Source organism: Rousettus aegyptiacus, unplaced genomic scaffold, assembly GCF_014176215.1.
Source record: "Rousettus aegyptiacus isolate mRouAeg1 unplaced genomic scaffold, mRouAeg1.p scaffold_m13_p_4, whole genome shotgun sequence".
Taxonomy (NCBI): Eukaryota; Metazoa; Chordata; class Mammalia; order Chiroptera; family Pteropodidae; genus Rousettus; species Rousettus aegyptiacus.
The window spans coordinates 5,497,851-5,569,939 of NW_023416307.1; the positions used below are offsets into that span (position 1 = coordinate 5,497,851).

Here is a 72,089-nt window from a genome sequence, read left to right on the forward strand (position 1 = left end):
GCGTGACAAAAGAAGAAAGGCAAAAGGGACATAATTGGGTTGAGGGGACTTCGAAAGCCTCAGGTGTGAGGAGAAGTTTGGGTGGGACCAGGATCCATAATGAGGTAGAAGTGGACACCGCTCGTCCTTGAACCTGTCTTCTGTCCTTGAACTTGTCCTTTAACCTGTCATCTCTCTGCAAAACTGGGGTTCCCTTTCCATTTTCCCATCGTCTTCTGTCCCCATTGAGAAAGACAGTACACCACTCCCTGGGGCTCCCCCTTTCACCCCTGGTATTTGACTGGAATTTCCTTATTGTATCCCAAATCCCAGCCTGGGTGGACCGTTCCTCTTTTCATGTCCCCACGGCACCCCAAACTTAATCCCCACTGTGTCAGAACGTACCCACCCGTGCGTCTCTCTCCCTCGTTGGACCGTGCACTCTTTGAGGTCAGAGACTGTCTCTTGCTGGCGGGTTTTTCCAGGAATTGGCACAACGTGGACTCGGAGAGCAGGAAGCTGTTCCAGCGAACATGGACACGAACACACACATGAACTTCCTCATTCCCACCCGCCCAGTCCCCGCCGGAGACTGCCACGCGGCGATACCAGCGAACGTGGATTAAACGCCGGTGGTGTGCTGAGCCCTGTGCCGAGCCCTGGAACTACCTGGGGAAGAAGGGTCGGGACTTGCGGGTCACACGCAGGCCTCTGGGATGACAGACAGGAGACCGCTGCGTGCCGTACCTTGTCTCGCCCTCCTCGATGCAGGGGGGCGGGGCGTGTGCCCGGAAGGCGGACACCGTCCCTCCAGCGTGGCGCGCCCCATTGCCCCTCATCCCAGTCTCATCTTTGCAGTTGCTCTTCTTGGGCTGTTTGAAGCCGTCTCTCCTCCCCCGGTCCTCGATGGGTCAGAACCATGGTAGAAACGTGTATAGCATTTTTGTCCTCATAACCGGGGTGGCCCTACAGATATTTATTGATAGAAGGCAAAGTGCTCAGCCCCCTGCAGTGCCTGGGACAGTCCTGCACAGTACAGAGGCATCTCACATCCTGCCCGAAGGTCCAATGCTCCCCCGGAGCTTCATGGAGCCGGAGAGTCCGTTTCTTCCATTTCACGTACAAACACAAAATATTTATTGGAAGTCTTACAATATGCTGAATTTTCCAAGAATGAAGACTCCCATATAAATCGAGGGAAGACTATATTTTGTTTACCAAGAGTTCGTTGGGCACCCTTGGGGGCACCATGTCACCGATGGCAGTGCCTCCAGGGTACCCGAGTGGCCACCGCAGCTCGCCTGTGGCAGGCTGCCTTTGTATCTCCGGCTTTCACAAAGAGGCCGCACAGAGAGCCCCAGGTATCTGCCTCGGCCTCCGCATTTATCTATGGAAGTGCATACCGTTTTTGTTATAAATTACTTTCCATTTATTTTTAAGCCAGAGCGTTGCGTTGACCTTTTAAAATACGCTGCATGTAGGGAGACCACGTAATAAATTGCTGCTGTGGGTGGAACCGAGTCCCCTCACCCCGATCCAGCAGTCTATACCATTAGCGGGTCTCGATGTGGCCTCGAAAGTCTCCGGCCAGTTTGTTGCATGTTTGGAAAGCGTGAGACGCTAATGAGGCTTAGGCCAGGACACAGGTCTTCTGGGAGTCCATTAGCGCGCTCTGCTCGTGGCCACAGACGATGCCCCTCACCACACAGCCATCTGCAGACATCGGCCGTTAGTCACACAAAGGAGGGGACAATTGGGAAGAGCGAGGGCAAGCAACTACCCGCAGAGCTGGCCTTGCCCTGTGAACACCAGCTCCGGAATCCCGACCTGCCAAGGCCACCTCGTGATGGCACCTCCCGCAAGGGACCCCGTCCTTGTCACGCTGGTGCTCAGTCGGTGCCGACATGCACGTCACCACCGAGATCACGCACCAGCCGCGAACGCTCGAAGGCCGCTGCGAAACCCACACGGCTGCGTTCTAAACCCAGCCAGTTATGTTTGACTGGAAAGTTAGCCGGGGCCAAAACCTGGGAATGATTTCGAGGACACCTTTTAAGACCAAAAGGAGGCCTTTTAGAATTGACAGTTTCAGAAGATCCAAGTCACACGGGGCCTTTCATCTGCGTGGTAACACATGCAGGACTCAGGGAGGGGTCTTGTCTGAAACTCACATCATCAGGTTTTCTAAAACACACACATTTTCCTGTTTAGCTTCCAGTCCGCCGAGAGGCATCTGGGGAATATCACTGTCGGAAATGCATCTAGAGGTTTTCAATTAAAATAAATTGCCTCGATCTTCGCAAATTATACAAGAAACTGCTGGTGTCACACCAGGGCCACAAACTGCTCGCTCTCAGGCGAGCTCAGGCTGAACTGGGGAGGTCGCAGATGAGGAAAGAAACAGCGGCAAGGGTCACGGCTGGCCCTGACCCCGTGAGCGGGGCCACAAGGCCAGCGCTGAGCTCCAGGAAGCTCTCGGCGGATGCTCTGGGGAATCCGCCCTGGCGATCTGTCCCCAAGCCTGCTTCACCCTCTCACCGCCCAACGTTCTCCTGTTCTGCCGGGGGCTCCCGAAGCCTAACAGGGCCCAGTGGCCTCTCAGACACCCTCGTTCCACCACGGGCCAAATCCAGCTCATCTCAAGGACAGTGGGTGTCTCAGCCTCCCAGCCCCAGGCTCCCCTGCTCTCCGATCCTTGTCTCCAGGCAGGTCTCATGGGCACAGAGAAGAGCGAGGTTGCACATACCTGGCTTCCCATAAGCTGGGGTTCCCCTCTGGGCACCACTGCCCCCTAGAGGTCAGGCAGACTTACACTCCTTTCAGGATGTGATTATTTAAGACAATTCAGGCCTGTTCGTGTTGACACACACATACGTCACTGTCTAGGTCTGCCAGGGCTGCCCTAACCAAGTGCCACAGAATGGGGAGGAGGGGGCTTCAGTAACAGAAGTGTATGGTCTCACGGTCCCGGAGACTGGAGGTCCCAGATCGAGGTGCCGACGGGGTTGATCTCTCCTGAGACCTGGGTCCTCGGTTTGTGCACGGCCATCTTGTCCTGATGTCTTCACCTGGTCCTCCCTCTGTGTACCTGTGTCCTAACCTTTTCCCATGAGGACACCGGTCAGATCGGATTAGGACTCATCTAACGACCTGGTTACCTTAATTACCACCTCGAAGGCCCTGCCTCCAACCCAGTCACATTCTGCGGTGCGGATGGTTCAGCGTGGGACGTGGGGAGGGAAGGCGACTCCGTCTACAGCAGTCACATAGCACAGCACGTGCCCCCAAAGAAGTCTGAGCCCTCCCGTCCCGGGCCAGGCGGCCGCCGGGTCCTCGCATTCCCGGATGGCTGCGGCGCGTTGGAGGAGGGAAGAGCCCGACAAAAAACCAGCTGCCGCTTGTCGCAATGAACGACAGGTGCGTCTCTGTCCTCACTTGTTTAGACGCCCACTTCCCTTGGTCATGGGGGATCGCCTGGCCGATCGGCCGCTCTGGCTTATGGCCGTGGACCCCTCCGAGCAGATTCTTCCCCGGAGGAGTCACACACGCCCAGGCAGCAGACACTGACTGTCCTGGTGCCCGTGGTGCTCTAGGTAGCTGGGAACCCAAGCGCCGGTCCCGGCCGGTCCCGAGTGTCTGTGCTCTCACGGATAGAGGCCCGGGGGAGGGCCCCACGTGGCGAAGGGCCGGGTCGCCGGGGGCCACCAGCGCTTCACGCAGCCGCCGAAGAGAGCCGTTGTGATCCTCACAATGGAGGAGCTGAAACACTTCAGGAAATCTACTCTAAAAGGGGAAAAAAGAAACGGACATCACCTCGAAAAAGAAGCCCTGCAGTTTGGGACCAGGTACCGCACGATGTGGTACAGTGTCGAGGAGGGTAAGGCCGGAGGCCTGGGTGAGGAAGGCTCGGGGAGAAGGTGTGGCCTGAGCTGCACCTAGAAGGGAGAAGCCGGCCAGGCAGACGGACGGCGGGCAGGAGGTAGGCTCTGGCAGCCGGGGCACAGCCAGAACAAGGACCAGGTTCGGGTAGGAGCCTGCGGTCCCCAGGGCTCAGAGGATGAGCCCTGTTCTGTCACACGCAGAGGCACGTGTTCCGAATGCAGATGTGGGGTTGCTGCGTGAACGGCGTAACTTCCAGAAGGAGCAGGGAGCTGACGGCAGCGCCTACGGCCGAAACAGGCCTGCAGACCGCAGGGGAAGCCGGCCTGTTCTGACTCGGCACCTCTTCGGCATCTTAACCAAAGCTTTTGGCAGGCCCCGAACTCCCTCTCCGCTGTCAGCATTATTGCTTTCCAGGAATCTCCTGTTTTTCAAAGTATTTTTGCCAAAATGTGATGTTTTGCAAGCCCCGCAGCCCATCTCCCTCCTCCTCCATCGAACTGATGAAACCATTCATCTTCCAGCCCCACACAGCCTTGCCCCACCCTGCCCTCACTCCCCAACTCACCCCAGGACGTGGCTGAGACCCAGGAGTCCCGGAGGCAGAAGACGGACCGACTGTCTCAACCAGAGGCGGCGACTCGGAGGGGCTGCGGCGTTCCCACCGCCCAGTACAGACAACGGCGTGTCGGCCGATACTCCCAAGGGGCAGAAATATATTCGAGGCGGCTCCTGAGTTTGGCGAGAGAAAGATTAGGGTTGTTTCTGACTTGATTTTGACATAAATTGAGGGCAAGGGGCCCTTTCTAAAATACTTGCTTGAGGACTGGGTTTTAAAACTAATTCCATCGGGTGGGGACTCCTACGCCACATAAATTAATCAATAGAATCAAATATTTGTCAGATCCCCATTTATTAGGCCAAGGGGAACATGAGTTTGCCTATGGAGACAGTGCTTTCGGCTCGTGGGTTCCTGTCCCCGGAAATGGTTTTAACCCAGCCTTGCAAATAAGCACCGATTTTACCAGGCCACTATTCTACTTCGTCGACCTAGGCAAAACTTCGCGAGCATGGAGGATATGCTATTAACATTTATCAAGCTATGAGGCAGGCACTGTTCTGGAAGTTTTGTGTGCGTACATCATCCAAAAGAGACTTTCATTTCACCAGGGAAAAAAATTCAAAATTCTAACATTAAAAGCACCTTTGACTCTTACGCTTAGCACCCATGGTGATACCCCACAGTAGTACTGAATACTGGGCTGATAGCAAATTGTACCTTTAATCCCAGGCCGTGGGACTAAACACAAATCGTTCCAGCCCAGCATTTCTAGAAGGCTTTACAAGCTTCCCAGTTGCTGGCGGAGCCCTCGCTGAGCAGTTACCCTGAAAAATGAGCCTGGACCTTTCTGGAAGCCTAGCCTGGGCCTAAGGAGAGTGAGAGGGTACACACGCTATCGTACTTCCTGGTTTAGCCAGCCCCGGGGTCATGGCCTCCCCAGCACCAAGCACACAGTGTGGGGGAAAATGCAAAAGTAATTCCACATGAAAACTCTTTGGGAGTTTAGAGGACGCAGTGACGGCCACAAGCCCTAACTAGCATTAGACTGCTTTTCAGGCGACTCTGTGCCCAACTGCCGGTGTGGCGGAGACACGTAAGATTGTAAAGCTGTGCCATATCGAAGATGAAAAATAATTTCAGAACCTTACACGGAAACCCGGTGCATCAAGCAGGCATCCGGAGGCCCTCCCGCCCGTCTTCCCCACCCCCAGACGCCTCTTGGCATAGCAGCACCAGCTGGGCCCCTGCCTCCCTGTGCTGGCCTCCCGACTGTCACTCAAGTACTGGGAGCAGCAGGGAGTCACACAGCTTCTGACATGGTATTTACACTGAGGAAAAAAGCCACATCGGCTCCTTGAGAGGAAAACATCGTACTGGCACCGGGCAGCTGGACACGAAGCTCGCGTGCCTGCCTTTGGGAGTCACAGCATCTGGGAGTCATGTGACCCTCCATGGGGCTTCCTGCCGCTCCCCGATTGGCCCCTCTTGCCAGCAGTTCCTTGGCAAGAGCCTGCCCCAAACGGTTGACACAAATAACGCCGTAAAAGTCACACCTCTTGTCCACGTAAGTTCATCAGCTGTAACAAACGTGTCACCAATCCCAAATACCAGATATGTACTTTACGTCGATTCTTGTATATCTATGATGTGTTATAAAAGACACAGTATGATAGAAGTGTTCCTCTCTTTTTGCTGGGGCTTGGACAGGGAGCTCACCCCAGGTCAGATAACGCAGCAGGTGAGTGGCAAAGGCAGGATAGAAAGCAGGGTGCCACCTCAGCCTGTGCCCCGTAACCTGTCTTATGGCTTTACCGCCACCGCCTCCCGCGCCCACTTCCTAACACCTGTGTCTGTCTTTTAACACGTCAATTCAACAAGACTTACTGAGTCCCAACTGTATTCCTGGCACTGTTCCAGGCGCAAAGCGCATAACGAAAGGAAGGGGGCACAGGAGGACTCTCCCTTGCAGAGTTTTCATGGGAAATAAGAAAACAAATAAACAAATAATAAAACCGTGTCTCACGATAACGCGATGAGGGGACTAAACGGGATGCTGGGGTGGAGAATTCCTGACTTCCCCATTTAACATCGGGGCCGTACTTGTTTATACCCCAAACCCCGGAGGTCGCCAAACTCCTGGTACGCTCCTAACAGCTGGAGCATTGGCCTTGGTCACTCTTGCTTCCAAGCCTTGACAAGAGATGTTTGTGCCCAGGAGGGGCCCCTGGTCAACTACGCACCCAGCATTGGGGACCGGGAGGTGTGCCCAGAGGAAGTGCTGAGGGGAAACAGGAAGCACAGGAAACAGGAAGGAAAGGAAACACAGCTCCCGTGGATCCGTAAGGCAAAAGAATATCTTCAGCTAGCAAAGGCTGACTCTCAGATCTCCTGAGTCTTAACCAAGCACATCAGGGAGGTGCTGGTAAAAGCGGTGAGCGGAAGGGCAAACTCACAGGGGTGTCCTCGTCCTTGAGCTCGCGGGGAACCACGGTGAAGGGGTGTCCAGACCTCACCCCTGGACGGAATATGCGATTCTACTAGCAAGGATTTCAAGCGCCCTGGCTAACCTTTGCCGGCTAGGGGGGAATGGAAAACTCATCTAGAACACAGCAATCAGTCAATTCCTTCACCTCAGCCTGGGGCAGCACTAATAGTGATCAGAAACACCAGCCAGGCAGTCTCTGGCTTTCACAGAAGCCCGCAGGACGATGAGATGTGTCGGAAATGTTTGCTGGAGGAGAGGGGACACAGAATGCAAATATACCGAGGCCACGAGTTTACTCGCGTTACAACTCGGAGACTCGAAGAAACGGGTCTTTGTTTTCTCTACAACTTCATCCGATATATCTCATGAGTCTCCACCCTGCTGGGCACTGGGAGCAGCTGAGACTGGCCCACTAACAATAGTTCTGACTTTTCCAATGTAAACGGTCTCCTTTCAGTGTAAACATTCAGTCGGTTTATTCGAAGTTCGACCCCCTATAAGGCCAGTCTTGACCGTCTCTATGGAAAAGCTCAGATTTCCTCCCCTGTTGCCATGCTACTTTCCCATATGGCAGCTAACCACGTGGAGGAAAGAGGGGTTTTCGAGACTTTGGAGAGACAGGGGAAGGCATCTCAGAGCCTCCCTACCGGAAAACTCCCCTAGCCAGATTCGTTCTCTAGCTTCCGCTCGCCCCTTCAAGGGCATCGAGGCATGTCTGCTGGTCCATTCCACACTGGGCGTGAAGACGGCTGGGAAGAGTCCGTCCCTGGTTCTCCCTTTGACCCGCCAAGTGGATGTCTTCCTCAGGCTGGTACAGGGCAGTCTGTGAAACAGTCTCCTTCCAGAGTCCTAAATTGTGTTTCCCTCAGTTTACCCAACAGTCTCCCCACCAGGGGATACTGGGATTGGGGTTTGGTCTCTTGCTTCCCCAATTCCTAGCAGCCCTCAGCCAGTCCTTTCATGCCATTCGGGGAGTAGTCAAGAGCGGGGTTTCTCCCAGAGGTCTGGAGCCTCCTTTTAATGCGCCCAGGAAGACATGGCACGAGGCTTGTGGTTTGGGGCTGCCTGCGCCTATCTGGATGTTTCCGGCAGCCCCATGGGATAGAGGTGTGTGTGCCAGATCCCTGATACTTGACCCAGTTTTTTTCCTTTTTGTTTCTTTTCTGCACCCACAATTTCAGGTGCAGGTACGGCGGGTTCGAGCTCGCTCTTCCTGTATATCGTATCTTTCCTCTGCCCTGGAATAGCTGGCCCCGAGTCCTTGTTGTCACTGGCTGGAGTCTATCTCTTCCATGATTTTGGAAAAATTTGAGGATTTGAGTCCTCCAGCCTTGGTTCTTCGTGTGTTAAAGAATTTTAAAAGTCCTTCCCCTCTCTACAAAGTTTGGTTTTTAGACCATTGTCTTGCTGCAAAATTCTATTTTGGATGTCAGAAACTTCTCTCTTTGCCTCTTGACATAATAATTCTCTTTCTCAACCTCTCCCTGAGGGGAAATGAATGGTCACACTGCAGGAGGAGAACTGGGAGGCGGTCGTGCCCACAAAAATGCAAAAGGTAAAAGAACATCAGTTTGCAAAAACAAAACACAAACAAAACCAAAAATAAAACCCTATCCACATTTCCTAAACCTATTGCCAAGACTCAGTCGAATGTTTGGCCTCACTCATATTTGCTTCTATTCTCAGAAAAGTGACCTAAATACTTCAGTGAGTCAGAATGGGCCCACCAGAGGCCCAAAGCCTGTTACACCTCATGTCTGGTGTGGACGGTCACTCCTCTTTGCCCTCCCCGCCTACACTGTTTGGTGAGGGGTTACGACAGTCGTACGACCCCACAGCTAGAGAACCAGCTCCCTCTGCCTCTGACAGAAGCTTGAGGGACACGCTGATGCCTTTTCGATGTCAGCAAGAGAAGGACAGATGGGGCTGGACTTAATCACTTCACCAAGTCACTAACTTATGGCTGATCTCTTTTGCCCAAGTGATGGAAAGACGAATTGGCACAACTCTGTAAAGGAGAGAAAACACCGTGTGGGTTCCTCACTGCCCTCTGTGTGGAGAACACACTCAGGAAAAGTCACGGAGAACCAAAGAGAAATGGGGCATCCATGCATGCAGCTCATCGTCATTCACCAGCTTCTCCAGGAGGCGCTTTAAAGAGACAGAACCGTTGTAATTGTTGATGATTTCCTGCATTCCTGTGGCAACGGAATTTTCAAAGCACGCTCACATCTACGATCGCCTTTTATCCTCTCACAGCCCCGTGAAGGGGATGCACTGAGCACAGGCTTCCCCTTTGACAGATGCTGCCTCCTCTGGGGCACAGAGAAGTTGCTGGTGAAGCTCAAGGTGACTTGCTTCAAATACACCCCATGACACCCAGGGCAGGTTCCGGGAGTTGCGTGTAAATCCTCATGCAAAGGTAAAGGTTAAGAGGCACCGTCGAGCAGTTTAGAGAGTCAGCGTGTGCTTATAAATTCTTGCTGGACTTAGACACAGACAACCTGGTTCTCGTGGCTCAGCCAGTGAGTAGCCGTGCGACTTTGGGGAAGTCACTGAACCTCTCTCAGCCTCGGTTTCCACATCCATAAAATAGGGATAGTGATGATGATGATGATGATGGTGATGATGGTAATATCTGCTCTACTCATCCCCACAGGGTGGTTGAAGGCATAGAAAATAAGCCGTATCTATGCATTTGTATCTGTGGGTATCGCGTTTGTGGAGGAGTTTTATGGTACAACCAGCCTTCAGAGGAGGTGCCGTGGCTACTCGGTACTGATCATTACGACATGGCCCGCTCCTGCTTTTCCTGATCTCCTTTTGGATATCAATCCTGGCATCTCAGCCTCCTTATCTTAGGAAAACGAAGGGACAATGGGTGTGAAATCTGGAAGATAAAAAATGAGTCAGTCGTTTGTCTCTGTTTCCAGGCAGGCAGACGGGAGAGCAGGGCGTGACCACGGGGTGGGGCGTGGGGTGGCTCTTGGGTTATGGGTCTGCACTTAGGAGAATGCTTTATGAAGCACTTCTACACCCTTTTCTCTTTGGGCCTTACAATGACCAAGGAAGTGGGCAAGCAGGACGGAGAGTATCACCTGGATATGGAAGCTGGGGGCAGCAAGGAGCTGCCAAGCAGCGTGACCATGGCCACGTGGTACCGAACTCAAGCCTCCTGAGTATCCCGTGGTCTCTCCTCCTCTCCCTGCTGCTAGATCTGGGGCTGGACTTTCAGCACTTGACACAAAACTTTCAGCACTTGACACAAAAGATGTGAGCAACTTTAAACAAAGGCATTTCCCGCCCCCCCCCTCAAATGCAGCGACACGTCTCCATCCATATTGCTTGAGCGTCTAATACCTGTGGGGTGCCGTGTCAATTTACAGATCTGTGCTGAGATCCTGTTGGGGCTCAGTCTTGTGCTAGGACCCAACAAGGATGTTGAACTAAAATGGTTGATTACTTCCCAGATGAGTGACTCTATTGGTGGGGACAAGGCAAATAAATGAAATAGCAGCGAATGACTTTGGCCAGAACTAAAACTAGCGAGGGGCGTGGCACACGCTAGGCTCTGGAACACGGTGAAATGACACATGATTGACTCAATTAGTTAAAACCGAGCAATGGAAAGCAGACTATTAAGCGCTCGGCCGAATGGTGTAGGACATGAAGGATGCAGTTTCGGACAGAAAACAGATCAATGAAAGACAGTGAGCGTGGTTAGGGAACGAGTCGTGGGGAAGGAGAGATTGAACTGAATGTTCATAAGTCAGTAAAGATTTTGTATCATGAGGGAAAACGAAGACATGCTAGATAAGAGGGGAAAAAGAACAAAGTGCCAGACAGAGGGATGTACAAGGTAAGGACATCGGGATCACCTGGTAAATGTTCAACATCTCTCTCTTGAGGGAAAAAAAAAAAAATCGTAGCATTTACCATTTTCCATGGTGTAAATACTCCTGACGTAACCAATTTCAAGCTACCAGCACGAAATGTGGACATCGATGAACTGGAGTTGGGGAGAGATGAGCGTTAACTCGCCCTCATCTGGTATTCGCACCGCGCAGGTACCATAGGTGGTAAACAATCTCAAGAGCGCGGATAATAGTAAAATAGTCAGGAAGTTATGTTTTAAGTACTTATCAACTTTTTCAACATAATTTATTTAACTTGACATAATGGCTGCGTTTAACAGCTGGCTCCCAACCTCCCTGAAAATGTAGCCTCGGCTCTGGCGAGCCCGTACGAGTCAGCTCCCGCACACCGTTGCATGAACGTGAACGAAGAATCGGTCCCATGGGAATGGTTCACGGGAGAGGTTAAAGGGAAACAAAATTGACTCCTGGGAGCCAGAGTATAAAGATTGGGAAAGACAAGGCACCTGGTCTGGACTGAAGATAGCCGGCCATAAAGAGGCACCAAGGATGCCCAGGTAAGGGGAACAGCTTCCATAATGCTCCAGGTGGTTTGAGAGGGATGGACAGAATGTGGGGGTGTCCAGCTCAAATGGGGTGAAGCAAGGGGAGCTGGGAGTAAGGGCGACAATTTGAACAAAGATGCAGAAATTGATGTGAGAGACGGTTTGAAGGAAATCCAAGCCCAACTTGGTACTTGAATCTGGGGATAAGAAGGGCCAGTCAAAGACGCACAAGGCAGGTCTGGTGATTGAGAGGACAGCGAAAGCTGAGAGAACCAGCTGACTGAGCAGTCTGGGGAGGAAGATGATTTCCTGAGCCTGCAGAATGGAGGCAAGAGTCAGGGAGACCCAGCAGTGGAAATGTCTTGTGGACAACTATAAGATGGCATGGGGCTGGAGCTTGGGAGAGAGGAATGTCCTAGAAAATGTCCACTGGGGAGTCTCGGTCCAGAGGTAGCAGAAGAAACTTTGAGGTGGATGGATTACATGCAGGGAAGAAGGCCTGAGTGTTGGCCCGCTGTTCTTTAAAAGGTGGGAGGAGGAAGAAGAGCTAGACAAGATTCCAGATACGAAGCCACCAGCGAGCAGGAGAAGCAGAAAAAAAGGTCAGAGTTATCAAGATGCGCGGTTTCCGAAAGGGAAGAGGGTACCACATGTATCGGGGATGTTGAGTAAGCTAAAACAGGGGGAAAAGTTCTCAGAGAGGGGGAGAAACAGGAATGGAATTTAATTCCATCCCATGAAGAAAAATAAATTCCTGTTTCAGGCAGAAGCTGTTCTCTTGGCCTGGGTCGTCTGGAACGTGCCTCAACATTGCACCTCGCTGTGACTTTACGGACACAGGCGCTTTGTTTCTGAGACAGATGCTCCCAGTCCATCAGCACAAATGTGTATTCGGGAACCTCGCCGTGGCAAACAAGTTCTAAAAATAATGGGTAACTTCTCGACGGTGATGAAGGAGCTGAGATGATACACATCTGTCTCTCCTCGGGATATGGAATTGCGATGTGCGAGGTAATCTGGTGGCGATATTGATTCCATGCGCTTCCTCTGAGAAGATTCTCTGTGAAACCTAAAAACACGAGTCTCATTCCTTCGGTGGAGATCGGTTTTCAATGTCCAAAAACACCAAAGTATAAATGCATCGGTCTTCTTACGGGAACATGGTGTACGCGTCCATCGTTTGTTATGAACGCCATAGAGAGCCACAGGCAGCCAGCAGGGACTGCTATGTAAATAACCCGCCGTCTTGAAAACGCAAAAGCCCTTTCGATAGCCTTTCCGTGGCTCTCATTTTGGATCGTAGCTATGGAGAGAGAACGCTGATCTCAAGCCTACTAGAGAGAAAGATAATACACCACACGTTGTGCTCAATGTATTTAATGGCAGTCACGGAAACAAAGCTTACGCTACAGATTTATTTCCAGAATTTAGTAATTCCTGCAATTCTTTTGCTCCGTAGAGCGCTGAAAAATCATAGCAAGAATAGTTACGTTCCATTTTATTTTATAATGCATCTTATTTTCCCTTCGGCATTGTCTTATTTATTTGCTCTCCCTTTGTCCCTGACTCTTTAAAAAGGCCACCCATGTCCCTACATTTTTTTTTTCACTTTTGTACTTGAATGATAAAAATCTTTCTTAAGTCCTTATGATATATATTAAAACCTCCCACATATTACTGCTCTGGGTTTTATTTTCTGTTTTTTTTTTTCTGATTATTTTCTGATTTCATCGCAGCTACATGGAGTTGTGCTGGCTTCAGGAGAACAACAGGAGAAATGGATAAAAATGACAAAGTTGTTTGTTGGCAGGGCTTTGGGGAAGCAGGCACACTAAACTTTGTTGGTGGCACCATAAACTGAAAAAAAAAAAAATCTTCTTAAAGAGCAATTTTGCAATATGTGACAAGTCATAAAAATCATTCTACTCTTTGACCTGCTAGAGCCTCTTGGGGGAAAATGTCCCAAGGAATAATTCCAAGGAAACAAACATATTTGTAAAAAGACGTTCCAAGTCCTGCTGTATATTAAAATGAATAATTGGAAACAGCTCAAGAACCCAACTGTGAGGAAGTGGTTTAGGCAGGCTGTGCGCTATTAATATAATGGAATATTAAACGGTCGCTAGGAAGGACCATTATAGGGATGATTATGAAATCTGGGAAGTATCATGCAAAAGCAGAAAGAGGAGAAAATAGACAAATACACAGAGTAAATGGTAAATTTGCAGCTTTTATAGGAGGGTGTATGGTGTAAATAGCTCATGATGCAGGGATTCAGTTATTAGGGTGCCCGAGCAATCATTTCTCCTTGCCTTTTATATGGGCCTTTTGAACTTGTTCAGTTTACTAAATCCTACATCTCTCATGGGAGGTGGCATACTCCCCATGGATGGGGATCATCAGTGAATGGAAGGAAGGAGAAGGCGTACGTAGTTTAAAAACAATGCGGCTTTCTGTTTCATTGTTTATACATATATATATATGAGAGAGAGAGAGAGAGAGAGAGAGAGAGAGAGAGAAATTATGCTTGATGTAATTTGAACCTCGAATAATATTTTTAAAGAACTTTGCATGTTTATCCACAATCACAAGCAGGACTTAAAAAGGTCAAGAAATACTAAGTTCCCTCTAGCAATTTGTTCTAGGTAGTTACTTAACCTACTTAACCTACCTTTGAACTTGATATCCAGATATTCCGTCGAAAGCGTCCACGTTGAAGCAGTCTAACCATCACACAAAATAACTGCCTCCTAGAAGTTTGCCAAGGAAGAGAGTTGATACAAGATAAACACACTGACGGCCTATCTCGCTGAGATGGCGGTAGGGCAGTACACTTAAAGACAACTTTCAAATGCTCCAAGGTAAATTCTATAAAGGGAAGCAGGCAAAATGGAGGACCAAATAGTCTCTTTAAGTGTATGACTGAAAAAGTCACACTATTTCGGCGTTTAAATGAAACGTGTACCATGCCTGTGAACAGCGGACCCTCTCGACGTTCACCACCTCAGAGTCATGCTTCGTTCAAACTTTACCTGTCTCCGGCACCTCCACTGCTCTCTCCAGGGGCTTCTTACTTCCATCGTCCCAACCTACATGAAACTCGCCCTGGACCCTTTCTTTTCCCTTCAAGTAGTGGTATCTCTAAATGCTTAACGATCAGCTCTCTAGAAGGAGATTTAATAGCCTTTGTCGATTGCCATGGTGTAAACACTCCTACTGCAGCCAATTTCAGGCTACCAACGTGCCACCACTGAACACAGAACTGAGAAGTGATTCACGCTAGCACACCACCGTGTAGCACCGAAACCACATAGATACAATAAACACAAAAACCGCAAGAGCGTAGGTAACGGTAAAATGTAACAAAATCATTAGGAAGGAAGAGGTTTTGAATATTACCTCAGTTTTTAATCAAATGTATTTCATTGTAACCTTACAAAATTTAATTTTGAAATTTGAATAAATAGCTTGGGAAAGCTATTTATTGCAAAGTTGACCGTCAGTTCTTGCGAGCCCGCTGCAGCCCACGGCTCCAGCATGCCAGCCCGTCTCGCCACTGACATTTGAACCAAGGAACGACTTACTGCGCCGCAGGATTTCTTTGTTGGCTGGCGGTGCCCTTCTCGAAGCCCTCTCTCCCCGCGGTTCTGGGGCGACCCAGCGCGGCGGTTTTCCTTGACACACGTGCCACACCTTCTCCATCTGCTCTCTTGGTCCCAACGATTTCTCCCACCCCCTCGGCATAGTTGTGTCCACAGATTTTCCTTCTTGACCCGCGTCTCTTCTGATCGTCCCCCGAGTGATCTAATTCGTCACCAACATGATCATGACTCCAAGATGATTCCAGCATTCGCACCCCAAACCCCAGCTCTTCTCCTAGGTTCAAGGGCGGCCCCGGGCACCTCCGCCTGGGTCCCTACCTTCATGCCTTCCTTTCTAGCTCTCCGTCCACACCTTCCATCTCAGCCGGGCAAGGGCGTTCCCACTCATTCACTAATTCCTTTGCAATCATCGACTGAGTATTCAACGGACACATTGTACAGTGTCAGATAATAATAAACACAAGGAAGAGCGAGGCAGTTTACAGTCATCCTCGGTTCTTTTGTCCTTCACTCCTGACCTTGACTTGAATGCGGGGAGCTACCCTTTCACCCCTAGATCTCCCTCGAATGGAAACTCGCCCTCTCTCCGACTGACGTGGCCGTCACTCGTGACTCCTCCGTCCCTGGCCCACCTCCCTGTAACAGGCGCGTGCCTAATCCAGCCTCCGCACCTGCTCTGGGGTTTTCCCAGCACCCTTCTATCATAACCCTGCCCTCGTTAAACACCTCCCGGGCACTTTAATCGCGGTAGGATGAATTCCTCGGCGTGCTATACAAGGGAACTAATTTCGTTAGTTATCTACCATGCGTGCGCACACACGCACGTGTTATTTATTTCTAGATCTCGAATAGTTACAGAAAGGATTTCGTGATCCTTCCAATGACTCGGTGAATTTGCATTGTTGTCTGCTTTGTACTAGACCCTGTCACAGTCCGGCCCAGTCTTTCTCCTTGAAGTGTCCTCTCCTGCCCCTCCCCCGCCACACCCCAAACCCAGCCTCACAGCCCTACTTTCCCATTTGAAATTCTTGTCACAAATTTCGGCCTTTCTCACGATGTCGCCTCTTCCAGGGACGTGTTTGTCCTATGTTCTCTGCCCGGTTTAGATGGTTCCACACTATGGTTCAGATGCCTTCGTAGATGAAGCCCTCTCTCTCTTCGGCCCTCGCCCCCACCCTTTGACCCTCACCCTTGCCCTTTGACCCAGGAAATCGCTCCCTTCTCGGCCCTTCCCCAGCCCTTTGCTCATAACATATTTTCAGGGAGCACCTGCTGTGTACTAGGCACTATTCCAGACGCTGGGGATAGAGGGATGAATAAATCGAAGTCCCCTCCCTCATAGGGTTGGTATTCTAGTGGGGAAAAAATGGAATCTAAACACACAGATAGTTTCAAATAGCAACGCCTGCTATAAGACAAAACAGCAGGTAACGAGTTGGGGGAAAAGCGTTTTAAGTTTGGTCAGGAAGCCTCCCTCCCCTGTCCTCCCCAGGGAGGACAGTCACAGCATGTACCATCAAGGGTTAGAGCTGGCATCTGGGTCCCCACTCGTCTCCTTCATTAGTGGATGTGGGGAGAGGTCCCATCTTATTTCTCTTCACCCCACATCACCTAGCATATATGTAGTAAGCATTTATTGAACGAATGAATGCATGAATGGCTTACATAGATGATTTGTTGGGGACACAGAACCCAACTATCCAATGTTTGAAATTCCAAAAACTCCTACCGATAGAACATCCTGGCAACATGATCACGTGCCTCATTTTCAGGCTTTCACATCACGCCACCTGAGCGGCTCATACTTTTTCCATTTCCCGCCCAGGACCCTGGTGCCACGTCCGGCAGCCGTGTGACAGAGGGATTACAACCACGTCAGACTTCCCAACTCTGAAAGCTCAAGGGTTATTTCTGTCTTGGAAGCAGTTCAGCCCCCGAAATAGCGATGCCAGCACCCGTTCTAAGATTAATCTATTTCTCCATCTGTGCCATTTGTACATCCACCCATTCGACCTCGCGGGAAAGGGAGGCACCTGGAAGAAGGCCACGGCTGTGGGAGACGACGTGGTGGCTCCCTTTTAGGGAAATGCACAGGGCAAAACCGAAAGGAGAGGCCTGCGAGACATCAGACTTGTTCTTCACACGCTCACAGATCACAGGCAGCAGGTGGACGGCGGGGAGAAGCCCCGAGAATTCTCACCCTTCTACCTTGAAAGCGGAGTAATGATTTTGGCAGGTCACAAGTGTGACCACATGTCACGTTATTTGGAGCTCCCTAATTCACCTTGCTTTCTATTTGGGTGGGAAAACAGCACATACTATCTTATCACTAGCGGGAGAAATACAAGGGGAAAGATTATTTCAGGTCCTAGTCTGTGGCTTCAGCCCTAGTACCTTCCGTCTTGTATGCCTGCTCTCAATGAGCTCAGATTTGCATACGCGTGTGCATGTATATCTTATTTGTACAGCCTACCATGTCGCTGAAAGAATTTAAAACAATTTATAAAATCACTTAAAATATAAAATGATGTAGCTTAAAAATGGGATAAAATTTTCCTGTGTGATCTTTACTCGAAATGAGATCAGCATAGATCTTTCTCGCTGAGATATGCTAAAACATAATTAAATCCTTCTGTATAGGTGCTCAGGGCTCCAGCGAAAATAATGGTGCTAACAGAAGCCCAGAGCGATATCTCTGAGGATGGGAAAGATCATGTTCCACGTTTCGGGAGTAGTTTTGCACGGTAAACGACGGGGAGTCGTCTTCCGAAAGCGTTTAGGACTTGGGCACTGCTCGCCCCCCGGGAATCGTTTTCCATGAGGGGATGAGCAGCGCCGAAGTCCTAAACGCTTTCGTTCCTCAGCCTTGGTGTCAAGAGCTCTCGATCCACGTCTGGGTATTGTCATGACAGGTGGAGGAGGCAGGAGGCAGACCAAGAGGTTAGAACATTCTCTAAAAAGAAAGTTACTCCATTTTTATTTCGCGTGGGCTCGTAGAAAGGTAGGAGGATGGAGGAGCCGGGCAGTCAGTGGGAAAGAAGAGAAGCAACCGGAGAAATCACAACACTGAGATGCTGGGCACCGGGGGAGGTGCAGGCGTGGGCTGGGAAGGGGCGGGGAAGTGGTGGGAGTTACAGGCGTGGGTCTGGCCCACCCTGGCCTGGGTCCTCGCACCTGCGCGACCCTGGGCAAGGTCACTTAGTCTCTTTGGATGCAAGAGTACAAGGCCTTTATTATTCTTAGCTCCCTTTTGGACGTCAGGCAGCCAAACGAGACGACTTCCTGGGAAAATTTCCTTTCGGTTTTCAAAAGCACAGGAGAATGAAGAGGTGCTCAGGATGCTGGCGGAGAGGGACCGCCTGCCGGGGGGCAGGCCTGGGCCAAGCTCACTTCCGTTACCTTAAGTGGGTCCTGGGTGGCTTCAGCCTAGGCCTTGGCCTCCAGGGACCTCCCTAGGTTCTTCATGAGCTTGTCAAGACTTTGCTCTAAATAGCCCATTGCTGGAAAGGTTGGTGACAAGAGACTGGTACATCTTTGGGAATATTTCTTTTTCTCTCCTCAGTGGTTTACAAACCCTCCATCCTAATTTCTTATGAATCACAGAGGAATATGGCCTTCCTCGTGGCCTTTTTGACTCCCTTCCGTTATGTGCCAAGAGCCCTCACCAATCTTTGCATTTTTTCTCCCCTAATTTTCTATAAATTACTTTCTTCCGGACTTATTAATAAAGGTTTCCTTCATTTACGGACTCTCTAGACCCACATGAAAACTTAAAAACAAGTGAATTAACACATTACAGGTAGACACAATTAAGCACATTTTGTTTTCTCTCGTGGGAAAGGAGCCTTGTGGGTCCCAGATCCGGCTGTGACCCAGGCTCGTGGCTAGCGACAGGCCTCCGGATTTGGAATGTCACATTAACGTAGTCAGGCGCCTGCACCTAACAGAGTCAGTGTGGGTCCGCTTGGTGTTTATTGCGCATGCGCCACGCTCGGTCTCGGACAACCGCAAAGCCCACGCGCGCCCCTGGCGCAGAAGCGCGCGCTCCCCGCAGTGAGGTCGGTGGCTGCCATCGTCCTTTCCACGTCGGCTGCTCGTGCGTTCCGTCAGCTGGGCGTCTCACCACCGAAGCCTTCCCTCCTCGATCAGCTCGGTGCTGACATGGCTAAAGTATCATAATTCCAACAGCCAGCTTGGGACAAAGGACCTCCTGCGCACAGCTGTCCACTGTCACACTCACCCCGGGGTCCCCAGAAGTCCAGAAAGAACAGGTGACAAGAGCAGGCCTGTATCTCCCTGGAGAGTGTGGTTGGGGTACCCCGGGAGAAGGCCAAGGGCCACAAACATGTAGACATTGCTGGATTAATGGGAGGACCTAAAATGGGACCCAGTGAGAGGGCCTCCCTCGGTGGCCACCACACGCCTGTTTTGTGGCTTTCCTCAGCACTGGGCCCTGTGCTCAGCTCTCTGACACTTGAGGATATAAAGGCAAAGCCCAAGCTGGGGAGACAGGTGGGAGGCCACTGGGGGGCTCCAGGTGAGAGCTATTGCTGCTGGACCTGGGATGGAGCACGGAGACAGACAGAAGTGGACAGATTGCAGACATAACTTGAGAAGGTAGAACCGACAGACCCTGGTTGTATTAGAGGAGAGAAAGTTGCAGCAGCAACTTAGTGGACGGCGGCTCTGGTTCCTTGAAAGGAATATAGTAAAGGAGCAGGTTCAAGGGGAAGCCAAGGGGTCTGCTTTGCAACCCGGAGGCTGAGGAGCCCATGAGAACTCCAAGTCCAGCTGGTAAGCGGGGCGGTTAGATGTGAGCATCCTGGAGCTCAGAGGGGAGGTGGAGGCTGCTTTCTCCACTCCGCCTTGTAAGGCTCCGCATCCACTGGACAGGCCTGACCAATGGCACCCCAGGGCCCAGAACGCTCAGCTGAGTCTGTCATTTATCCAGAGGCCCCGTAAGCCCCTGACTCAGGGGGGCTTAACGGCCATTGTTGCAACATTTTGGAGACATTAAAATCTAACCACACACACTCCAGTTAATTGCCAAGAGGGCACCAAAATAGTTAAATTCAGAGTAAGTACCAAACTTACTTTATTTATCCTCAAGCTTCCTCCCATATTACAGTTCATATACTCAAGTCCCAGTATAATAAAATCTGGATTAAGCTGTCGTAGAGCTTAATGGAGCCAACTCACGATGCCAAGTTTCACTTAATACATTTTAAATGAAAACACACCAGCAAGATTTAGAACAAGGGTCAGGAATCATAAAATAAATACCACAAAATAATTCTCCATTGTGAAACAGCGAGCGTCATGCCCCAGGGAGTCTGAAATCTCTTCTGAATTCAACAATCTTTTCACTTGGAGACCATTAGCAAACTGTTGGCAGGCTCTACCCTCACCTTTAGAGACAGAAAGGGAAAAAAACTCGGACAGGGAAGCCAGAGTTTTGTCTGCCTCTATTTCTAACCTTGGCTCTAGGCATTGTCAAAATATCACTGCTCTGGTTCAAGGGAAGACACTGATCAACCAACAACTGGGCAATGTTTAGTGCCTGGGAAAAAAAGAACCCAGTGGTGCAAACTTCTAGAACCTTCTAAAAGCCAAGTGAACTCATAGATCCGGGGATACCTCGCTTCTCTGAGAGCCACAGGTGGTGGAGTAAATTAAAACGGTTTCCTACCCACCCCTCTAAAACCCTTCTCAGCCTGAATCCTTCCGGAGAACTTGGTGCCCCTCTTGGAGAAGTCACTCTGAGCTGGGTGGCTCCAGCCCCTGCCAAGGCCGAGCTGCTGAGACTTCGCTTCAGGTGCTCAGAGCCCTGTGCTCTGACAGACAGGGCCCTTTGGTCAAGCAAAGGCAGGAACTGGGTGCCACATTCAGAGTCCGCCCAGACGTGGCGGGAAGGCCGTGAGTTCTGCACGTTTCTAGCGGGGAGATATTCCAGCTGGAGTATTCTTTATTATTTTTATTTTTTATGTGAGGCAACCCTTGGTTGACCTCACAGATTGCAAGGCCCTTGTCAGCCTACAATCTCTTATTTTTTTTAATTTTTTATACCTACAACACCTGGTCTTCCTAGGTGGTCTCCCATCCAAGTACGAACCAGGCCCAACCCTGCTCAGCTTCCAAGATCAGATGGGATCGGGCTTGTTCAGGGTGGCATGGCCATAGACCCAGCAGGAATATTCTTTGTTGGGTGCCATTGTCTCGGGCCTTGCCGAGTTTTTGCCTTCTTGCTCAGACTCTCAATGCCAACTCCCGCAGCATGGCGACTGACTAAAATGCCCCCATTGTATGTCCAAGTGCCGACCTCAGGGAGATGGGGCCACGCCTCTGGTGTGAACCAGTGTTGGAGAAACTCCAGGACAGAAGGAGTTGGGGACCTAGAACTCTGTCCTCGATCTACCTGAGTCATAGCCAGGTCTCAGACAGTCAACAGGAAGCTGTTCATAGAGTCTCTTCCCCCTAAATTAATCCAGGATGTGTCCTCCAAAGAGTCACCTGGATCTTTTGGTGAAACCCAGGGTTTTGCCTGGTAGGCCTCTAAGCTGCCTTCTACGCCACGCTCCTTAGCCAGCTCTGGGATTGGCCAGGGCTCAGGCAGGCTGAGTGGCGGGCCACGTTGTCACCTTCCCCTACCCCTCATGGGCCTCAGTGACAGCATTAGCCACCCAATCTCCACATCACAATGGTCGGGGATACCTGTTCTTCTACATTAGGGCCCAGAAGGAACCATTTTCAATACATGCTCCAGTGGGTTTTTATGTTTCTTGAACGTGAGGACATGAGGGTACATGAACAATTTAATTCTGTGTGCAGGGAAGCTAAAATAATGGCCGGCTGACATGACTGATAGCTAAACTATTTGTAACAGACTCTGTGCTGCCACCGGGCCAAGGCGGGAGTAAATGTGGCTACACATCTGAGCTGAATTGGGACGAGATTCTGTTTCCAGACTCTCGATGTCAAAAGCAGCAATGTCTGCTACAAAATAGAGGTTTTGTCCTTGGAAAAAAAAGGTGATGTCAGACAAGCGATGACCAGCCTGCGAGCTGTATGTATAGTGTTATTAATACATGGGTCCCAGAACCACAGGTGATCCCAGGTGGTCAAGACGAATGAAGGAAAAGGACACTTTTGTGAGGGCTTCCGCGTCCCAGCATTTGTGAGATTTAAAGTTTACTGACACAAGCGTGGGGTCACTGTCCGGCATGGGCGACTCTCAGCCTCACCAATGAGCACATGGACCATGGCGGTCTCCAAGCCGAAACGTTAGTTTCGTTTACCCTAATCAAATCCACTCCAAAGGGGGCCCGTTCGGGGCTGTGATGTCTGTGAGAGCTTGGGGAAGCCAAGCACTTGCAGCCACCATGTCTGGCTCGAAGCAAATAAACATCAATCGACATCTTGGCCCACAATATAAACCTAAACTTTCAGGGGAGTTCTTTTCCAAGGTTGGATCAGGTTTTTCCCTTCATTATTACATATTTTTTTTTTTCATTTTCATGCATATTACTACGACTGGCCTCCAGGCAGGTACTCTGCCAAGAACAAGGAAACTATGAGAAAGGCGCTTTAAAAAAAAAAAAAAATTCTAAACTGACTAGAAACAGAAGGTATAAGGAATCTAGACGGTGGTTGGCAAGAGGAAAAGACAAAGAGAGAGGCACGGCTCGGGAGCCAGAGTAGAGAGACGTTGCAGGGCAGGAAAACCCAGGACTCAGGTGTGATGGAGATGAAGGAAAAAGAAGGAACCATCGACGGAAGGTGGAGGAGCCAGGCGGGGCCTGGAAGAACGCTGGGGCTGCCAGCGGAGGGGGCGGGCAGCCGTGCCATGCTGGTGCTTCTCACGACTTCCCCCATGTTCATGGTCAAGTTCTATGGAAGACCCTGGAAAGGGGTTGCAGCCAGGGTTTCACCAGCTCAGAGCTTTCTCCGAGATCTGCTTCCTGCCCTCCAACCCCTCTAATCTCCTCTAACCTCGCAAAACTTCATCTCACCGTCTTTCCACCTAGATTCTCCCTCCCGTCTCACCTCTGCGAATGGGTGACATTTCGGGGTAGCTTTTGGCTGGCTTCGATTTGCCATCATCCCCGAAACTCATCGTCTATGATGCCCCTCCCACTCCCACCTCATACGCACTGCCAGTCCCCTCCCCCCACCCCCATGCCCTGCAGCTTTTGACAAGCCAAAGCCCGACTTTTCACCTGACCTAAGGTCAGGATATGCAAAACATCAGGTTGACTCAAGGTTCCAGTTGCCTGGGCCAAGAGGGGACAGAGGGAAGAAAGGAGAGACAGGAAGGGAACGGACCGGGGAGAGCACAAGCTTGTTTTCATGCGTGCAAGTGCAAAGCAATGGAGCATCTAAGTGGAGATGACCGGAAGGCACTTGCAACGTGGGTCTGGAGCGCGGGAGTTAGGACGAGGATTAAAGTTTGAGAGTCGTCGGCATACAGGTAGCACTGAGTCCACGATGGCGCTCTGTGTGACAATTTCCGGCCCCACTTACAGACGCATCTCTCCTTACACTCATTCTTACATCGTTACCCCTCATCTCTGTATGAAGAGGAAGCTCCCACGTATCGTCATAAATCCGCTCCTCCGTCTCCTTTACTACCAGCTCTTAACTCCAGTCTGCAGACATGTTCACATCTTCCTTATTTTTAAAACAACAACACATTAACAAACTAAAAAAAAAAAAAATCCCCTCCTCTGACCCTGACTCCCGCCAGCCTCGGCCTTGTTTTTGTTCTTGGCTTTCCCAAGAGGGAAAGAAACAGTTTGCCTGGAAGAGGGAAAGATACAGCCTTTACTTCCTCATTTCTCATCAGCCGCCTCTTTCTAAGGTCACCGCTAATCACCGTGTCTTCAAACCCAAAGGATTAGTTTCAATCCTTGTTTTATCGAACACTTCTCCATTTAACAGCGTTGCTCCTTGGCCTGACCCCTTGGCCTCTGCGACTCCTCTTGCTTGGTTCTCGTTATTTTCTGATCTCTTCGCATTGGCTTTCTTCAAAAGCCCGTCCCACGGTACCGCCATGCTGCTCTTCCCCGAAGTTCAGCCTTGGACTGTATCTTCTCTCTCTCTCTCTGCGTGCCCCTCGTGGAAGATCTCCAGCATAGACTTTTAATTTAATTCCCTTATCATCTAAGAACACATTCTGTGATTTCATTTCTTTTAAATTATTGAGACTTAGTTTAGACCCAGCATATGATCTATCTTCATGAGTGTTCATATGCAAATTTAAAAAATGAGTATTCTGTTGTTGTCATAAATGTCAGTTATATCGCATTATTGATATGTCGTTCGAGTTCTATATTCTAATTGATTTTCTTCTCCTAGCAATTATAGGGAAAAGAGTGTTGATCTTAAACCATAATGGTGAATTTGTGCTTTCAGCTTTGTCCAGTTTCTGCTTTGTATCTTTCGAAGCCTGATTATTGATGAACATACTGTTAGAATCATTATGTGTTCTTGATAAATTGATCACTCAATCATTACGAACGCTGCCTCTTTATCCCTGGTAATATTCCTTGTTCCAAAGTCTATTTTGTCTGATGTCAACATAGCTGATTCAGCTTTCACGGGGTTAGTGTTAACACGGTATGGCTTCTTCCATCCTTTGTTTTACTTTTAACCTACCTGTGTCTTTGCCTAAAAAGAGACTTTCGTGTAGGCAGCACATGGTATGATCTTGCATTTTCATCCAGCACGACAATCTCTGCCTTTTAACTGGAATGCTGAGACCATTTATATTTAATGATCCGGCAGGTATAATTTCCTTTTGCCATCTTCCTGTTTTGTTTCTATTTGACCTCTCTGTTCTTTATTCTTTGTCTCTCTTTTACTTCCTTCTTTTGGATTATTCGAGAATATCTGGTGATTCATTTTATCTCTGTTACTGGTAAGCAGACGAAGAGATAGAAATAAAATACTGTAAGTATGATATCATGGAAGCTAATATGAGAAATGTCTAGTAATAAGAGTAATCAGCTACGTTAAATGTCTCTGAGAGCTTGAATAAATATAGAGAGAAAAAGGACCATTAGGATTTGGCAAAGTGAAGATCATCCGATGTCCTTGATGGGAACAACCATGGTGAGGCGGTTAGGTTGTAAACTCAACCTAAATGGACGCACGAAGAATAAAAAGTGAAGAAGCAGTCACAGTTACCATGGACAACTGAAGAAGCTTCGCCGTAAAGGGGAGCAGAGAGAAAGCGGTGGCAATGAGTAAAAGATGCGACATCCACGGGGATCGTCTTTTAAGAAGAGGAACAAAAACGTGTTTGAATGCTGATGAAAACGATCGTGTAAAGAGAAAGCGATCGATACATTTATTTTAGAGGCGCGAGAGGAAGCAAAGAAAAAGAGAGCGGGTGAGTTGTAGAGTACAAGTAGAGAGAGCAAACTCTGGTAGGGACGGGTCGATTGTCATTTGTAAAAGAAGTGGCGAATTTGTAAAAGAAGTGGTATAGACATCGGATTAGCTGGTGACGTTTTGGGTTTTCCAAGCTCCTCTCTCTAGTCTCCACGTTCTCCAAGGTGAATGAGCGTAGCTGATCAGTAGAGAATGTGTGTGCATAGAAAGTGCTGTAACAAAAGGAGTTAGAGGTCACAGAGCTTGCAGGTGGAAGTCAGTTCCAGATGAAAGAACCAGAGAAGTCTTCCTAGAAGTGGTGCCACTCGAGCCAGTAGAATTTGTATAAGTAGATATTTATTCATTGACGAATATCTATGAAGAAATTGTAACCACTCATGATCTTTGCCATAAATAAGACAGGACCACTGTCCTCGGGAATTGCTAGTCAAAACTGGGAAAGGATTTTACAGGCAAAAGAATGAATGGGAATCGGGGGAGAATAATTGGGGAGAAATAAGGGAAAATGGGTAGATGACAGCCAAATTATGGAAGTTTGTGGGTAAGAGCCTGGGAAATGAGGAGTTACTGAAGGTTTTCTAGCAAAGACATGAAAACATTGAGCTTTGAAACAGTCTGCCCATCAGAGTTCGTCTCTCACGGGGAGGCCAGGAAGCCAAAAGGCAGAGAAGACAGGGTGTCACATCTATAAAGGGTCTTAAATTGAAAATTTTGATATCATCTCCAAAGGAGCTTACATGTATAGTCATAGTAATCCATACATTGACAGGATAGAGAGACAATGTTTATCCACCTGATTTTACAATTTTGTCCTAATATTGATCCATACAACCTGTAATGCCTATAAAACTATACTCTTTATAAATCCTGTAATTAGCTTGCACATGAGACAAGTGCATTAACTTCGGATGTTTATATTAAAAACATTTATTTGTTAAATGGAAATATTTAAGATATCCTACCATTTGTGGAACCTGGAGATGTGAGTGTGTGTCTCTGTCTGTGCATGTGTGAGAAAAGGAGTGATAAAGACTTCAACCCCTGAGAGGCTCTGCTTGGAAACACAGCGTCATTATTTTTCACGAACTGATAATAGCCTCCTTCCTTCTGTAGTATGTTACGAGATTCTAAGAGGCGTCAGATGATCAAACAGATGGTGAATTATTACAGTTATTTCATTAATGTCAACTCTGCCCTTATCGTATTAGCGATGATCATATATCGTACCTTATTCTGACTTTGCAGGCACTCTGCACCAATTAATAGAACTGATTTCCAGTCCATTGACATTTTTAAAAGGCTTTAAAAGTAAACCATTTGATACAACTTAATTACAATGCTTCGAAATTCAGCTAAGATTAATGGAGTAAAGAAGAACACACATAAATTCTTGACAGACACACAGTGATTACTAAATTAAACTGTCACCAGAACGTGAAAGATACTCATTTGAATTTCAGTTAGCACTGAGAAATGAACCCCGTGAGCAGACGATATAAGAGCACACGTTAACCAATGCCAAGAACAAGAACCACTGGCCCCCGAGCACACGAGTCCACGCCCTCCCGCCATTGTCTGCCTTCTCCACAGGACCAGGCCAAAGCAGGAACTGAGCGCAGCACCTCGGTGGCGTTCTGCGAAGAGACAGACAAATGCGCAAACGTTTCCTAATTAAATCTCCCTCACTCTTCTTCCACGAGAGTCTAGTATCTTTGCTTTAGTATTGCCCCGTTTTTCCTTCTCTTTTAAAACCCGAATACTTCTGGGTATGGATTTGTCTGAGCATGAGGAGTCGCACTCAAAGCTGAAGAAAAGTAGAACATCTCACTCAGGGTCCTGGACTTGCATCTGGGTACAGGAACCGTGTGGGCTTGAGTTGGCTCTCTTTGGGGAGAGAAGGTGTATACATTTTGTTAGGAGGAGGCATATTTTTAACTATAAATATGAGAAGGATTGGTGTGTGTGATGTTGGATGAAGGAGTGGACTGTTGAGGGCATCTCTTGATTTTTGTCTATCCGACACCCTCATTTCCTGTGGGTTAATGCTCCCCTTCCATACCAACCATGTACTCATAGGAAGATGGACGACCCCAGCACTCCAATACCATCTCTCAGCACCAGACTGAGCAACTGACTCAGGCCCTAATAATGACACAGACCTTTACTCAGATTCTACTCTTGGACCCCAAGTGCTGGCCGAAGAGTAGGTCCTTCCCTGCTGTGTTTCTGTTTAAGCTGGAATAAAATCATTTAGGAGGTCAGGAGGCCCCAGGATGAAATGCAGAGTGCAGGGGAATAAAGTGCTGACTTCAGTAACTTTGGGAGTGAGTGGCGTCTGTAAGACCACAGGCCGGAGATGCCGCACGCAGGTGCAGCGCTGAGCTCTCGCTGATGCTGTTTCTGTGAGTGTCCAGGCTAAACTCTGCAACTGCCCAATACGTACACTGGAATTGGACGCTGAAGTAAACGGATGGCAGATGGCGAAAGCCAGGTTTCTTATTGCTGGAGTGGGAGGTCACCGATGAGAAACGGAAGGACGCTGGAGTAACCTATGGAATTATGAATGAGAGTTAGAGACATCAGTATGAACTTATACATAGCTTAATATCGATGCAGATGGTTGCATGTAGAAGTATTTATGGATATGCGTACACACACCAGTTGGTAAACACACTATCTCCTTCCTCTGTCAGCTAAGAAAGCCTAGAAGCAGACATCTAGATCTTAGTTTATAAGAGCATTCTCCAATAAAAGAAACCAGGGCTCCTTAGAGAAGCAGGAAAAAAGAAAAAAGGAAAGAAAAAGAAAAAGAAAGAAAAGAAAAGAAAAAAATGAGAGCAACCCACATAATGGGGTATGTCGAAGGAACCCAGGAGCTAACTGAAAGAGCTCTCGACGGCCAAATCTGAAACAATTAGAGCAAAAAAACAACAGTTTAAGTAAAACTGAATTATAACTCAATGTATAAAACAAATATCAAATATTCCATAGTGATATAAATGAATGATCAAATAAGTAAATGAAGGAGACTAGACAGATCTCCTATGGAGAATTCCTAGTGCGTGCGGGGTCGCACGCACCCTCAAGGGGCAAGGCTTCACTCCTGACCTCCGCGTGTGGGCTGAGCACAGCACCTTCCCCCAAAAGAGGACAAAGCATGAAGAGGGAGACAGAGAGCACAGCGTGGAAATCTGATAAAAACGATCTCAACCGGCTCATCGAAGTTCATCTCAGCAGTGATGACTTACATCGCTGGTGTGGACCTTGGATGTTATGTGATGAGCATGGCATCTTACCTCATCTTACCCAAAACACATAACCCCAGTGTGACCACGAAGAAAACCTCAGACGAATGCCCGTCAAGGGACATTTTACAAAATACCTGATCGGTCCTCCTTAGAAATGTTCAAGGTCATCAAAAAACAAGGACAGTCCGAGAAACTCGCAAGTAAGTGGAGTCCAAGGAGACATCGGGACTAAGTGTCGTGTGGGATCCTGGAGCAGAAAAGGGACATTGGGGAAAACGTGAGAAAAGTTTACAATAATGCATCGGGATTAGCTCATCAATCGTGGTAAGTGTACCATTCTAACGTAAGATGTCATTAGGGGACGCCTGGTGTGGGGTGTATAGGAACGTTCTGTGCCATCTTTATAATAACTCTACAAATCTCAAAATAAGATTTGTTCTAAAATAAAAAGGTTACTAAAATAAAATTAAGAGTTAACTAAAAACCAAACCCACACCAGCAGAGGCAGGTTGGTGCCAGCAGCGGCTTCCCGGCTTGGGACCGTCTGAGTCCCCCCAGCTCCCGTTGGCCGCCATAGTTGCTACAGACGCCCTGCTTTCTGCCCTGGGACCCCTCGCTCTGTTTTTCAAGTCCACCTGGGTTCCCCTTCTTCCTCCACCCTTAGCACTTCATAAGACCCAGCCGAGGGTCCCTTGTCCTCCACGTCATGGTGTCTAGGCCCAGGCCGGACATCCAGGCAAAACAACGGGTGAGCAGGAGTTCTCACTCAAGGGCCGTGGGCGCTTAAAGAGACGACCAGGTACCACAGCCACCCGGCTCCTGCTGCTTCTGCCCACTCTAGCCGGAGGCTTTATCAGGAAAGAAGATCAAATGTATTCCCAGAGTCTCAAGACCAAGAACATTCTCAGGCTCTGAAGTTCCAAGTAATCCCTGCTCTTCCTCTAAGGTAATGCACAAGATTCTGTGTTGCAAATAGCTTTTAAATAGCTGCAAATCATGCACTTGGCCCATAATACTTGTCCTGGCCCTAGACTCACGTCCTAGAGTTCTCCCTCTCCCTATTCCTTATCTCCACTGCCTTCACCTCCCTGTACCCCGAAGCATCAGCTGAGCACTACAAAGACACCGGGGAAAACAGATAAAGGAGACCGGAGCGCGGGGGCAAACAGGCGAGTGGGAAAATCGTGCCCCGCAAAGAACGGTCACAACGGACACGGAGACAGCCGGGGTCCGAAACAAGGCCACGGCCGTGAGCCGGCAGGGGGTGCCGCCGAGTGTGGCGCGTGCCTCGGTGCCACGACGCCCCAGTCACGACAGAGGGTGGAGACACCAAAAAAAAAAAAAAGTGTGCACTTTATCGGGAAAAAGTCAAGAGACGCCTGAAGGAGAGCCCAAGAAAGGCTGAGCACCGACGGCAGGAAATGGGGTGTGTTTACTGGCTGCTGTGACAAATTACCCCACACTCGTGCCGTAAAACCACGGACGTTTATTCTTTTCACAGTTCCGGTGGGTAGAGGTCTGAAATCAACGGGTCAGCGAGGCTCTGCTCCCTTGACAAGCTCTAACAGATCATTTTTTTCCACCTCTCCCAGCTTCCTTGGCTTGCAGGCCTTGCTTGGCTTGTGACCACGTCCACCCAACCTCTGCCCCCCTCTGCACATGGCCATCCTCTCTGAGTCCATGTCTTCCCTCCGTCTCTTATGAGGACACTCGTAATTGGATTTCAAGCCCCCTTGGGTAATCTAGGATAATCTCATCTCAAAACTGCCTGCTTTTATTTAATTATATTCACAAAAACCCCCTTTTTCCAGAAAGGCCATATTCAAAGGATCTGGGACACAAACATATTTTGCGGCGGGGGTGTGGGGGACCATTCAAGCTACTACATAGAACTTAAGAGAAAGGATTGAAGTCACTGTCTCTCTTAAGCATTAAGAAACAAACATCTCAAGTGTGGATGTTTGATAGTCGATGATAAACATTATTTTCACACATTGGGCACAGCAGGGGTGCGATGCATTTGTGCCTTTTTCGATTTCAGCCCTGCAGTTTAAAAAACACAGAAGCCCACACTCCACCCCAGACGGAATGGGAATCTGCAGGGGATGGGGCTTGGGCATCCATTTTTTCAAAGCTCTGCTGGTGATTCTAATGTGTAGCCAGGGTTATGAACTAGGAGAGATGGGAAAGGCTGTGGGCACAGAATTTGTTATGAGTGTCCCAGCCCACTCTGAGAGCGAGCAGAAGAGTGGCTTGTCTCCCACCCCCCGCCCTTTGGGCTCACTGACCCAAGCAAAAATGCCACCATGCCCAGTCATCAGGCATTGCTGAGCATTCGAGGGCAAGAGACATGCCCTAGGACCCGCCCCTCCGGAGCAGGGACACTCGGGGACATAATGGAGTAGATTTCCTTCTCGCCACCAGTGTCTGAGCCATCTCCCAGACACACGTGCATTCACCCCACGTGTAAGTCCATGACCACAAGTGAATCACACCTCTTTCTGTACGAGGTCCTCCTTCCCAAACAGGTGTATCTCACCCAGCTCGCAGTGGTCCTGCTAAAAACAGTGTTTTCCTGGAAGTGCTCTCCCAGAAGAAAATCACATCTGTATGTAATTGAACCCGCTCTTTTCTAATTAGTTTATGCACGAAGAGCTAGATCAGATGAGAAAGAAGAGTCAACTCATCGGAGTTATTAGATTTGCATTGCAAGGAAAATTAGATCTGCCTCTCCCTAAAACAAATATGCGCCCTCAGTCACATAATAGAAAAATGCATCGAACAGCATCTAAAATGAAGTACTGATGTGCCTCATTTGTTTTCAATGATGCTTTTTTACATGGGGGACATCTAAGGAAGTACCATTTAAACAGAAATGGAGCCGGACTGACCTGCCTTTGAAAGGGAACAAGTAACTCACTGTCCTGTAATCACTACTTGGATCCATTGAAACGGTCACTCCAAGTGACTCCTTGGGCTTCATACCAATCAGTCTCAAAGCTACAGGCAAAGCCCGAGAGGACAATGTCCCATTGTTCAGAATAAGAAAAAGATGATTAGTTCCTTCTCGAGGTCATTCAGACTTAGCAAAAGAGAAAACTGAAGACAAAGTAAAAAATACTCACTCTTTCATGTCGATTTTGGGTTGGGGGAAGGAGAGAGGGGACCATAACAGGGTTCTGTGGGACGGTGACTCCGGACTCAAGCGCTCACAGAGAAGGGCGTTAACTAAGGAACATGATGCTTCTTCTTCTTTTCTCTCAGAATCACCACCTTCCATAAGGTAATAAAAGAATAAATAGTCTCTTTACATAAGAAAATAACACAAATAGTAAGTCATGATGTGGTGGTCATTACTTATGCCTCTCAAATTTCCCTGGATCGTCTCTTGGGCCCAGGACCCTGAAGTAGGGTATGAGCATGTCACTTGCTTTGGCCAATGAAATGGTGGGAGGAGTGACATGTGTAACTTCCGGGCCATGGTGTTTAAGGACCTGTGTGTGACTTGCTGCTCCCTCCCACGTCCTCAGCGACCAGCAGCACCCCAGAGAGTGGTGGCCCCACCAGCCTGGCTCCCAGAACGAGGCCATGAGAAGCAATAGCACTGGTCAACCCACAGTGGAAATGAACACCTGATCTGCCGTTAGATGGCACTTCGATGTGGGGGTGCAGTTACCGTAGCCTCACCCAGCCTAATCAGACCCGAATGTGTGACATGAAGAGAAAAACGTTCAGCTTTATAAAATTCAAGTCAACTATGACATAGCATTTTTATACCTATCAAATTAGCAAAAAAAGAAATTAAACGATAAAAATCTGATGCTAGGAATACTTGGGGTAAAAAACATTACTGACAACTATATAACTTGATACCAGATCTCGGGAGCGTTATCTAGTGCTATCTAACGAGAATCAAAAAATATTCACATCCTTTAGCCCAATCATTCCTTTCTGGGGATTTATTTTTATGGAAATAATCCCAAGGAGCTATTGAGAGTTGTTTACAGCAGCTCTGTTCGTGATGGTCCAAAACAGGAAAAATCAAAATGCATGACAATTAGGTAAGGTTAATAAACTATAGCACATCAAATATTTAATATGTAAATTACTAAAACCGGTGGAACAGTGACTATGACACAAAGTTCAGTGAAAAAGTAGCCCCCTCTGCCTGCTAACTGTAACCACACAGACCTTTAGCTCCAATGGAATAAACAGCTTTTTCCACTAGAATATACGCCCCACGTGGGCAGGATTTTTCTAGTCCTGTTCCCCACCACATCGTGGGGGCCCGGAACAATGCCTGGCATGGGGAAGATAGTCTGGCATATGTTCTGGTGAGGTAATTAACTAATTAATTCATCTTTATAAAAACCTCCAAAGCCAAGTATAATGTGAATGTCCCCAAGTGATAACTAGAGGGAAAAAATGAGTTTTTGAGAGGTTTTTTTATTTGGTTGGTTTTTAGAGGGTTTTTTTTTTTTTGGCACATTTTTCTAGAAGGTTTCAGCATTTTTAAGGACTCTCTCTGAAAGAATGCCTAACTCCTCAGTTCTCCTTCTCCACACAGTCTCTCCTGTGAAGTGTTTCTTCTGTAATCTTCACAGTGGAGGGAAGGCTGAGAGGTACACTTAGAAACCAGGCAGAGGACAGGAGGAAGCCATATCGGGGATCTGTTTCTCTTGTCTGAGTTCTGGTCCTGGCTCCAGTAGTGCCCTCAGGGCCCAGAAAGAAGGATAACGTCTTGGATGAGAACACGAATGTAAGAAAACGAGTAAACTATACGAAGAGTTAGACGAACGTTGGGGATTCAGCTTCCTCCTCTACCTGCTTCCTAGGGTGATTATAAGAAGCCGAAGAGAAGGTACATGCCAGGGCTGAGTATACAATAAAGCCCTTTGACAAGGCTCACGTTGGGAGGGAATCGTGGGTGAGGTGGCGAGAGCATGTGGAAAAACTTATTGGGGTGGCTGTGGCCGCTGTGAGCCTGGATCATCGTTTCCTCCCTAAAGCTCAGCATGGAGGAGGGAGACAGCTGCTCAGATGTCCACGGCCTACTGGCTGGTCCAAACACAGGTCTCCTTCCCGCCCCTGCCCCTGCACAGCCGGCACACGCCCAGGGGACGCCAGTGAGGGCTGCTGGAAACTGGAAGATCAGCCAAGGCTCCATCCATCAGAGCAGCTCTGGCAACGGGTGAGGGAGGAGACGAGTCCCAGGTGCTCCCCATGTTAGTTACCTAGCGCCGTGTAACAAATCCTCCCAAAACTTAGCGGCTGGAAACAACACACATTTATCACTTTATAATTTCTGTCCGTCAGAATCCCAGATGTGGCTTAGCTCAGTGCCTCTGGCTCAGGCTCTCTCAGGGGATTTTAGTCAAACTGTCAGCCAGAGCTGCGGTTTTATCCAAAGGCTCGGTTGGAGTAGAGGGGATCCATTTTCAAGCTCACTCATGTTGCTTAAAAATGTCCTTCTTGACACATGGACCTCTCCATGGAGCTGCCTTACAACATGGAAGCTGGATTCTCCAAGGATGAGTGATCCAAGAGAGAGCGAGCACCCAAGATGGGATCTTTTTTTTTTTATATCTTAATCTCAAAAGTGACATCTCATCGCTTCTGCCTTATTCTATTTGTTAAAGGAGAATCGGTAAGTCCAGCACCCACTCAAGAAGAATTACAGAAGGGCATACATACCAGGAGGCAGGAATCGTTGGGGTGCATCCTGGAGGCTGCCTACTACCCTCCTTCTGCCACACATTCACCCCACGAATGGCGATGTTTACGCTTCGGCCAGAAGCTATGCCGCCTACCTACCACGCTCGACACACTGCAGGTCCAGTCCTGTGCCCAGAACGCTCCCCAACGGTTTAGAAAACTGGGAAGATCTCATCAGGTCAACATGCAAGAAGAACCACCTGGAAACCCACAGCCTAGGTTCACCCCACCTCTAATACTATCCCAGTCGATTCAGGCCGATATAACAAAAATACCATACATTGGGTGGCTTACAAATAACTTACTTCTCACAGTTCTAGAGACGAGAAGCCCAAGATCAAGGTGCCAGCAGGTTCGGTACCTGGGGAGAGCCCACTTCCTGGCCCCTAGATGCCCGTCTTCTCGCTGTGCCCTCATGCGGCAAAGGGGCGAGAGGGTTCTCTGGGGCCTCTTGTCTAAGTTCCCACTCATGAGTCTCCACCTCTATAACCTAACCCCCTCCCACCGAATCCACCTCTAAATACCACCGCAGTGGCCATTAGGTTTCAACACAGGAATTTCGAGGAGACACAAACATACAGCAAACACACGCCAACTTAGCACAAAACGATGAACTTGTTACGGAACCATAAAGAATTGGGGTTAAGGGCGTGCGCTCTGGACCCAGGCTGTCTGGGCTCCCGTCTTGATTCTACCCCTTAACGATTGTGTGACCTCAGCCGAGGTTCTCGCCCTCTCTCAGTCCATTTCCTCATCTGTACAATGGGACCTGCCTCACAGGGCCGTGCTGAGGATGAGAGGAAGCATAGGTAAAAGACCTGGAACAGCGTTTGGCACCCAGCAAACTCTCAATAAATGCTAATAGTCGATTCATCCTGTTCGTCGTTGGTGATTTCAACAACGAGATCATCTATGTTGACAAAGGGGTTGGGGGCTGATCGTTTTGCCCGAATTTCCCTCAGCAGCCATGGACTTCTGAATATGGTGTTCGAGCAGTTTTCAAACGGAAGAAAAATTTCCGCGAAAGGCCGAGTTCCGTGCACTGCGCGTAGACGCTTGGCCGTCTGGCTTCGCTTGGGCCACCATGAGCCGCGACAGTGTCAGGAGCGGGATGGTTCGCTCTGCTCACCCACAGACGTGGCCTGGACGCTCCCCGCTCCAGGCCGTCTTCAGGAGGCATGACGCCCCTCAACTCTGCGATCCCCATAAATCAGGCCCCCGAGTCCAACCCCCAAACCTGCGGTGCAGGGGTTCTTGGCAGCACGCTTTTCTCTTGTTAGCTTATGGCTTTTTGTCTAATTATTTAGTCCTGTAACGCGACTGGTTGCGACTAGAGAAGTGATGATTTGAGCTGCGATTTCTCACGCGAGCCGAGCGTGGGTCTCCCGTCCCGGTCCCTTGGTGAATTTAAAAGCGAGGGCAGCAGATGCTGGCGAATCCCTCAGAGCGGACTCCAGTCCCGGAGAGAAAGCCAAGCAGACAACACCCAAACAAGGGCAGACGGGAGCTGGGACAGACAAGGGGGCACGAATAGCTCCTGGTGCCACTTGTCACGGTGCCCGCTGACAGCACCAAGCGCTGTGACCACCTCGGCGTGGGCTCGGCCCCTCGGGGGTGACGAGCCCGGCCCCCCCCCCCCCACCCGCTCTCCTGCTGCTCCAGGTCACGGGGGCTGCATCGCGGCCGAAGCTCCGCCTCGTCATCCTCCCAGAAGCATGCTCGCTGCCCCTGCTCCGCATTCCTTCCGAGAAACACGTTTTCTCTTTCGGCCCTGTGTTCCCTGCTCCTCAGACTTGGGTGTCTGCAAAACAGCTGGATGGCCTGAAAAAAATACCAGTTGGATCCCCATCCCGCTGCTGGCTAAGCGAGCTCGGCCAAGTCCCCTCGTCGCTCTGAACTCCCGTCTTCTATGTCTAGAAGAGAAGGGGTGAGCAGCGGAGGGTCCCGCGGCGCCGTTCAGTCCTGTGTTTTTGACTCTCTAAGTGGGTGGCAATGGGTCACAAGCTCCCTGCTGCCCACCGCTCATCAGAGAGTAGGACGTCCCTGTGCCCCACAGGCCGCTCACACATGCTCCCTCCTCCCCGCCCCACGAGCCCAGCCCGTGAGTGGGACAGGACAGGCCCCCCGAGTCCCTCCCCCAGAGGCTGGGCGAATGAGCCTGGTTTGAAGACCCCGGCCTGAGGGGGGAGGTTGTTTGTCAAAAAAAAAAGGTGAGTAAATAAATTAAGATTGTCTTACAGGAAACATGCTCGGCAATGAAGCCTAAATCCGCGGAGTGTGTGTGTGTGTGTGTGTGTGTGTGTGTGTGTGCGTGTGTGTGTGCACGCGCGCGCGTATGTGTGTAGGGTGTATGTGGGGTGGGGGGAAGAAGGGGGATGTTTATGGCCAGATCCACCTTTCCAACAACAGTTGACGCTAGGATAAAAGGACTTTGTTGGCATCAGAAGAGAAAATCACTATACAGGACATTTTGGGAGACGCCGGTGAGACTTGACTATGGGCTGTACATACATATTAGCACCGTGTAAGTGTTAACTCTTCTGAACTTACTAATTACACTGGGATCCTGAAAACGCCTGCGCGTGTTCTCAGCACTCAGAGGACGAAGGGTCACGGCGTCTACGACCGATTCCCGAATGCTTCAGTACATCATGAAAATCCCAAGTCCGCGTACAGAGAGCGCTAAAAGCTCACGCGGCAGCGCTGACCACAGGCAGGCGCAGGGCCCGGCCAGGCGGACGCCCAGCGCAGTGTGCGCGGAGCTTTTCCGTTAGTGAAGTTAGCCCACCCTCTTGGTTCCAACACATCGGGATCAGGGCCAAGAAGCTGAGCTGGCCTGGCACAGCTGCGTTTCGCCGGAGTGACCCCAGGGAGGGAGGCCATCGGCTGGGGAGAAAGGCAGGCCGCCATGACCGAAGGCCACCCAAACGTAGCGGGCCGCCAAGAGGGGCGGCCCCTCAGCCCGGGAGGTTGTTGGGGGGTTTCTTCCCAGGGGCACCCGACCTGACTCTTCCTAGTCGTAAACAGGGCTGCTACTCGGGCCGACCGCCCACCTCGCCCCCGACAAGCATCCGTGCTTTGTCTCCTTCCTACACCTCTACTTCGCATTTTGGTTTCTGATCAGGGTGAGATCAGCGCTGGGCCAGGCTGCCCCCGGGAGGCAGGAGAGCTGGGCCCTTGGCCACCTGTGCCACCCGGCCACGCCTCAACGCCACCACTCAGCCCAACAGACGTCACGGACCCAAGACCTGTTAAAAGGGATTAGACGACCACAGGCCTTTCGAATGCCGTCGCCTATCTCAAATCACTGTGATCGCTTCTGTAAAGACACATCGTTACGGCCACGAAAGAGGGGGCATCCGCCAGCACATCGTGCCCGGGTCGTCGCGGATGAGGGAGGGGCCTGGGGGGCGGACCGCACACAGAGGGCTTGGAGGACCAAACCGCGGTCGCCTGGCTTTCCCCAGACCTTTCGCTCCTCCTCTCGCGGCAGCACCTGCAGCTCAGGAGCCTGCCATCCCTTCTGCAGGTGTTTTCGTTTTCTTCTTCTTCACTTCCCCGACTTTTGGTGTCCTTCGAGTCCTTTTAGGTCTACAATAGCGAAGAAAGGGCCACGTCCCAGTCCTCTGCTCGCCAGGAGGCAGGCAGCCTCACACCGGGAAGCACCAAGCTGGCCCTCACGCCCAGCGACAAAGGTGCCAGGCGTCCCGAGTGGTTCCCCGAAGAGACCACAAGAGGGAGACAGCTTTCTCTGCCAGGGCGGGCATCGGGAGAGCCTGGGTACCCGGCCGTGTGCCCCAAGCAAGTGCTCGGAAAAGAGATAAATAGCATTAGAAGGCATGGATGAAGGATGTCAGCAGGCATCCCTCCCTAGGAGTCACGACACCCAGAAAAGTCCCTCCCACCGTATTCTTTCCCATTCCCTGACTGTACATTAAGTCTCCAAAGTAAATCGGCCCTTGAGTAAGGGATCGGATCCACCCCAGGTTTCAGACTCCTTTCTGTCTCGAGTTTGGACCCCGCCCTGCCTCTCTTTCCTGCTTTCCCCTCTCCCTGCTCTGTCTAGTCTCTGCAGTGGAGTCCCACTTGATACGATATGCCATGGCACCTAATAGTGATGGGGAGAGAATCCCGAAGGCCCCTATCGCTTCTCCGCCCTGGTCCTCATCCTTGAGACCACCATCTCTCTTCTTTGTCTCCAACCAGCTTGCCTAGGCTAGCGCCTCAACATCCCCTGGCCACCCGCCCTACCAGAGAGCCCGAGAGCCTTCTCCTTACCACGTCCCTACCGCAGGAGGAAAGCTGTGTCCCCGATCACATGAGCACCTCCCGTCCCCTGTGGGGAGTTAGCCAGATGATGCAGGACACTCTCCTTACCCACGCCAGCCCCTCGTGTGCTCTGCACAGAGCGCTTCCGATCGTTTTACACCCTCTAACTTCCACCTACCCCAGAGAATGGTCTCGAGGCTTAAAGAAGGAAATGGTCTTAAAAGCACCTTGAATTGCGCGAAGATGCTCATAAAGGCGGCGCTATTATTCATGAAGTCGACTTGATTTTTTTAAGAGCATTTTTAGGTTCACAGCGCACTTGAGCGGAAGTTACAGAGGGCGCCCACGTATTCCCGTCCCCCCAACATGGCCTCCCCCATCGTCAACAGTCACCAGAGTGGCACAGTTGTGACACTCAGTGAACTTACGCTGACACGTCGTCATCACCCAGGGTCCACAGCTCACATCGGAGCTCACCCTCGGTGTCGTACAGTCAATGGGTTTTGACAGACGTATAATGACATGCGTCCACCGTTAGGAGTTTCATGGCCCTAAACATCGTCTGCACTCGGCCTATTCGTCCCTCCCTCCCGCTTATGAACCCTGGAACCACGGACCTTTTCACTGTCTCCATAGTTCTGCCTTTTTCAGAAGGTCGTGTACTTGGAATCACACGGTACGAAGAATTTTCAGATCGGCTTCTTTCACTTAATACGCATTTAAGGTTTCTCTATCTTTTTATGGCTTGAGAGCTCATTTCTTTTTAGCGTCGAATACTAGTCCATTGTCTGGATGTACCGTAGTGAACTCACCCATTCACCTACTAAGGGACATCTTGGTTGCTGCCAAGTTTCGGCAATTATGAATCAAGCTGATATAAACGCCTCTGTGCAGGTTTCTGTGTGGATGTAAGTTTTCAACCCATTTACCTAAATACTAAAGGGCGTAACCGCTGGGTGGAATGAGGAGAGGCAGCGCTAATATTAATTGCACTTTGCAGCAAGAGGCCCCCTCCTCCTCGCCGCCAGCTGGTCAGGGGCTGCCTCCTGAGGGCTTTAAAAAGCCCGGTCCTTGCGCCACCACCCGCTAGTTATTAGCGTCCGATTCACTTGACTTTTTGTGTGTGTGTGTGTGTGGCTTTTTAAAAACTTTTATTTTGAGATAATTATAGATTCACATGCAGTTGAAGAAGTAATTCAGGAAGAACCCTTCGCCCAGTTTCTCCCAATGATAATATCATCTTGCGTAACTAGAGTATAATATCAACGCCAGGAAATGGACAGAGATATCGATGTACCAGTTTTTTTTTTTTTTTAACCATTCACCCACTGAAGGACATTTGGGTTGTTTCCAGTTTGGAGTTATTACAAACAGAGCTGCTCTGCTCGTTTTTGTAGAGAGTTGGTGTGTGCGTGTGCGCGTGCGTGTGTGTGTGTGTGTGTGCGTGCGTGTACATAAGTTTTCGTTTCTCTGAGATAATATCCAAGAGCGCGATTGCTGGGTCATGTGGTAAATGCGTGTTTAGCTTAGTAAGAAACGGCCAGACTCTTCTCCAGAGTGGTTGCGCCATTTACATTCCCATCCGCACCGTGTGACTCTTCCGGTTTCTCCCCATCCACACCAGCAGCGGGTGCTAGCAGTGGTTTTTGTTTTAGTCATTCTGACAAGTGTACAGTGGCATCTCATTGTGGCTCTAATTTGCATTTCTCTCATGGCTAATGATGCTGAAAATCTTTTCATGTGCTTCTTTGCCTGCTGCCTACCTTCCTCAGTGAAACGCCTGTTCATGTCTTTGCCCATTTTCAAATTGAATTTTGGGGAGTTTTGGAGGGGGTTTCTTGTTTGTTTTTGACTACGGAGTTTTGAGAGTTTTTAAAAAAGACATTCTCAATACAAGGCCTTTGTTGGATGTGAGGTTTGCAAATATTTTCTCCCAGGCTGTAACTTGCCTTTCCATTCTTTCGGCAGGTGTTTCGCGGAGCAGAAGTTCTGACCTGAGGTGGTAACATTGACCAATTTTCCAATTTATGGATCATGCTTTTGGTATCAAGCCTAGAAGCTCTTCATTTATCTCTAGGTCTCCATCATTTTCTCCTATTTTTTCCTAAATGTGTTATATTTTAATCTTCACATTTTAAAGTTAAGTCATGATTCATTTAGAGTTAATTTTTGTATAATAAGATATAAGGTTTCTTTCTTTTCTTTTCTCCTCCTCCTCCTCCTCCTCCTCCTCCTCCTCCTCCTCCTCCTCCTCCTCCTCCTCCTCCTCCTCCTCCTCCTCCTCCTCCTCCTCCTCTTCTTCTTCTTCTTCTTCTTCTTCTTCTTCTTCTTCTTCTTCTTCTTCTTCTTCTTCTTCTTCTTCTTCTTTTGCCTGTGAACATCAATTAGTCCAGCACCATTTGTTGAAAAGGCCACCTTTCTTCCATTGAATTCCTTTAGTCTCCTGGTCAAAAATTAGTTTGATATATTTGTCTGGGCATTTGCTTGATTTTTGTCTTACTTTTTTTTTTCTCTCTCTCTCTTTTTAGAAAGTCCCCTGCCTGGCAGAATGCAATCGGCTGTGCATACCAGAAGTTTCAGAGATGCTGCATAGATAGGTCGTCATTGCTTCAAGCAGCCTGGGCTCAAACTCTCGCCCAGTTGCAAAGCCTCAGGGGTGTGGCGAATGACATCCCAATTTAAGGAAAAAAGAAGAGAAGATGGTTTAGGGGAGAGAAAGTGTCAATTGGCACTTAATTAGATGTTCTAAAAATGGAAACCAGGAAGATACTCTCTTTCCAAGAAGGTGGCAAAATGTGAGTACATTCCAGTTCTCCCACCCCTAAAGCACAGAGCTGCTCTGACGGTTGCGGATGGCCGTGATGGGGAGTGTGTCACCATGGTGTAACCACGCGGGGCTGGGACAAAGCCGCCATTACGGACAGGGGTGCGTCTTTTGCCGTCTGGAAGCCCAGCGAGGTCCTTACTTTCAGACTAGTTTTCCTCGCTCTTTCTGGTCCTCCCGGGAAGCGTCAGGGTTCAGTCTCCTCTCAGAGACTCACTGGGAGCTAAAGGAGCCAGGCGGAGTCCGTTTCTGAGAACCCACAGGTCTTCACTTTGCTTCTGCTGCCCTGGGCTCTTCCTCACTCTACTGAGCCAGCCCTTCGGGACCCATTTTACCCCACAGTGGGCAGTGAGGGGAGGGTGAACGTTACAACCAGAAGCCTCAGCTTCGTTCTCACCCCAGGTCTGAGCGGGAGAGGCCAGGCCCCCCGGAGCAGAGCGCCACACCGCCTTTGCACAGCAGGCATGAAGCTAAGAATCACAGCTGGAGGCCCTTTAAAAAAAAAAAAAATCTCCTGGTCGAAGGCTGAGACTTCATTACTCTTTTCCAACATGGCCCATGACAGCCATGGTCCGAACAAGACCATGGCAATGAACCGTGGGCAGGGCCACACCACATTCACAGAAGATCAGTTCAACGTCCTCATCAAAACATTCAGCCTAAAATCTAACCCGGGTTATGCTACCGAACAAACCAACAGCGAAGACTCTAGAAGCCAGATTCGGTTTCAGAATCGAAGAGCTAGGCCTCGAGTTTAGAAAAATCAGACTCAGCAGCAAGTCAAGACCAAGGTCACCCTGAAGAGACGGTTCACAGCAGACAAGACAAATGGCACGGTGCCAGCTACACTTCCTCCCGACCTCGCCCCTCATCACGGCATTTACGAACAGCCCTTGTCCTGGGATGGATTTCAGAGAGCCACTTGCTAAGGAAGTCGGGGTTGCAGAGTCGAGAGTCCAAATTTGGTTTCAAAACCGAAGATCTAGATTCCGTGTTGAGAGAGACAGAGAGAGACAGAGAGAGCTTGATGAGCCCTCAGAAGAGAAACTCGGTCAGGAACAAGGTCTCTGAGACGAGAGAGTTCAAGGTATAGAAACGACCCAAAATGCACCAGTTTCACTAGCAACTGTCTTATTTCTCTGAAGCCAGAATAGGATGGACCGAAAGATGAATTCAGTGTATTTGATGTCATCAGCCTGGGCCCCAAATCTCTCTCACTCATCCTTGCGGACATACCCTTCTCAACATCCCTTGAGCTTCTTGAGAAGCTGAGCCTCCTGGAGATGGCAAACAGAACTGGAGGAAACAGACAGATACACGGACCGCACAGCCGCACCACCGGACCCTGGCTCCACAGTTCGGCGGATGTCAAAGAAAATGAAAATATACTTATTCATATCATTAAAAAAAAATCTCTTTTAAAGGTCAGAATGTCAAAAAGCAGAATAAATTTTTCAAAAAGCAGGATATTGGCTCTTTCAATTCCCCACTCGGGCTGGTTTTCTGAACCCCCTTAATGAAACGCAGAGCTTCCGTCTGCCTGCCTCAGAATCTCCTAGAAACAAAGGCTATTCAGGACTGTGCCTGGAACGGCTTCTCAGGTTCCAAGAGGTCTTTCTGCCTCTGGCTGGACCCAGAGCAGCAGAAATGCCTGGCAACCAGTGCTCTTGGGGTAAACGCTTCAAGAACAGCACAGACAAAAAAAAAAAAAAAACCTGCCAAAGACATCAGCCCTTTTGACTCTCTCCTGACCGCCAAACCTCCAAGATGTGTTCAAAAAGAACATCTCAGGGTGCACTCTTGTCACAAAGCAATCTCCTCTTGCTGTTCGCAAGACAAACTAGGAGGGCAGTCATAATTTGATTGCCGCTAACACGGTACAGTTAATCAGTGACATAAATAACCACATACGTGTCAAGCTGTGAATCTGAAACTCAACAGGACCTTTCAAATACAACCAGGGCTTGGCACCAAAAGGCATTCTCTGAATTTTCACATAATCTGCTTTTTGCAGCTCTTTTGAGAAGGAGCTATTTACCCAGTAAGCATGTTATTCTCCACCGGAGATCCTGGTGATTCCAAGGCAATTAAGTGCATTCCACAGGAAATAGGAGGAGCTCAGAATGCAAGATGTTAAGGTTTGGGTGTGAAATAGAGAAGACATGTAGGGGTCATGTAAATCGTGGCTACTAATACATTGACGCTGTCCTAGAGCTCTGAACAGCGGATAGCACCAAACCATTTGATTTAAAATAAAATAAAATAAAAAAACCACGCTGTTGCTAGAATTTTCACACGGCCAGCTTGGGGGAGGTTGTCCAGGCCTGTAGGCAGGGCTGTCGTCACAGGGAAAGGCATAAGGTCAGCACTCCACGCAGGGGCTGCTCACTCAGAGCTAGCGGGTGCCCTCGGTGACTCAGGGAGCCATTCACAGTTCCAGAGTCCTCATGGTCTCGGAACTCCCAAGACGACCCCTTCTTACTTTTTAATTTTTGTAATTGAGGTAAAGTCATATAACATCCGATTAGCCACTTTAAAGTATGCAGGTCAGTGGCGTCTACGACAAGGACAACGTTGTGCCCTATCACCTCTAATTCCAAAACATGTTCACCGCCACGAAAGAAAACCCCGTTCCGTTACGCAGCCCCCTGAAACCACGGACCTGCTCTCCGTCTCTATGGATGGACCTATTCCATACATCTTATATAAACACAATCATACAGTATGTGACCTTCTGTGCCTGGCTTCTCTCACCTGGCATGATAATACCGAGGTTCATCCACAGCGTAGGCTGCATCGGTCCTTCCCTCCTTGTGACGGCAGAGTAATATTCCACGCATGGCTAGGCTACATTTTGTTTAACCAGTCGTCAATTGATGGACTTTCGGCTATGGCGAATAGCGCTGCAATGGACAGTCATGTGCACGTTTTTGTTTCAATACATTTTTTAGTTCTTTCGGGCATATGCCCAGACAGGCCCGGCTGCCATAATTTGTGAGTGGAACAGCAGAATTATACGATAGTTCTATGCTTAACTTTTTGAAGAACCACTAAATGGTTTCCCCTTTCTCACTTTTTAGTGCAGTTATGCCTTCACTTAAAACTCTATCTGTCCTGTTACTTCTGAGGTTGAAAACAAGGGAGAAGAGGCTTGCTGGTGGCTCACGCGGCCATCTTGATACCAGAAGTCCATCTGCTTAAACCACCCTTTTGCTGAATTGCAGGTGGAGATCCGGAAGGCCTGGTCTCCTCCACACCCCACCCTCCCTGCCGCGGTGAGAACTGGGGGTGACTGGTCACGGGAGGAAAGAGGAGGAGGGACAGAACTAATGAGGCAGTGGTCTCCAAAGGAAACGACAACCCCTTGGGTACATCAGACGTTTACTCACTACAATGCCACGAGAAGCCATTAGATCCGCTATTTTTATTTATTTTTACCCCCCAAAAAAAGTAAGAAAAAATGAGCTTTGCTAATTGTTATGGGTGGAATGGCATTTCCCCTCACCCAAAAAAGACATGCCAGAGTCCTAACCTCGGCAGGTCATAATGTGACTTCATGTGGTAACAGTCTTTACAGAGGTAATTAATCGGAAAGGTCATCAGGGTGGACCCTAATCCAATATGGCTGGTGTCCTCGTAAAACGAGGGAAGCGCGCACACACACGCACATCTGCGTGTGCACGCGCGCACACACGCACACAAGGAAAATACCACGTGAAGTTGAAGGCAGAGATCAGGTTGATGAGTCTGCAAGCCAAGCAATGCCAAAGACTGGCAGCTGGCCACCAGAAGCTAGGAGAAAGGCCTGGGACAAATTCTCCTGCATGGCTCTCGGGAAGACCCAACCGTGTTTGAAACCTTGTTCTCAAACTTTCAGCCTCCAGAACTGTGAGACAAGAAGTTTCTATCGTTCGAGCCACCCAGTCTGGGGGACTTTGTCACGACAGCCCTAGCGAGCTAATACGCTAATATTTAATGTAAAGGTTCTCATGGTGCCCTGACTTAATCCTCCACATGAAGGATTTGAGCAACACCTACTTCCCTGAACACCGAATATTTAAGGATGTGACACTGTGAGCCTGATGTCAAGAGTGGATGGGACCTGACTCGGGCCCTCTGTAAAGGGCTGTTTGGCAGAGGGAGGGAGAGCTCATTCTCTCCAGTGGTGCTTTTACAGAAACGTCAGTAATAAGGGTGGCAAAGCCAAAGGGTATCCCGCCTGCCAATCACCCAGACAACCAATCAGTGAAACAGACTGTCCTGGTCATTTTATCCCTGGCCGAATTAAAACACAGCGTCGGACTTCTTCAGAGCAGTTCTTAATGGTCCAAGAGAACCCATAATTTTAGGTCCTTCCTGTGGGGAGTGGAATATCCACAGTGGCCTGTGTCCCTGGAAATTACTTCTACTGCCCTGGCATGCTCTGTGCAGCCGCCTGATCCTGCTGTTGGATGAGGACCTTCCACCACGTGGTCCATCAGCCTGGGCGCACCCAGGGCCAACTCGCCTTACCATTGGAAGGGAACCACAGGTGCTCTTGGAACAGATCCACCTGGACCACAAGAGGCAGGCAGGGTTAGGCTCCTGCAAGGCCAAGGTGGGTGAAAATGTACCCAAGCGAGACGCTGTCCTCATGCCCCAGCTGTTTCTAGAGCAGCAAGAGTTTAGATTTGCTCTGGTACATCTGAGCGTGACGCGAGTCAGATGACCTTTGCCAGCCACTCCTGCTGCCCAGCCATGTTCGAGTTTGGGGAATGACAATGGAGTCTGCTGCTCCCCCGACCATTGCTAAAAGCTCGAGATGAGGCTTCCCTCGGGCAGCTTCTCCTTTGCCCTTAGGGAAGCCTCCTTCCTGGAGGGGCCTCGGGAGCCTCGGGTGTACCTGTTTCCACCTGGTGCCTCCACGCAGGCCTCAGACACAGCAGCTCCCAGATAGGGAACAACGGGGCTTGTGCACCTGGCTCTTCCCCCAGGCCCAGCCTTGCCTGGGTTGACACTGAAAAAATATTTATGCCAAAGGGCTGAAGCTGAGGGAAGATTTCACCACGTCTTATCTCTCTTAGTTTAGAAAAACAACCAACATTTCGTTGACGAGTGACCCTGTGGCGCCTGTGTTTGTGGCTCGTTTCTCTGGGGACCCCTTTCTTCCCAGAGCCATGTCTCGGTTTACATTGCTCTGCTTGCTTCCTCTTGGACTCCCAGGGCAAAACAAGATTCTCATGGACATGCCACGTCCCTGGTAAGGTTCCCCGAGCATTCCGAGGGCTTAAAACTCGAAACTGGCATTTTTCCACATTCCATGTATTCGATGGCGGCTCCCCATTCTAGACCTCCAGCCAAAACATCGCGAGCCTCGCAGTTCGAAGGTGCCCTGGAGACTCTCCCACCAGCTCCAGCCCAACACCCAAGCACGGTCGCCCAGCGCTGCAGCCTGGAGCAACGGACTCAGCTTGTTCACACTTGTCCCCACCCCTTCCTTAAGCCCTGATCATGTATCCATTGCTGCCCATGCACTTCCAGAAGACGGCCAGCTCTCGGGCTCCACACCCCACCATGGCACCTGCCTACCAGGTGTGGCAGGATTCCGTTAGGCTCAAGCATTCATTCTTCTCCAGGGAACCAAGCGTAAGCCCAGGGTGAACATCTCGGTGCCTGCCCATCCGCCCTCCCCCTCGTGCCCTCTGCCATTGGCCTCTGACTCAGCCTGCCCCTCCTCCTCTCTCCCACTCTCCAAACTCCTGCTCCGTGACGGCAAACACTCTACGCCCTCAGCCACGTCCCCTCCAGCTCTTGGCTTAACAGAGGGATTTTCAAACCTAGCCACACATTGGAACCCTCTGGAGAGATTTTTAAAAAGACATCACTGCCCAGACAGGCCCGATTACCTTAATGTGTGAGGCCAAGTGCGAAATGAATGTGCAGGGCCCCTTGTTCGAAATGATTAAGAATTACCAGATGGTGACAGCATTAAACCTTCTGAGCACAAGGCCCCGAGCAACTGCGTGGGTCTTGCACCCACAAGCCGGCCCTGTGCCCAGGCTCTTTCCCTAGACACTCAGATTTAATCAGCCTGAGGGGGACCCTGGAATCTCCCAGGAGATGCTAAGGCAACGGAGCTGGCTGCTGCTGGCCTCAAAAATGAACTGTTTAATCTTGCGCTCTTGACCTTGGGGCTAAGAGTTGGGCTCATATCTTCCTTGCTCCATAAGGAAGATCTGTCACTTTCAGAAAATTTGTCTTTCACGTTTTTACAAATAACCTGCTCGGCTGAAGCTACGGCCATTCTCCTTGCCCTAGTCTGGGTCATCTGTGGAGTCTCCTTGGACCCTTTCTTCATCTAACCAACATTTAGCAGACGATTCATGATCTTCTCCGCCCACACTCATGCTGCTACTTCAGAACCCTTGCGGGTGACGCAGCTAAGAGCCTGTCCCCTCCGTTCCTTGTCCTCCCGTTTGCCCTCTTCCTCCTCAGCACCCCACTCCCAGGCTCGCCCCCTGGACCCGGCTGACATTCAAGGCCCCCCGAGCCTCTAAATCTCAAAATCCAAGTGCAGCATCCTGTCCTAACTTTTCTCTCACTTTCATAATCCCGCTACGCCTGTTACCCAACCCCACTGAGACCTTCTGCCCAATGACACCCAGATATTCTTCATCTACGAGTTTGATTCTCTTCGCCTTCCATTTGATCCTGCTTAAACTCAGTGGTCTAGTTATTAATTACTTTATTCCAAATACTGTTCATTCTTATCTCCTTCTGTCCGTACATCCCAACCATCTAGCAAAATTCCAACCCTGGGTCAATGTCAACATCCATCTTCCTGTCTGCCACGAGCCAGCAGAGCACAGACGCGCCTCACCTGCGCCCTCCAGACTGCCCGGCCATCCGAGGCTTCGAGCCTTCCTCCCGTCAGTGCAGGCTCCGATTCCACACGTACTGTTTCATGCCTTCTCCAAACTCATCATAGTCACGACCACTCTCAGCGGGCGACCCTGCCTTCTATCGCACCGAGAAAAGAGAACAGACCGCCCACCGCCAAATCGAGAAACTTACGTTCCTGAGTTTGCGTCCAGCTCTCCATCCTCCCGTGGAGGACCGAGTCCTTCACAGGTGCTCTCGGTCTCTCTTGCCTCCCACCTTCTCAGGAGCCTTATATGCTATCGATTATCCTCTCTCTGGCTTATTTCTTTCATACCTTCTCTGTTCTGGATCGTTCCTGTTAGGATTTAAATGGTCTAGGTTCTGAACTCTTTTATAAAGGGAGAAAAGGAAAAAAAAAAAGAGAGAGAGAGAGAGAGGAGAAGAGAGGAAGACGGAGAGGGGCAGGGAGAGAAAAAAAAAAGAGGAAAAAAGAAAAGAGAGAAGAGGAAAGGGGAGGAACGAAGAGACGAGGCCAGAACAGGCCAGAACTCCCTCTCTCCCTCCAGCTCCTGCTCTCTTTTTCCTTCACGGCCACACTTTTTGAAAGCGCTGTCTGCCTCTCGCCTCTCGGTTACTCCTCGCCCCCTCGGCCTTGGCTTCCACCCCATCACTTAGACAAAACAGTTCGGGGTGAGGGCACCGGTTACTTCCATTTTAACCAGAGTGGCCACGGGTTGGGCCTCTTCCTGGGCCTGGCCCGTCGGCCTCGCTGGGACCGTCCGGCCGCGCCCTCCTCCCTGGAACACGCGCTCCCGCCGGCTCCTCGATGCCATGTTTCTTCCTCGCTTCTTCGGCTTCCCCTCTTCGGTCTCCTCAGCGGTTCTTCCTCCTCCGCAGAACAGTCGGACGCTGGAGTTCTTCAAGACTCCGTTCCGGGCCTTCTCTTCTCCCTCCACCCTCTACCCCAGCTCATCTCGCTTATTTCCATTTGTGTATAAATTTTATGTAGATGCCGATTCATGTTATCAGCAAAGACATAAAGTATCAAGGGTCATTTATCTCTCGCATGACGGAAGCATCCTGGGCTATCCAGCAGTGCCAGGATTCGGGGGAACCGGGGCTCCTCCGTCTTATTGATCCGCCACCCTCAGCGTGCCGCACACGCCTGCTTAGTCCCAGGCCACGCCGCATCCGTATTCCAGCCCTTAAGAGGAGAGGGAGCGGCGGGAGCAAGCAGGGCCCTCCCCTTTAAGGACCCTGCGCAGAAGTTGCATGCGTTACTTCTGTAAACGTCCCACTGGCCAGAACCTGGACCCATAGCCGCACCTGACTTCGAGAAAGACCGGAAACTGTAGGCGCTATTCTGGGTGGTCACATGCTCTTTTAAAATTAAATGTGTTGGGCCGACATTGGTCTATAACATTATGTAAGTTTCAAGTGTACAATTCTATCACCTGTATCTTGTGGCCCTGCCCCTTCTTCGTGTGAAAGAAGAGGAAAACCAAAAATGAGGGGAAACTAGCAGAATCAGCTACAGGGATCAGGTAGATGTGCCAACTTTTTATTCGTAGAATAAGAATTAGAAAACAAAACGAAACAAAACACCTATTGCCTTTGTTTCATAAAAGAGGGCATTTTGAACTTCAGCATTGGAGAAGACACAATCTCAACATAGAGAACAGTCTTTTAAACTAAATGAATTAAGATTTGTGGAAGAAAGCACTGTATCACGCTCGTTTTTCTCATTTCCCTTGAAAGTGGCACAAGCATCCCTCTCCTGGCCTGCACGGGGAGCCGCGACTGAGAGACGGCTGTCACCACACCGTCGGAGCCACCTTTACGTCCCTGAAGCAGGGGACAGCTGTGATAGCTCCCACCTGGCGCTGAGCTGCAACTCCAAGCCTCCGCCCCCTCGAGTGCCTCCCCGTTTCAAGGGGGACCCGGGTCCTGTGTCGCTGGGGTTCACTGCTGTGTCTGCGAGACCTAATCCCTTTGCAGGACCTTACATTACAGATCAGGAGTCTCCAGAAAGTTTGGTCACATTACTGCTGCCATCCCCAAGGGTGTCCCAGACGGAGGAGTCTCCCCGGCAGAGATAACGATGTCTCCTTCTGGCCAACCCGGAATGGGCCCACTTTCCCAACAGTACCCCCTCTCTCCGCCTCACACCTCCTCTACGTAGCAAGTCCTCAGGAGGCCAGCCCAGGGGACACTTGAGGGAAGCCGGTCAGTGCCTCATCTGTCAATTGCCACATTTATCATGGAGTACTCAGCGTTTTATCTTGATAGAAGGTGAGTCCCTCCTGAGGCCTCTACTCTTCTCTGGGGTCAGGAGACTCGCCCTGACCCCAGGCCCCTCAGCATCTGTCTAGGCGGCCTGCAGCCTAACCCAGCATTCCAGAGTCCCCCCGACAGTCGCACAGGGGAGGCCATAGAACAGGAGGGACCTAATACAGAAGTCCCCCGGCTCGGCGCGGTGGAGGGAGGGGTCTTCTGCACCCAGTTTCTGCGCCTCCAATCGCAGAGTAGATTCTGGGGGTCTGGGAAAGCTCTCGGTGGTGCTGTTGGAAAGCAAACCCTGGACGAGTTGGTTTTCTGACTGACTTGGCTCGTGTTCCCCCTTTTCAAAACGAAACGTTTCACTCGTACCTAGTCCTTCACTACATATTCCTGAATCCCAAAACTTTAGGTTTTTTTTTTTCTTTTGCTCAAGAATACCCCCTCTTGATGTACAACAGAAAGCAACGAATGAACAAACCAAACAAACAAACTCAAAGACACAGACAACAGCAAGATGGTTATGAGAGGGAAACGGGGCGGGGGGAGGGTGAAGAGGGTAAAGGGGGGAGACAAGACTTTGGGGGGTGAGCGCACGATGTGAGGTGCAGATGATGGAATTGTACGCTTGCAAGTTATGTAATGTGACAGACCAATGTCAGCCCAATCAATTTAATTTTTAAAAAAGAACACTCCCCCCTCTTTTTTTTTTTTGTTCATTTAGACATCGTAGATTCAAATCCTAGAGTTTCAGTGCAGAGGGAAGCTTAGAGATCATAAGATCTTTCAGCTTCATGTTATGGCTGAGGAAACTGAGGCCTGCAGAGGTGAATAACTGCTCAAGGTCATATGGTAACCAGCCCCAGGGTCAAGGTCAGGCAATTCCACACTCTCGGCTGCGGACCCAGAGGTTGGGGTGCAGGGGGCCTGGCCTGAGAAACCGGAGCTGGGCCTTGAAGGATTTGACAATTAGCCTTCGCATGTTCAAGGTAGTGTCTGCTCGCCCTCCATGCCAAGGGGAGCTGAAACGCAGAGACGCATGCACAGGAAAGTCTCACGGGACGCCCTTCAAGATCCGCGAAGAAAAGCTTTCTCTTGTTTACAGCAGAGAGCATCCTCCGTGCAATGCCAACGGGGTTTGCTTCTTTGTTTATTTTAACCAAGAAGGGAAATTAGTGGCCAAAGACTATTTTGATAATGAATGGAAAGTTAGTCATGACATTTTTGAGGGGAAAAAATATAAATAAACTTTTTTTTTTTTTTAAATGAGAGCTGTCTCAACAGATGATAGAGGGGATTCATGAGTTCCAGCCAGTTTGAAGAGATATTTGGGGTGCCTACTGTGGGTTTCTGCTTCTCCCGTGCACGCTTCGGGGGTTGGGGGCCGGGGGAGCTGCATGTGTCTGTGAGATGCCCCGAAGCGATCTTCATTAGTGGAAAGGTTGTTAAACATCTGCAAACAGATCTCAGAACTTCACAGGACACAGCGGTATCTGTTTCGAAACAGCCGGGAGTATTCAGTGTCTGCCTGGACCTGGTAAATTTCCACTGTGGGCTGCGCTGGTCAGCTTTTTCATTCCAGCCCAACTCACTTCAAGTGGCATGATTCGATTAAGCATTTCTTCACTTTTAATTGCATGCCAGGGCCCCAGGGCGTCATTTGTTGGGTGGCCCAAGTGGTCCGGAGTGGGGGCAGGAAGACACATCCTCCACGGAAAGGTCTGTGACTGACCCGGCTCCCCAGTGTAATGCCCTCTGGTACCTGGAAAACCCACCCGTTATTATGAACGGGCCTGTTCTTGCCGACGGTGTTTTTCTATGGTTCGAGGGGAAGAGCATCCAGCCAGGGCACAGCCTGCATCTGGGGACCCTGGGCCTCACAGAGCGTAGCACAGTGCACTTGGCCGCCCTCCACCCACCCCCTGGGAAAGGACCTCCCTGAGCGGCCCACTTGCAAACTCTATGACCACAGGATTTTAGAAGAAGGGTTGTTTAATAATTACAAAAACTTCTTACCCTCTAAGCACAGTCGACGCCTCTGCGGTGATACAGCCTCGTGGGGTCGAGGTGGGTGTTAGAAATATTAGAGCCCGAGTCCTGGAACGCAGCGAAACTCTGCAAGCCACATGGACAGACGGCTCCCCGGGTCGTCACAGGATCTAGTATCCTCATCCCCCTTCCTAAAAGAACCCCCGTTTTGTTCAGACACCCACCCCACTCCCATGTCTCTGTCCAAGGCGGGGCGTGGGCGGGGGGCCCTCCAGTCTTGGCGGCCAGTGATTTCCTCAGGGCAAGCCTGCAAAACGATAATGAGACGTGAGAGGAACTTGCAGGTGGGGGTCCAGGGAGGCAGGAGTGGGAACGTCCCCTCTCCTGAGAGAAAGCCGCAGGCAGACCGTCTCCCTCATTCATCAGATTGGTATTTCTCAAGTTGATGCCACCATCTTGAAACCAGCTGGAGGATGGGGTCAATTTCAAGGAGGGCAAGGCACCGAGGAGGAAGGAGACTGAGTCCTGAGGGACAGTAGCATCAGGCCAGCCATCTAACCACCCCAAAGCCCACTGCCCCGTTTCTCGGTACCTTCGGGAGCCGTATCCAGGCAGCTCAAAGTTCCCGGATTGGGGAGATGCTGCAAACTGCACACAGCCAACACGACTGGTCTCCCATCTCCTCGGACTGAAAATCTCTGCCTCCCCGCTAGTGAGCGTCCCCTCACTCCTGAGCTGTGCGCCGACTGACGAGCAGTTACCCATCCTCCCTCATAAACAGGAGCCTGATAGGGAAACTTGCAGAGGGCGGGGGGTTTCTTAGCCTTGCCCAGGAGAGTGGGAGGAATGAACGTGAAAACCTCGGCAGAGGTGGGAGGATGGCTCACTAGAGGAGAATGGAAAGGAATTTTCACCTTGGAGAAGATTTGCAAAAGAATCACGCTGCCTTACGTTTGCAGACACCGCTCCCGGGACATGCCGAGAGGCCGTGGGGCTTCCTGTGGTTTGAGCATCCACCGGAGGCTCTGGCCACAAATAACAGAAATCCCAACTGGGACCAGCATAATCAATAGAGGAATGTGACATCTCATGTAATAAAAACTCCCTGCAGGGAGCTCTGGGGCCAGCGGAATAAGTGGTCCCAGGATGTCGACAGGCCAGGTTCTTTCCCTCTCTGCTTTCAGTGCGGGCTTCATTCTCTGTGTGGTAGCAAGACAGGCTGCAGGAATTCGAAGCATTTTAATAATGACCCCCACCAAGAAAACAGCTGGCTTTGCATTCCATGCCACTCCAGTACTGCTGACTAAAGATGGATGGGCTTTGAATGAGGACACAATCCAAGGTTCCAATGCCTGAAGTGACATTTAGGTCCAGGGAGGCATTTTACAAGGATGAAAGGACAGCCTGCTACCCCAGCAGCCACCGAGGATAAAGAAGGAGGCTCAATATCACAGTGCCTGCTTGGAATTTTGAAACAATATGCTCCATGTTACGAGGTGCTAACGACATACAGCCTGTGTCCCAGATCGCTAGAGAAGTGGCCAGGTTTGAGGAGCATCTTTTAGCAAGAAGCTTTCGAGGCAATCCAGGCAGCAGTAAGCAAACCTTGCCCTGGGCTCCCGCCTCCTCTAGAGTCCACGGAATGACGGCTGTCCATGACCAGACTCTGATGACGGGCCTTCGGCAAGGACACCCACCCGTCCTCTATACTCCACCTATATACTTCTTCGCCTCTGAGCTTCGGGACCCTGTGTCGAAAGATCACTGCTAGTCTGCAGCTAGTTCACAGAACGGGGAAGGAAAAGATAGTCTTGACTCTATGTCAAATCTCTTTTTCAAAAAAAAAATTATTGAGTAATTCCCAGAAACACAGGAAAGATTATTTGCAACAAATAATGAACACATACGTAAATCATACAGAACTTACAGCATGTGAAATGTGAAAACGATACCACTTACCAGTAATAAACAAGCACAGTTTTAAAATGAGATGCATCGTTTCTTTTGTTTTGTTTGGTTGTTTATTTCCCTATAAAACAACGAAGAAGCACCACATGGTAGCAGGGAAGTGGTATTAGTACTATTACACATAACTAATGACAGTCTGAAGTCATGCGACCTTTCTAGAGGTCACTTCGGCAAAACGGAAGACAAAGACTTAAGAATGTACATAACCTTTGAACTCGTGATCCCACAACCAAAAACATATCCTGAGGAAAGAATTTAAGAAGGGCGTAAGGTAGAGAGCATAGTACACTCAAAAATATTCAGCATGTTTTTGACATTAAAATGTTGAAAATCATCAAAATGCCTAATGATATTTGGATTAGCCAAAAGGATGGTGTTACATTCATCCCATTACATGCAGTCACTAAAAAAATGCAAAGGAATAAGTCATCAGGGAGGTAATGTCAGGATGAAAGAGAGTTACGAATCATTAAGGTCGCCGCAGACTTTGGTAAATAATTCATATGGTATAACTTGGCAGTATCTGTTTTTTCAAACTTTCCGCACCCACAGTATACAACAGGAGAGGTATTCAAAGTATTTAACAACTAGTTTTCAAAAATAAAGGGCCATATCCACACAGTCTGTCTCCACATGGAAACTATTTTTATTAACTGCTTTGTGTGTCAACTACCTCTGCTCGAAGCAGTTTTATTTAATAACTTAATATATTAAATAATGGTTTAAACAATTAGCGCTGCCAAATTATCATCGAATAATTTAACTATTTAAATTTAAATAATTACCATTATTTAATTACCCACACATCAGTAGCTTTAACTCCTTTGCATGTTTTCATATTCTCCACTTTTTTTTTTACAGTGAAAACTATATTACATAGCAAAAAATAAATACAATTAATAAAGAGTTCGGCGTATAGGTATTTTTCATCCGCGACTCTTATTTGCCCCCCCCCAGCCTCCCACCCGTGTCTGGTCTCCATTTGGAATCCTAGAAGCCATGCAAGCAACCACATTCTTCAAAAGCCATCCGAATCTGATCCCGATAGCCATAACCAGATTTTTGTCCTTGACAGGCGTCAGATGATAACATCCCCGTACGCCCCCGGGATGTCGACCAGAGGAGACGAATTTCGAGGTTCCTTAAGGTCCCGTTCCCTAGATGGATCTCCCACTGTTGGTGACAGTTTACACTGCGGGCAACCTGTAGGAGAGCAGCCCGACCCTGTCCACCAGAGGTTTAAATGCACGAAGCTTTGGCCCAGCATCTCCCCTATCGATCTGCTCACACGCTTACAAAAAGATGTCTGCACAGGACTCTCCTTAAAGCGTTTCTGGAAATAGCAAAAGTATAGGAAATAATAAAACCCAGGGTCTATTAAAGGAGGGTCGTTAATACATGCAGAATCCACTATAGCTGCTGAAAACATCAGGGAAAATGGCAGGGGCTCATAGGAAAACAGAGCCAAAATGTGTTGATAAATAAGAAAATAAAATCTGCAGAACAAGTCTGCTAGGATCCCATTTTGGTTAAAAAAAAAAAAAATCTTTATTTGAACAGATAACATTTCTGGAAAAGTCCGGGAGAAGCTATCAGCAGCGGGGACTTAACGGAAATCATAGGGAGGGGACAGGGTGACCGGTTGGGGCTCTCTTTCCACTCTACAGCCTTTCGTAGTGTTTTAACTTTTCTGTCCTGGGTAATAATAGTTTTCGGAGATCTGCTTCTTGACATCTTGAGGCAGGCCCAGGAAAAACAATAGATGCGGACCACTGAGCCAGGCAAGTGCTCTCAAGCCCGGGACATCGGCTCACACGTCAGGGACTTGCCCACAGAGCAACTTCCACGTTAGCAGTCAAGGTCATCTCAGGGCAGAGCTTCTCAAACTTTTCCACAGAAGTACCCCCAATGACAAAACAGAACAAACATGTAACCTCAGGGGATGAAGGAAATTGGCCCAAACCTCTGTTTCAAGCAAAATTTCTTCAGTGTCCAGACTATCTTAAAAATTCAGGCAAATTTTGAGGTTTGCTACACAAATGGGTTCTTTTACTTATTATTAAAAAAAAAATCAGTTTCTCTTCAAATCTTATGTGTAAAATTCTGGTCACTGCATTGGTGAATCCCTCATTCCTACTTAAAACACAAAATTTCTAGATGAAATGTAAGAAAAAAAAATGTGTTCATAGTCTCTAACGCAAGAACAATGAAGGTGATGATGAGAACTGAGAAACTTGGAGAACGTGAGCACTTGATATAGGCTGGGGGGGGGGGACAGATATAGGCTGGGAGCTGCAGATTTAATAACCCATGGGGAAAAGAGTCTGGACCAGACTCCAGTGCATGTAGAATAAGAATACGAGTTGATCTAAACATCGGGCAGGGCCTTGCCAAATGCTGCTCCAGACTCGAAATAAGAAACGAGGATTAGAAACGTTCTACCCACTAGTCTGAGAAATGACAAGGAAGCTTGCCATCGAGGTGGACTTCGTGGGAGAATAAGAAAAATACAATACGAGAAATCGGAAACCCAGGCCAGCACTGCTATTGAGTGCAAATTCACACTACCTGCCTGGTACAGTGGCCTCCGGCCACACTATCAATGTGAAAAGTAGTTCGACACTAAGAAAAACATAAAGACGTTGGTAGAGGGGGGAAGAACTGTTCTGTAGAGGTAGTCCCAGAGCTCAGGGGAACCGGGACTTACCATAAAAACATGAGCTACTCCGAAGATAAAGAGAAATAATAAACGGCATGAGGAAACGGCCAAGAGGGACCATCACAGATGCAATAAATGCGGGAAATGGCATATCGAGAACCAAAAATAATAGGAGATACTTAACACGTTTTAAAAAAAAATAAAGGAAGAAACAAACTGTAAGAACAGAATGAAAATAGAACAGGGATATTGCCAAAGAACCAAAAAAAAGATAGTTGTCACAGGTGAGGAGATTATTTGTGAACTGGAAGATGAGAGGAAATGACCCAACATGCCTCAAAAAACAAAGAGATGGAAAATATGAGCGAGAAGTGAAATACAAATATTTGAATGGGGAAAACCAACATATGTCAATACAGAAAAGAGAGAATATTCAAATATTTAATATTTGAATATCTGAGCACTATTCAAAGAGGTGATGGCTAAGAATTCTTCAATATTGAAGTAAGATGTGAAGAACCCTCAGTTAAAGAAGTATGCCAGAATCTGAGTAGGACAATTATAATAAACGCATACTTGGATACATCACAGTAAAACTACAGAATACCAAGACAAAGACAAAATAAATCGTCAAAGCTTTACGGAGCAAGTGGGGAGAAAAAAACTCAAAGGACAAAAGGAGCATTAAACTACACGATAAATAAAAAAAATAAGAGAACATCCTCTTTTCAAGTGACCACAGAACAAACCTCAAAATGTCTGCAAAACAAAAACAGAACAGAAAGCATTCTTCAATGACAATGTAAAAATTAACCTTAAAAAGTCTTTACTAGCTGGAAAATTTTAAACGCTCTTTCAAGCAACTGTTGAGTCAAAGAAGAAATAGAAATGAAGATCATAGAATAACAGAAAGTGGTAATAAGGAAGATGCTACCGGCGGTTCTCCTGGCAACCCAGCCAAGCGATGCTGGGTGAAAACGCATAGCCTGATAGACGTTTATTAATAAATAGAAAAGATCAAAATAAATGAAGGAAACAACATAATGAAGAAGTTGAAAAAAATCAAGTAAACTGAAGGAAAGGATAGCTGAGGGAATATATTAATCAAGTTAGAATATAACGATTATGAAACAAGACTGGATAACTAATGAATAAATTTAAAAGCTGTTTCTTTGACAAACAAAATAACAATGAAATATATAAACTTATGGCTAAGAAAATCAGAAGAGAGAAAGAGCAAATATATAACTTGAAATTAAATGAATCCAAACAACCAAAGAAACCATGGAAATCAAACAAATCATATAAAGGTACTTTGTTCAATGTTATAAAAGTAAATTTTCAAAAAGCTTTGAAAGGACCATGCTCTCCAATCCAGTAGCTACCAGCCACATGTAGAAACTGAGCCCTTAAAATGCGGCCAATCTAAATTGAGGTGTGCTGTAAGTATAAATTGTGCACTGGGTTTTGAAGACTTATTAAACAAAAAGAGAAGATTTCATCATTAATAATTTTTAATTGAGCACATGTTGATACTAATGATAATGGGAATATTTTAGATATTTGGTTAAATAAATGATTTCAAATAATTTTATCTGCTTCTTTTTAAATTTTAAAATATGGCCACTAGATAATTTTTAATTATATATGTGGCTTATATTTAACAGTGCTGTAATAGAAAATAGTTTGTTAAAACTGACTCCACAAGAAAGAGAAAATCTAGTAAACTGATACCTACAGAAGAGCAAAGAAATTTGTTGAAACACTTCCACCTGCGCCCTCTTCCAGACCAAGCTCCAGACCAACGTGTTTTTCCATTAAAGAGAAGTAATTCCAATGGGGTTTAAATGGTGCCATAGAATTTTTAAGAGAAAAAATTTCAAATGTTCTTTATGAAATTAGCAAAAAATAAAACCCTGACAAGGACTGCACATGAAAAACTCATAAATTAATTTCATCTGTAGATATTGAAGCAACAAATAAACAATAACAAAAACTAAATAAAACGTCGGCAAGCAAGGTACTTGGGCTTCCAGGTAGAATACAATAGGTCAGAAAGATCAATGCCATCTCTGTAACAACAATAACCACAACTGGATAAATTTGAAAGAATTGTATTTTAAAGACAGTGGAGAACCATGGAAACAAAGAGTTGATAAAAAAAAAAATTCATCAAGAGAAAGTTCATCCTAGTTAAGCTGCAAGTCAGTGCTGGATGTGAGCTGATGTCAGCTTGACTGAAACAGAGGGACTCTCCATGGGAAGAGAAACCAGCAGATCTTCTGGTAAGTGCAATGGACTGGAAATTAAAAGAGGCCAAAACACAGGGCTACTTTTTCCCTACGAGACATTTGCTAAGTTCTGGGGCGGTCCAGGATAGAAAGGCAGAGTGAAATATCCTGCAGTCTTGTAGGTATCTAGAAAACAAAGTTTCACCAGACAGCGAAGGCTACAAAACACATACCAGCCTTGCCTTCAAGACATTGGCCAAATTTTATCTTGCTCAGGATAGTTATTCAGCTCAAAACCTCCAAAAGGCAGGACTTCAGGGCAAAGCAGAGGTGGAGCAAGTCTTATTGCACTAGAATTCAGCCCCAAACCAACTCAGTCCCTTGAATAGAATGAAGCACCCAGCTCTTCACTGCATCTGCCTGACGGAAGTAAAAGGCAACCCTCACTGGTGGACAATATCAGCTGGAGCCTCTACGAGTCTAAAGAAATATGATAAATGTGTTAAAGAAAATAACTAGATAATCAATGATCATCCACGGAGATAACCAAGTGGGCACTCTACAACAGAAAATACAACTGCTGAAATTAAGAACTTGTTGCTTTTGAAAGAAGGCTATATACAGCAGAAGACAGGGCTTTTAAACTCAAAAAATAGATCAAGAGAACTATCCACTATAAAGCACAGAGAGAGAAATGAATGGAAAGAGCAGCATAAAGCATAAGTAATACACGGGACACAGTCAAAGATTAAATAGATGTTTAACTGGAGTCAAGAAAGAAAAGAAATAGTGGCAGAAGCAATATTTGAAGAGATAATGGCCAAGAATTGTCTAACACTGCTAGAAGACATCAACTCAGGGATCCGGAGACTCAGTGAACTTCAAGGAAGATAAATTAAAAAATAAATAAATAAAAAGTATCAAGTCATATCTGAATTAAACAGTTGAAGATCAGAAACAAAGAGAAAATCTTAAAGGCATCTGGAAAAAGTGCATATAACCTTGAATGGAGCAATAGCACAACTGGTCAGTGACTTTTTCAACAGAAATGGTGAAAGCCACAAGACAATGGAGTGATATATTTAAAATGCCAAAAGCAAGAGAAAAAAAAAAACCCAACCAAATAAGAGTTCTATATCCATAAAATGTCCTTCATATGTGAAGGCAAAATAAAATTTTTCAGGAAAAAAAAGAAAACAAAAAAAACCTGAGCTAATTTATCCCTTGTAGAGAAGCACTACACAAAACACTAAAGGACATTTTTTCAAGTGAAGGAAAATGTTCCCAGATGGAAGCACAGAGCTTCAGGAAGGAACAAATTGCACTGGGACGATTAATGTGTGGGAAAAAGGAAAAGAATGTTTTCTGTTTGAAGCCCAAACAATAATAATGTCTTCTGAGCTTTATAACATACATAGAAGTAAAATTATACAATATCTCAAAGTGTGGGATGAAGTAAATGGACTTAAAGCATTGTAAGGTTATTATGAGATTATTCAAGAAGCAGAAGTGCCAGTCTAAGGCTGAAGGTGGTTAAGTCAGGAATGCACAATGAAATCTTTAGGGCGATCACATATAAAAGTTTAATTAAAGAGTAACAGATGAGAAAATAGAGTAGGAAAATAGAATATTTGATTAATTCTCAAATATGACTATTGACTGATTCCTACCTTTAATTCTGTTAATTTCTTTTTTGAAATGATGTTATTAGATGCGTACGAATTTCAGGTTCTTGGGTTTTCTTGTTGAATTGACCCTGTTGCCATAATAAAACATCTCCTTTTCTCTCTAGTAATATTACTTGCTTTAAAGTGTCGTTTCTCTGATACTAACGCACCTAATCAAATTTATTTTTGCTACTATCACACGGTTTAACTCTTTTCATCCTTCCACTTTCATCTAACGTTGTCCTTCTATTTACGGCGTGCTCACTGTAAACAGTGTACGCTTGCGTCTCGATGCTTTTTGTTTAGTCTGACTACTTGATTCTTTTAATCGAAGTGTTCTGTATTTACATTTCAAGTAATTGCTGAAATAGCCACATGAAATCTTACCATGCTGCTCTTCTTTTCTATTTGTTCCATTCCTTTGTTCCTCATTTCCCACTTTCTGAGGATTAATCATGTACTTTTCTAACCTGCGTTTCTCATCTACTAGATTTTTAATTATTCTTTTCTGTGTGTAGATTCTTATGTATATAGTGTATACATATATGTCTATAAATACATATATATACATGCATATACATGTATAAATGTATCCGCTTTACACCTTGGATTTGTGCACTTTGTGTACAATTAAATTTTGTGCACGTTTACTATCAACAAAAATGTTAACAAATATATTAGCCAACAGAATTCATTAGCAGGTGAAAATAATAATGTTTATCATAACTAGATGGGGCTTATCCCTGGAATGCATGAATGATTTGGTAATAGGAGATCCACTTAATTCTAAGGAGAAAATCAGGTTCAAACAGAATTTGACAATTCATTCTTAATTTTTCAAAGCCAATAAAGAACATAGAAATAAATAGATACCTTTAAAATATGTATCTTAACTTCAAAAACAAAAGCACACTTAGTCAAGAAATACTAAAAGCTTTTACCCTTCATTGAGGATCAGACAAATGTTTGCCCACAATCACGCTATTATTTAATTTTGTACTAGAGGTACTAGCCAACATAATTAGAAAAAAATACAAAATTAAGGGTATTAAAAATTGAGGGTCTCCTGCCATACCACCCTTAACATGCCCGATCTCACCTGATCTTGGAAGCTAAGCAGAGTCAGGCCTGGCTAGTACTTAGATGGGAGACCACCTACAAAAAACAGGTGTTGTAGGAGGTAAAAAAAAAAAATCAGTAAAGAGATATAAAACTATCACTATTTGCAGGTGATTTGTTCTATACTTCAAAATCTCAAGAGAAATGAGTGACAACTACTACAAACAACAAGAGAACATAGAATGGTAGGATGTATAAAATTGATATTTGGAAATCATAGCGTTTGTTTATACAAACAAATCAAGCATTATAATAGAAGAAAATATCTCGCTTACAATAAAAAGATAAATCAATTAAAAATAAGCTTAACATGATATGTACAAGACCTACATAACCTTTTAAACACTAAGAGAACAAAAAAAAAAGGAAAAGATTTGAATATATTAAAAGACATACCATATTCCTGAGTAGCAAGACTGAGCCTATGTTAGTTTCCCTTAACTTATAAATGTTAATTTATAAATATTATCTCAATAAGAATACAAAAATAAAATTTTACCTGTAAGAGGTGATTCTAACTTCCTCATGGAAAAAGAAACAAGTAGTTCTGATAAAATAAAAGAGAAGGAATAGCTATATTATATAAATACACTTAAAATCTTAAATAATTAAAACATCGTAATAATGGAATATAATTTATCAGACTGACACGGCACAGAATTGAAAATCCTGAAAATATTCACATACACTGAAAATTTTGTTTAAGATAAAGGTAACATCTCAAATACATGGGGAAAAGATGAACTATGCAGTAAATGGTGTTTATAACATTATGTATATTAGACTTCCCATCTCCGGTAGAATAAATTCCAACTGTATCAAAGATTTAAATATAAGAAGAAAAAGCATAAAAGTACTAAAACAAAAATAGAACACGAGGAAGGTGTTGGTAACTACGATTCAAAATCAAGAAGCCACAAAACAAATGGTCGACCATTTCAACTACATGAAAATCAAACACTTCTTCATGGCAGAAACCAAAGTTTCTGAACGCCCAAAGTAAAGTCAATAAGTAAATGACGAATAAGAAATATGTGTGACTCGAATCACAAATAAAAGGTTCATTTCCCCAAGATATAAAGAACTCCTGAAAGTTGATGAGACAAAGGACTGAAAGATCAATACCAGAATGGATATGGATGTGGACAGTTTATAGGAAATACACTTGGTTCTTAAACATATGAAGATATGCTCAGTGTCAATCCTAATAAGAAGTCCATGAATTAAAACCACGATGATTTTTTTTTCCAAAATGTATCAGGAAAGGCAAGAATTTGAAAACAAACTGTTGGGTGAGCCTTGGAAACACAGGCACTCTCTCCGACATGGCCACTGGGCGCAAGAGCTGCCCTACCCCCTGCAGAGGGGACTTTAGGAACATCTGGCCACATTAGAGATGCATTTCCCCTTTGACTGGGCAATCTCACTTCTAGGAATTTACCTTCTGCATAAACATAATCATGTGCCGCATGAAGAACTGCAAAGTTATCCATGGCAACACTGTTTGAAAGCAAAAGATTGCAAACAACGTAAATGTCCACCTACGGAGGGGATTGTTAGGGCACATTTTGCATAGCGAGCGTCAGCAAAGAAGAATGATGACATGCTTTATGTACCATGATGGAAAGGTCTCTTAAACACACCATTAACTGAAAACCTGAAGGGACAGACCAGTGTGTCATGTACGAACAAGCAAGGAGAAAAGGAGTTGGGAGTGTGGAAAATAGATATATTCGATTTGCTGGGATCTGCCAAAAAAGAAAAGGAAAAAATCTCTAGAAAGATAAGCAACAAATTAGTAATAGTAGCTACCTTTCAGGGGTGAGGGATAAACACTGAGCAGATGCGGAAGGATGCTCTCCAGTGTCACGTTTTATAATTGTGGGTTTCCTGGACCATATGATATATTAACTTATTTAAAGCATTAAATAAATAAAACGTTTAGCTATAAGCAGGAAGTATAGGATAATGCCCCTACTCTCTCTCCCTCGCTTGCCCCCGGAGTAGGCTGGCTTCCGCTGAGCTGAGGAATGAACACATGTTGTTGCCTTGGTTTCAGAGTCCGGGGTGGGCATAGCTGAGTCCCTGGTTATAGGATTTGTTTGGGCCTGTCTGGGGAGGTCAAGGGCGATTATAGAGGGAGAAGCCCAGAGTAGGGGAGGGTCTGCAGTGGTGAGTCCTGTGATTTCAGAAGGGAGCCCTTGGCCCCCAGGCGAGGGGGCAGCTGCCTGGAAAGCCCCCGAGGGGCCATCGCTGCTTGGGGCCAGATAGCCGGTTCTGCACAAGGCTCCGAATAGCAAGGCATTGTGGGGTTTTGTGAACTGATGTCATCAAATTTCTCTATCCCTGAGCACCCTCTTTGCCTGGCAAGAAGACTCAGAAAGGAATGCAAAAGAAAGGAAGGTCAGAGACCTGAAAAGAAAATGGCCTGTCAGAATGTCGCCACCCCCTGGTCCTGGCTCCAGGACGCAGGACTGACCTAGTAAGGACACGAGGCAGAGGCCTGGACACCTGATTCCATTTTGTAATTCCCCCCGGGGGGAAACCTTTCATCTAGTGAGCAGCATGGTCAGTGACTTCTACACAAGACCTTTTATCACCATGTGGCCGGAGGACTGCCCACAGCAGCCCCGACTACGGGCTGGCAACACTGGTCCCCTGTCAGTGGTTGCCAGGGGCTACAGGCCCCCTGGCCCAGAAGAGGAGACCTAATTAGCCACAACACTCTGCTTGCCAACTTCGGGCACTCCCTGGTCACAAAAGCTCACTGGGCACCTGCTAAAATCAGGCGCGGACCCGAGGTGGCCCTCGAGTTCCCCAAACTCCCAGTTTCCTCCTGCCTGCAGGACCCCTAGGCCGAATTTAGCAAGCGTCAGAGACTGTCTTGTACTGGTCACTAATTGCAGTACATTTTATTCCAGATGACACTGTGGCCCCTGGAAGCATGGATCATGTGTTGTCCAGAGCTCCCCCCACACGCTCGAACACACAGCAAGGCTTTCAGCAAATGCTTGCTGATCGCTAGTCTGTGTCCCAGCTGGAAATGGAGTTAAGACCCAAAGTGGATCCTCAGCAGTGCTGTGCAATGGTCGTCACAGCCACCTTCAAGGCCCTGCCAGCCCAGCCTGACCCCTGCCCCATCTCCACCCCCCCCCCCCGGCCCCCAATCAGTCCCTCCCTGCCAAGGATGGTGTCTGTTCCCCCAATGGGGAGGGCCACAGTCCCGCCTCGGGCTCATCGTGCTTTGGTGGTTCCCCCCATACCTAGAAGATTCTTCCCCTAGAAATCCATGGGGCTCACCCCCATGTCAGGGTTCTGCTCAAAGACCACCTTCTCACGGAGGCTTCCCTCACCGCCTGGTCAGCTCCCCTCCCCCCTTATGCTCCTCCCCACTTTTCTGGCTTTAGTTTTCTCCATACCCCTTATGGCCACCTAAAATACTCAGGTAGTTTTCTGATTTATCACCTGTACCCCAACAACGGAAGCTCCCCAAGAGCAGGGGCTGTGTTTGGTTGAGGGCTGTATCCCCAGGCATAAAACATGCCCGGCACATAGTAGGTACGCAGTAAATATTTATCAACTACATTAATATATGTATTGATTGATGAATTTGCCGTGGCTCTTTGTCGAAGGCTCTTTGTCAACTAAAAAGGCGTAGGTTATGTATCGTTTATGCATGTGGGTAAAAATACTTCCATGAATTTCTTTACAATTTCACAGACAATTTCATACTATTTTAGTCTCAGGAATTGTTGTTGTTGTGATTTTACAGAAGTGAAAAACTAAGACCGAGAAAAGTTAGGAGATTTTCCGAAGACTCAGAATTTAGGAGATTTTCCAGGACCTTCAGCCGGTCACCCGCAGAACTGAGGCACCCCGGTTTCCGGGCTCCCTAAAGTCGGTTTGGTTTGCTTAGCTCAGGCTTTTGGACCGGGGTGGCCCCTTCCTCCCTTTTCAGTTCCCTGGGTTCTTCCGGAAGCTTCCGACCTCCTTTGAAAAGAAAAGTCTGTGTTTTTCCCTTTCCTTCTCTTTCCCCCTCCCCCTCCCACACAGCTCAGGGCCCACTGTCCCCCTCCCGCTCGCTCCCAACCCCAGGAGAAGCCGTTGTGATTGTCTTTTGGCAGAAGCACTCTGGGCAAGGTTGTACTCTCATTTTGGGGCCGTTCACTAGCTTCTTTCACATTCCGAGGCGCAGACACAGGCCTGGATCCCCTGCAATCATGGGGTTTGTTGCAATAATCCACGTGGCCTCCAGAAAGATAGGGATCTGGTAACCGCCCGGCTTCGTGGAAACGCAGTGCCTGCCCCGCAGCCTGGCTCGCGGCTGGAACACAGGCTCCCCCTTCCACCCCGACCCCCACCCCCAGGTCTGGCCGGCTCCTCGGCTTCCATCTCGGAGCTACTTCCCCGCCTCCCCCGCGCGGGCGCACGCAGCAAACGGCCCCTGCTCTGTGGCCCTGGAATTTTCTGTGCACCTCTGGACCCAGGCGCTGATCCTACTGCGTTAGGTTTGGTGGCTGCTCTGGGTCTCCCTCCCTCTGCACCTCCGTGATGCGGACGCCTTTGCTAACTGCCAGCCCTTCGCTCTGTGGGACCCACCGGCCACTTCCGAAAGGGCACCGTAGCTCCGAGGTGGATGGGTCTTGGGAAGGTGCCCGGTCATTCATTCTCCCGACACGAACTGGGTGACAAAGCCGGGCCGAGGAACCTGGGGGACAATCCCAGACAGCACTGGTAGCGTGGGTGGGCGGGGCGAGTCTGGGGTGCTTTATAACACAGACAATAAAGTCACAAGGGACGGAAATGCCACCATAGGAGCCCCCCACCCCACCCCCCGCCAATAATGCAGGCATCGACAGCTTTTCTTTGATTTGCTGAAAGCTTTCCTCGCTGAGAGGTGGGGGGAACAAGAAGGAAAACAGCTTCTCGCAGGGCGACTGGTGCAGGAGCCCCCGGAGGCCCGGCGCGGTGGGCTCCGCTAGCGACCCCGCTCGGCGGCCGGCGGCTGCGCAACGCGGAGCGCGCGGGGCCGCCAGAGGCCGCGGGCGCATGGAATTTTCCACCGGCCGGCCGGGCCTGCGCCGCTGCGCCTCATTGGCCCAGCGGGGGTGTTTGTCCCCGCGCGCGGGGACGGGGATCAGATTAGCCAGGGAGCCCTCCTCAGTGGGCTTGGCAGGGTTCTGATTAATCAGGTCGGCGGGGCCAGGGAAGGGAGTCGGGGAGGGCGGGGGCCGGGGGAGCGCAGCTGGCTGTATCGCCTTTGTCTGTCCGTCACCTTTCTACGCAGAAAATGCGCCAGTGAGCCGGGAAAAGTCGAGGGTAGACATTCGAATTTGACTGTAAAGAGTAAGCATTTCCCTAAAAACCACTGGAAAATAATTTTCCCAATGCCGAAGCCCTGGTCCCTCCCCATCTCTCGCCCCCCCCCCCTTTGCGTGGGAGATTGAGGGGGGCCACCGCTCTTCCTGGCCCTAGCGTTTAACCCTTTGAGCATGCAATGCCATCAACAGATTGCCTTTCGACGGTGACTTTCGCAGGCTCCCCAACCCAATCAGAATGTCAGAACCAAATCGGGTTTTGCCCCTCACCCCCGCGTCAGTCGAGAAATGCAGACAGTGAAAGACAATTAGAAATAAGGAGAGTGGACCTTCTATGTCTAGCAGAGGATGGTCATGAGCTCCCCACACTGACGGCGAGTGAACCGCACCAGGCTGGAGAGAACAGCGCTGCTCAAATGGATCGCTGGCCTAATGGAATTTACGTGGGAGCTCCTCATTGATTTGTGATTTAAAACACTTCCCTTGTGTTCTACCCCACCCCCACCCCCAGTGCCTGGCGTTGGGACGCTCCTTTCTGAGTAGGGTAAAATCTGCCCTCATTGGGTCTTTGGTGAGTGAATGAAGGCTGTTCCAGGATGTCAGGGTCCAGATATTGACCACAGCATGGGCTCCTGGGGCCCAGCGCTGGCTCTGTCATTTACTAGTCATGTGACCTTGGACAACTCACGCTTTCTTTGGGGCCCAGATTCCTTGCTTTTAAAATGGCGCTACTCGGTTCCACAAATAGTTAACCAGAGAACTATCATCTGACCCAGATATCCCACTCCCAGGCAAATGCCAGAAAGAGTTGAAAACAGGTATTCAATACAGACACTTGTGCAGAGAAGTTTACAGCAGCATTATGCACAATAGCTCAAAGGTAGAAACAACCCAATGGACGAACAGATAAATAAACCATGGCCTATCCGTACAGTGGAATATTACTCTGCCATGAAAAGGAATGAAGTACTGACATGTGCTACAACACGGATGAGGCTTGAAACCATTACGCTAAGTGAAAGTAGCCAGGTACACAAGGACACGAATGGTTCGATCCCATGTAGATGCCACATCCAGAATAGATCAATCCATGGAGACAGAAAGCAGCTGACGGTTGCCAGGGGCCGGGCGACGGAGGGATGGGCAATAACTGCTTGATGAGTACAGGTCTTCTTTGGGGAGCGATGAAAATAACTTGGAACTAGCTAGTGGCGGTGGTTGCACAACACCGTACTAAATGCCAGTGGAATGTTTGCTCTCGAATCCTTAATTTCATATTATATGAATTTCGCCTCAATAAAAAAATTTAATGGAGCTAATAATAAAAATACCTAACTGAGAATTAAATGTGACATCTATGTAGACATGTTTGAGCAACACTCTAGTCTTTGATTCCTTCTACCTTATTCCCTGGGCCGTGTGGCCCCATGAGAAGTGTGTGTGTGGTGGGGGGGAGGTGGGGGGGGGGAGTCATTCCAGGCATTGATCTAAGCCCCAGAGCCACTGCCTGGAGGGACCGTGAAAACCACCAAAAACACTGAATGGTAGAATCGGAATATTTTAAAATTTTGCTGCAGGCTTCGCAGAGGAAACAACCACAGACCCAGTGATTGATTCACGGCTCGGACTGGGAGCCAGGCGGCCTGCGTTGCCAGCTCCAGCGCCTTCCACACGTGGGGCCTCGGGCTGAGGCTCCTGCCAAGAGTCAGTTTTCTCATCTACACAATGGGTTTATTGAAGCACCTACAGCACAGGGCTGCTGTCAGAATTAAACTAATTAAACGCATGTGCTGGAAATAGAGTATATTCTCCACAAATGTGAGCTGGCGTGATTAAGGAAAAGACAGACGATGAGTAAGAAACGGTGTGCTCTGTCGGGGGCTGGTGGGGCGAGGAAGACAGTGTCTAAGACAAAAGGGGGCTCTTTGGAGCCCGCTTGTCAAGATGCTTTAAACAATGTACGGCACTGCAGGGGAGAGGGGGGATGGGAAATTGGGGGACAGAGGATAACAAGAAGGAGAGAGCAGTCAGCCTGGCAAAAGGGGATATTCTGAAATTAAAGCAAGGAGGAGCTGTCAGATACTAGGGGTGGGGCATGACACAGAGATTCAGGAGTCTCTACAGGGCACAGAAGAGCGTTCTTTTGTTGTGACAGTGGAAGAGGGACTGAAATTTTGTCCCCTACCACAGGGCACTCAAAAAACCCAGCCCTCGAAGCAGAATCCGCCCTGCCATGCGGGCTCCCTCAGAGGAAAACCACTACTGAACTAAACTCAGTGGAGACTCATCACGCAGGCGAGCCTGGACCCCTCTTCTTGTTCCCATCTGGGCTGAAAGTCCCGTCACGACAGTCCATCTTTCTGCAAATCACCCTGAAGCCAACAGCCCTTCACAGCAAAAGGGAGGGCTGCGCGGTGCAGAATGGGAATTAGGACATTTTCCAGTTTTCCGTGGTGACCCGGACTCGGCTTCTGTAACATCGACCATCATCCTCACCCTCCTACTCCCTCACTGTAACTGGAGGCCCCGTCCACTCCCCAGCGACGGCCAGTGTCAAAGCCCAGAGGGGCACCAAATGAATCACTGGCCTAAGATACAGCTCCCTATATAGCCAGCCTGGATCCCCAAGGCTCAGTTCCCACTAGTCACAGACAGGGCAGGGAGCCCAGTGAAGTGACACTTCAGAGACAAGACAAGAGGTCGGCAAGCCCCGGAGGACAGGACCTTGTTGGAATGCATCGTCTTCAGACTGCCTTTAGTCTTCCAGAGACGCAGGTCGAGGTGGAGATAACAAGTGTGTCTAATTCACACCGTTGTGCACCACAGATGTACACATTTCGTGCCAATTATATCTCAATAAAGATGGCAGAACACGCTGTTAACTGCTGTAATACAGAGACTGGGACTCTGTGAGAGACCGAATATTATATATGGGGCAGCGTCTCCTACTAGAAATAATTTGAGACCACAGTTCCACACGATTATTCTATGCCCGTGGAACATATCCCCCATACACTGTCCACTCCCTACTCCCCTCCCACACTGCCACAGGTGAAATACTTGGCCTCGGATGGCAGGAAACTCACAGTTGTAACTGTTCTAAGCAATTAAGTGACGTGTACTCAGTGCTTAGAATTCTGATTTCAGGTGCACCCTAATTTTTTTAATACAAGCAATTCACGTTTATTGTAGAAAGTTTAAAAAACACAATTAGGTGAGAAAAAAAAACCTTTAAGCACCCCAATTTGCCATTTAGGAATCACTACCACTATTTATTTTTTTAATTCCAGTTTGCACGTCTTTAAGAATACTCACATGCACGTGCACATACGTGTGCGTGCGCACACACACACGTAGGGGAGCGGCTGAGAATGATGAAACGGAGGGTCCCCCATGAGCTCATTTTGGGGTGAAGACAGCCTTGGCGTTGGATGCATGGGAGAGGCATGGAGTCAGGTTGGACTGTAGAAACCAGGGCTGCGTGACTGCTGGCATGGCCTCTGGTCCCCAGCCGGCCGCTGGGCCACAGGTCAGCCCCCTGCAACGGCCCTTGCTCATCTTCCTCCTCCTCTGCAGACAGCAGCATGACCCCGGCCAGCAGAGGACCATGGCAGGTGCTGGCAACCGTTAGGTGACACGAGGTGGGGCATCTGGGGCCCACGATCTCTCCAAGGGACCAGCAGCAGGAACGGGGTCTGGGACTGTCCTCAGCACCTCTGCAGGTGACAGAAACCAAAGGCCAGAGAGAGCATCTGAAGCGTGGTGGTCCTGACAGGTGGGAAACACCCCTAAGTTCCCTCACAGATAACTGGGGGAGACTGAGGAGGAAGGTGCTGTAGTTTCACAAATGAGGGCCACCAGCCTGGGGGATTTGAGCATTGCCAATGAAAAGTGACTTCTTTTTTTTTTTTGCAAAACTGGCGAAGCCTAGGAAAATTCTTTTTAAATATATTTTTAATTTTTTAATATAAAATTGGATCATGCCATAATTTAGTTAACCGTTTTTATTTATTTATTTAACAAGATCTCATGAATATTTTTTTCATGTAGATACAGAGATAGCGACAACGATGGTTTTCAAACTGTGTCCTATTGTTTTACCAAATTCTAGAGGTGTTTCAGGACCCCCCACGGAGGGGAGAGCAGATTTTGCAGATAGAAGAAGGCTGAGTTCCCATCTTGAGTCTGCCCAATTTACTTTTAACCGTCCTATGTGCTAGTAATGTAGGGAGAAGGAAGAGGAAGAGAACTAGCAAGGTAAGTCAAGCCACACTCAGAGACTGCGGTGCGCTGCTGATCAGCCCTGCAGCTGGGCCAGGAAGGAAACCTGCAGAACAAAGATTTCTGCGGGGATGCTAACGACCCGTTTCCCCACACGGCGAAGGCAAAACAGGAAAACAGAGTCTTTAAGTGGCGCTCTACACAAAATAAAATCGTTCATCCCCTGCGGCTCACGCCGTGGGGGACCTATGGATCAAAGGCTGGGAGCTGCCGGCAGGCCTTCCACGCTACATTTCCCTACCCTTCTCTCTACAGGCTCTTATCCTTCCAACACCATATGCCCTGGCCGCCAAAGGAAAATGGGTAAACAAAGTCTTTAAACCGCAATTCACAGAAACTAAAGA

General features: G+C 48.3%; 1 long non-coding RNA gene and 1 pseudogene across 2 annotated transcripts; both read right to left on the reverse strand.

Moving 5' to 3' along the window:
• Positions 1-20,990: 20,990 nt before the first annotated feature.
• On the reverse strand, positions 20,991-21,109 carry LOC118602231 (annotated as a pseudogene).
• Positions 21,110-25,638: 4,529 nt separating this feature from the next.
• Positions 25,639-54,351, reverse strand: LOC118601665. Of its 2 annotated transcripts, XR_004950486.1 has the most exons (6): positions 53,095-54,351; positions 52,530-52,809; positions 48,235-48,591; positions 31,693-31,840; positions 28,702-28,814; positions 25,639-27,868 (listed from the first exon to the last, which is right to left on the reverse strand). It is a non-coding gene; the product is annotated as an uncharacterized LOC118601665 (long non-coding RNA). The 2 variants fall into 2 exon arrangements; XR_004950487.1 differs by lacking the exon at positions 48,235-48,591.
• Between the last annotated feature and the right edge of the window lie 17,738 nt (positions 54,352-72,089).